The sequence below is a fragment of the Phyllopteryx taeniolatus genome, chromosome 17, assembly GCF_024500385.1.
Source record: "Phyllopteryx taeniolatus isolate TA_2022b chromosome 17, UOR_Ptae_1.2, whole genome shotgun sequence".
NCBI lineage: Eukaryota > Metazoa > Chordata > Actinopteri > Syngnathiformes > Syngnathidae > Phyllopteryx > Phyllopteryx taeniolatus.
Genome location: NC_084518.1, coordinates 12,193,245 through 12,265,333, shown reverse-complemented (window position 1 = coordinate 12,265,333; position 72,089 = coordinate 12,193,245). Strand labels below are relative to the sequence as shown.

At 42.1% G+C, this 72,089-nt stretch overlaps 1 long non-coding RNA gene across 2 annotated transcripts; it reads right to left on the bottom strand.

Moving 5' to 3' along the window:
* Positions 1 to 44,283: 44,283 nt before the first annotated feature.
* On the bottom strand, positions 44,284 to 70,229 carry LOC133466879 (uncharacterized). 2 transcript variants are annotated; one of them, XR_009785062.1, is made up of 6 exons: positions 70,141 to 70,229; positions 67,962 to 68,061; positions 67,605 to 67,700; positions 58,216 to 58,298; positions 57,532 to 57,604; positions 44,284 to 44,385 (listed from the first exon to the last, which is right to left on the bottom strand). It is a non-coding gene; the product is annotated as an uncharacterized LOC133466879 (long non-coding RNA). The 2 variants fall into 2 exon arrangements; XR_009785063.1 differs by lacking the exon at positions 44,284 to 44,385 and having other exon boundaries at positions 57,483 to 57,604.
* Positions 70,230 to 72,089: the final 1,860 nt, after the last annotated feature.

The window sequence follows — 72,089 nt, the reverse complement described above, 5'->3', positions numbered from 1 at the left end:
CTAGTTCAAATATTAAATTGGATATTTTATGAAAATTTACTTTTTGATTGGGCCGGCACGGTGAGCGACTGGTTAGCACATCTGCCTCACAGTTCTGGGGACCGGGGTTCAAATCCCAGACCCAGCTGTGGGGGGTTTGCATGTTCTCCCCGTACCTGGGTGGGTTTTCTCCGGGCACTCCGGTTTCCTCCCACATCCCAAAAACATGCATGGTAGGTTAATTGGAAACTCTAAATTGCCCATAGGTATGAATGTGAGCGTGAATGATAGTTTATTTCTATGTGCCCTGCGATTGGCTGGCGACCAGTTTAGGGTGTACTCTGCCTCTCGCCCGAAGATAGCTGGAATCCGCGCCAGCAGCCCACGACCCTAGTGAGGATAAGTGGTAAAGAAAATGGATGGATCGACGGATGGACTTTTTGATTGCTTGTATGCAGATACTGTAGTTGGGTCTCTTGAGTGATGATGATTTAATGATCTTGTAGTGGCTTTGTGCACAAATGATTAATTTGCAGTCTGGATGCATAGGGGTTAACATCTATCATCATCAAAAACACGACAAAAAGGCTTTTTATATGTGGTGCATCACTTAAAAAAATAAAATAAAATAAAAAAATAAATTAAAAAAAAACTTAAAAAGTCACTAAAACTCACTAAATATTTGCTGGCAACACTGAGTAGACACACTTTGTCATATGTTCAAGCTCAGCTACTGGTTATCATGAGAACAAAGTCACACCAGGTGTTTACATGAGAGAGAACCACCCATCAAAACGACGTAATTTGAACCAGACTGAATATTAAAAGTGCTGTGGGTCTTTATTTTTGTGTATGTTGATGGAAGGATGTAAGAGCCCTTTTATAAAGACAAATGGGTACTCTTTTTTTAATTGGGGACAAAAAAAAATAAAAAATCAATTTCTACTTTAGGTATGTAATAGATTTGTAATTTAGGGTGGAGTGCTCAATGTTTTCTTAGCCCAAACTAATTACTGGTTCTGAAAAAAATTTTTTGTTTTTGTTCACGAGAGATTTTGATTTTGGAATAATTTTGCGTACATCTCTTGAATTGGATCTAATTAGTGTTGGGCAAGGCAATATAATGTGTGTGCAGCCTCCACACATTTTGATAAAAGTCAGAACTTAATACTTGCTCTTTCCTTCCAAAACACTTGTCTTCCGCCATCACTATCAGCCACAGTATTTTTTAAAGTTTAACACTACTTCAAAGGCAATAGAGTCACAAGCCTTTGCATGGGGGTAAACAGGCTTATATTCCACTTTGGCACCCAACACATTAGTTCCCCTTCAATTTCAGTGCATGAGGAGGAATAGGGGACCTCTAACCTCTTCCATTTTTCTCCTTCTGTCATAACGCATTGCAAATGGGAATGCGGAACAACTGGAGACAAAAGCATCCAATTCCTTCAGTGTATTCATTTATACTGCACTGCCCTCTGAGTCATAATAGCCCCTGGGGACAGGAGAGGGTAAAGGAGGTGAGAAGGGGGACAATAATAAATGCATGCACAACAAATTGTGTCGGTACTGAGTCAGAATGTAGCGACGCGACACAGTGCTGGCATTTAATCAAGAAGGAACACGAGCTGTTTGTTTTCTTGCCACTTAATGACATTGCACAATTATCTTCTTTGCTCACAAATGTAAATACAGGGATTTCTGGCAAAACACATGCAAATATGGCTCCAATAAGCTTTCCAATAGAATGGTTGAACACAAAAGGATGCTGGTTGAGATCATATTTGTTTGGATTTTGAAACCATTTCTCCCGGTGAAAATAGAAATCCAGCACACCCTAGACTGGTCGCCAGCTAATCGGAGGGAAATAATAATGTATATGAAAATAATCTCTTCATAAAACCTATATTGATGGTAATGTTCAATTATTCTTAAACAGGCATACACGGGTAAAAATATGTTAACCACTGTAATATTACAATTTTAATGATAAAACTCACTAATTAGGAGGGCATAATAAGCTGTGTTGCAGATGAGTCTTTAAAATTTTAGAATTCGTTTGTTTGATATGGTCACCACAAAAACATTGGACAAACCAGATGCATTGCTTTAAGTGTTTTAGCAAGAGTGCTAATTCTCAACACTTATTAGAAACTTATTAGAAGGTAGCTGAAATAGAAGGAACATCTGTGTCATGGCAGGTAGTTTCTGTACAAGACATCTATATCATTATGCAAGCAGCTCTGTCCAGACTTGAGTCATTTTGTTAGGTCTCTGGCAAATAAGTTATCATCAGTCTCCAGCCTCAACTTGCTAGAACGCGAATTCCAGAGTCTGGCTCCTATATAGGAGAAACTGAACAATCCAAAAGATGTCTTGAAATCTTGTAGAATACGGTACAGAGCTGACAGAGCCTCGAGTGGCCTCGACTTTTGATGTCTGGCGATCAGGGTGACAGAATTATTCAGAAATTTAAAAGTTATAGTGCACAAAAATGTATCAAGTTTTCAAAGTTTGTGTTTTGTTTTGTAGATAAAGAGTGGCAGCAGAGCATGAGTACATAAAGGCGCTAGTGTGGAACCTTTGTTTTTTTAGAATTTCACAGTGATGCCATCTTATTGGTTTCTGTCCATTACCTTGACTTTTTCTATAAAGTGAGGTTGACAGGATTTATTGTGGTAGATGACATTTGGGACAATGATGTGATGCAGTAACACAAATGCAAATATATCACTGCATGCATGTACTGCATATGAATACGGTATTATTAAACAAGTCTCTTTTGATGACGCAAAGTCTCACCCCTCAATTTTTAACATTGTCACATAAATGAATTATTTGTACTGTTACTGTAAAACAAAAACAATGAAACAATATCGGCGCTAACAGTTGGCAGTCCCTTCTCTTCATATTTACTTTACTGGCTACGGACAGTCAATTACTGCATAAGCTCCAGATAGCTCTGAAAAACTCAATAGCACAGGACAAAAATAGTGGGACCACCCCGGAGTCTAATGCTTTGAATGCAAGTCCACTTCATGTTGCTTCTTGCGTATAATTTGTTGTCTTAACCAACCGTTCTTGAGGAATAAGACATCTCTTCACACATGATGACGATTAGACCTTCTGCCTCTTTATATTCATCCATGCATCCATTTTAAATTTATTTTTTTTATATATACCTTAGGTTCACAGGTGAGCCGGCGCCTAACTCAACTGATGTAGGGCGGAAGGAGGGGTAGACCCTGGACTGGTCACCAGCCAATTGAGGAGCACATACAAACCAGCATTCACACTCATATTTACATTTATGGACAGTTTAATCAACCGTGCATGTTTTTGGAATGTGGGTGGAAGTTGGAGTACCCTGTGAAAATCCACGCCAGTCCAGGGAGAACTTCAAACAGGAAGGCCAGAGTCGAGATTTTAACCTTGAAACTCAGAACTGTGAGACAGACTCACAAACCACTAGTTCACCGTGATGTCCAATTTGTCTTGCATCAACTAATTTGCCTCAATATTTTTTTTGCAACTTCTATATCCTTTGGTGCATTACAATTTTTAGCAATTTTGTTCTACTGGAACAATAATAAGAATGGCTATTAATATATGCAAAATTTTGGGGACGGATTTCATAGTTCTTACAGGAAGCAGGTGACATGAAATGACATGACAGGCCTGTAATATTGGTGGCGAGCGCACCACCGGGGAGGTTTTAACCACTCCGGCTCTCCTGCTGGCCTCTTTGGGCGGTTCAAATCCGCCTGCCTCCCTGGACACTCTGACAGGCAGATGTTTGGGCTGTGAGGTGAGAAGGTGACTGCACTGAGAGTCATCTCTCCAGTAATTGGCTGTCACACACAGCTTCCCAAAGTTGGCAAATCGGATTGGCATCCGGGTGTGTGTGTGTGTGCATATGTGTGTGTGTGGGGGGGGGGGGGGGGGGGCATGGATAATATGGAGGGTGAAGGCTTTAACTGCAGGTGCAAGAGCGTGCACTTAACCTCTTTCTCATATTACGGAGGCCTTCTGTCGCTCCCCCACCTACTCGCATGTGTTACTTCCGCTCTTACTCATACCTTGATGTGTTACTCTCACCTGCTTACTTGAACTGCAGCAGGATCGCAAAGGCTTTCGTCAGGTTTTCCTAAAAACTGCTGATCTCCCACAGGAGGAATTAATGTGTGACCTTGCCTATTCCTTCTGTCTATGAAGTAATGTCTTCATTAGTGTGGGTTTGTTTGGTTTCAGTGAAGGGTATATTTATTGAATAATTGATCATTAGGATTCTGTGGGGAACTGACTTTAGATTAATCACATCTTGAAGAAATTGGAGTGCAGGACTTGGCTGCAACCAGGACAGACGCTACTGACTCAGTCTGAACTAGTTTGCCGTCTATAGCAATAATTCCCAAACTCTGTGCTGTCACACATTAGCGTCCTGTGGGAAATTATCAATTTTTAATTTATTAGGCTGAAAAATATTTATTTTCTACAAACAATGTATAGCTATTCATCTAGCTATGCCAGTGATGTATCGTGACAGGAAGAACAATGAAATGCTCTTCCACTGGATCCACTTGTTGCCATTCATAGAACAGAATAGTAGCTTTGTGTTAAACTAAACTGGCTCCAGATTTCGCACTAAGTACATTTGTGAGTAAATTGGCACAAGATTATCATTATTTCAGTATGTATACTATTTTACTACTATCTGTAAAATATGTGCCTTGGCCCAATAAAGGTTTGGAAACACTGGTCTTAAGAAGGTCAACATGACATCAACAATTAGAAGTTGAGCAATACCCAGCAGGTGACAGACTCAAAACGACACTGACTTTGGACATTTGTGTAAATGAGCGATCAGAATTATACAGATTATTTCATCCCTTCAAAAATAACATCAAATTCCATTATAGGTCGGTATCCTCCCAAGGATGTACCAATTACAATTGTCTAACAATCCACCCGGGGCAAAAAAAATAAATCCTAGTTTTCCTGCCTAGATTTAAACGCGAAGTAATGGAAAAGTACTCACTACCATGCATGCTGACATCACCCTAGTTTTCTTGCTTTTTGTTAAAAATGTCCCAATATTTCTTAATCATGGGGGTACACAAGCAGAGCATACATCCTGCTGAGCTTCTGTTTTCATCAAATTCAGACCGCAGATTATCACAGTATCTGATTGTGCTCTTGGAAATGGCCTCCTATTTGTCTCCCATAGACGTGTATTGTGTTCCAAACACCACAGAAAAATTTATTTTTTTGTTGGGGGGGAAAAAATATATATATTTTTTAAATCAAGCAAAGACTTTTGTATGGCGCGATTCAAAGAAGCAATTTGAAGAAGCGGGGAAAACACAACAGGAGACGACAGTCAGCTGTGTCAGTGTTGGAGTCCTGTGGCCTGAGGCTCCTCTACAAACATGCATGCGCCCGACGGGAAACGAGCGCAATGTTCAAGAGCAAGATAACCTGATGCAAGCAACGTTCTGCACTGTGCCTCAGGTGGCCATACAGTATGCTCTCAAAAGCTTAAGTTTTAAGGTTCCCGGAAATCTCTTTTTGGCCACCGTGATGTGAGTGTCTGAGGAAAGTTGTCAAAAGAAGGCAGGTTTACGTACTAATGTAACATAACTTGTGAGAAAGATGTGACGCTATCAGTAAATATGAAGATTTCTGGCCATTTCCTTTTGGATTTTAATGTTCATATTTGTGTTTGTTGGTACTCTAGCTGGAGCCTATCCTAGCTGACTTTGGCTGAGAGGTAGAGTAAAGCCTGGACTGATCGCCAGCCAATCACAGGGAATACGTCGAAACCACACTATGAACCCTCCCATTCACACCTAAGGACAATTTAGTCTTCAACCAACCTAACATACATGTGTTTGGAATGTGGTAGGCAGTCGCGTGCAAAGGGGGGATCCTGAGGGGGGCATCCAACGCACCCCTTGGTCACGATTGTTTTTTTGCAGCGACAAAAGTTATTTAGTTCATGAAACATTGCTCTATAATGGATGCACTGTTAATTCTCATAGTTGATTAAGAAACTTGAAGGTCGTGCTTTCAGTAAGTGCGAAAATAGATGTGCGTTTTATGCCATGCCAATGTCCCTGGCCTTATACTGCTGCTCTGAATCAACGTTATCCCCAAATACAAAGAAGAGGTTTTAACAGCAGAGAAGGAGGTCTTAATAATGTTCTTATAAAGTAGACGGGGAAACTCTGAGGCATTGTAGTAGGCCGGCGGAGTGTGAGGGCGTTGAACACTTCAAGGTTTCAGGTGGTACTGACACGTTTAGTGTGAACTTCTAAGCTTCCAGAAATATGCACAACTTGAGCACAAAATACAGACAGAAGGCTCTGCATGTACTGTATCTATATGTCTCTAATGATTGTGATTCATTGTCTCAGAAATGCACCTCAGGTCAAATATATAGTTATATTAACAAGAGATATTCTAAATTTACTGTCCACATCCTTTTCATGCATTGCAATGCAATGCGCTCACTCAAGTATGACTAATACTTTAGTTTGTGCAGACCATGTAGGTAAAGAGTGGCAGCAGAGCATGAGTACATGAAGGCGCAAGGGTCGAACCCTCAACTCACAAGTAACAAGGCTCTAAGGCAGGGGTGTCAAACTCTTTTTTGTCTCGGGCCGCATTGTAGTTATGATTTCCCTCAGAGGGCTGTTAGAACAGTGAAACCATATAAATGTTCAATCATCACCAAAACATATTACCATTACACAACAAATTGAGGGATAACTAGTTTTGAAATCAGAAGACAAGGATAATAGTTTGTTCAAGTATTGTTTAAGTTACTGTAGAAGAAGGGTTTGGTAACAGAAAAATGCAATATCGCAAGATTGGCGTTCCCGTCGATCCACCTCGCGAATGTACGCTCCCCACCCAACAAAATGGACGAGCTTCATCTTCTGTTAAAGACCAGTAAAGACTTCGGACGTTCCGCAGCCATGTGCTTCAGGGAGACCTGGCTTTGCGACGCTGTACCCAATGGCGCCGTCATGCTTCCCGGCTTTCACATTCATCGAGCGGACCGCGACATGGAATCATCGGGGAAAACAAAGGGCGGCGGGATATGCCTCTATATCAACAAAAAATGGTGTACGGACGTCACGGAGCTCAGCACACACTGCAGCCCGCATTTGGAGTCGCTATTTTTAAACTGTATACCATTCTACTCGCCACGTGAGTTCGCATCGTACATACTCGCCGGAGTCTACATACCGCCTCAAGATAACACGAACGCCGCGCTGCTAACGGTCGCCGAACAAGTCAACGAAATTGAAAAAAATCACCCGGACTCACCCCTCATTATTCTCGGGGACTTTAACAAAGCTAAACTCAACCACGAACTCCCTAAATACAAGCAGCACATCGACTGTCCTACCAGGGAAAATAACATTTTAGACCACTGCTACACTACAGTAAAAAACGCATACCGTGCTATACCTCGTGCAGCCCTGGGCTTGTCTGATCACTGCTTAATTCACTTAATACCGACGTACAGGCAAGAACTTAAATGTGCGAAGCCTACAGTGAAAACAGTGAAAAAGTGGACCAATGAAGCCAAGATGTAACTTCAAAGCTGTTTAGACTGCACAGACTGGAGTGTCTTTGAAAATTCAGCTGGCAGCCTGGATGAATATACGGACACTGTCACATCCTATATCAGTTTCTGTGAAGAGGTTTGTGTACCAACAAAATCATTTCGCAACAACAACAAGATGGCGCCTACCAGTGTGGTCGCCTCGGTAACGCGCTCTCTAGTATTGTCTTTGTTTTTGTGTTTTTCGTCCGTCTTTGGAGATCTTACACGACTCACTTACACAAGGGGAGACCTGCTAACCATCAAGGAGTCTACTCTAGACTTTCTGTCACCAACTTTCGAATATCCGCTCAGTTTTTTCCCAGAGTTACTCACCGGAGCGGCGTCCGCGGTTTTCGGCGGATGGAGACGGAAGCGGCGCCAAAGAGGGAAGCGAGCCGGCATTCAGGTGAAACTCCGCAAGAGAGGACACAGATTGGCGTTCCCGTCGATCCACCTCGCGAATGTACGCTCCCTACCCAACAAAATGGACGAGCTTCATCTTCTGTTAAAGACACGTAAAGACTTCGGACGTTCCGCGGCCATGTGCTTCACGGAGACCTGGCTTTGCGACGCTGTACCCGATGCCGGAATTATGCTTCCCGGTTTCCACATTCATCGAGCGGACCGCGACATGGAATCATCGGGGAAAACAAAGGGCGGTGGGATATGCCTCTATATCAACGAAAAATGGTGTACGGACGTCACGGTGATCAGCACACACTGCAGCCCGCATTTGGAGTCGCTATTCTTAAATTGTAAACCATTCTACTCGCCACGTGAGTTCGCATCATTCATTTTCGCTGGCGTCTATATTCCGCCTCAAGCTAACACGAACGCCGCATTGCTAACGCTCGCCGATCAAGTCAACGAAATTGAAAAAAAACACCCCGACTCACCCCTCATTATTCTTGGGGACTTTAACAAAGCTAAACTCAACCACGAACTCCCTAAATACAAGCAGCACATCGACTGTCCTACCAGGGAAAATAATACTTTAGACCACTGCTACACCACGGTAAAAAACGCATACCGTGCTATACCTCGTGCAGCCTTGGGCTCGTCTGATCACTGCTTAATTCACTTAATACCGACGTACAGGCAAGAACTTAAATGTGCGAAGCCTACAGTGAAAACAGTCAAAAAGTGGACAAATGAAGCCAAGATGGAACTTCAAAGCTGCTTAGACTGCACAGACTGGAGTGTCTTTGAAAATTCAGCTGGCAGCCTGGATGAATATACGGACACTGTTACATCCTATATCAGTTTCTGTGAAGAGGTCTGTGTTCCAACAAAATCATTTCGCACATTCAACAACAATAAGCCGTGGTTCACTGCTAAACTTAAGCAGCTTCGCCAAGCTAAGGAGGACGCATATCAGAGCGGGGACAGGGCCCTGTATAATCGAGCTAGAAACCAGCTGACCAAAGAAATTAACATTGCAAAGAGGATCTATACAGCAAAGTTGGAAAAACAGTTTAGCGCAAACGACTCTAAATCAGTCTGGCATGCATTCCAGTCGCTGACTAATTACAAGCGACGATCCCCCCAAGCTGAGAACAATAGCACACTAGCCAACGACTTGAATACCTTCTACTGCAGATTTGAAAAGGACAGTTTCACACCACACACCAATCCGGCCGCACCCGCGACCACAATCACACCTCTGACCTCTGCGTTAACCATCCATGAACAGGATGTGAGACGCATCTTCAAACAACAAAAGATTAACAAAGCGGCAGGCCCGGACCACGTGTCTCCATCCTGCCTCAAAGTCTGCGCGGACCAGCTCGCGCCAGTCTTCACTCAGATCTTCAACAGATCACTGGAAATGTGCGAAGTTCCATCCTGCTTCAAACGCTCCACCATCATCCCAGTCCCCAAGAAACCTGCAATCTCGGGTCTGAATGACTACAGGCCTGTCGCTTTGACATCTGTGGTCATGAAGTCCTTTGAACGTCTTGTGCTGGACCACCTCAAGAGTGTCACAGGTCCCCTGCTGGACCCCCTGCAGTTTGCCTACCAAGCGAACAGATCTGCGGATGATGCAGTCAACATGGGACTGCACTTCATCCTAGAACACCTCGACAGTGCAGGGACCTACGCGAGGATCCTGTTCGTGGACTTCAGCTCAGCGTTCAACACCATCATCCCTGAACTCCTTTCATCCAAGCTTCTCCAGCTCAGCGTCTCACCTGCCATCTGCCAGTGGATTTACAGCTTTCTGACGGGCAGGACACAGCAGGTCAGGCTGGGGGAGGCCACCTCATCCACACGCAGCATCAGCACTGGGGCGCCCCAAGGTTGTGTCCTCTCTCCGCTGCTCTTCTCTCTCTACACGAACGACTGCACCTCAGCGAACCCGACTGTCAAACTCCTGAAGTTTGCAGATGACACCACTGTCATCGGCCTCATCAAGGACGGTGACGAGTCTGCATATCGACAGGAAGCGGAGCGGCTGGAGCTGTGGTGCGGCCGACACAACCTGGAGCTGAACACGCTCAAGACTGTAGAGATGATCGTGGACTTCAGGAGGCATCCTTCGCCACAGCTGCCCCTCACGCTGTCCAGCTGCCTTGTGTCAACCGTCGAGACCTTCAAGTTCCTGGGAATTACAATCTCCCAGGACCTGAAGTGGGCGACCAACATCAACTCCGTCCTCAAAAAGGCCCAGCAGAGGATGTACTTCCTGCGGCTTCTGAGAAAGCATGGCCTGCCACCGGAGCTGCTGAGACAGTTCTACACAGCGGTCATCGAATCAGTCCTGTGTTCTTCCATCACAGTCTGGTTTGGTGCTGCTACAAAAAAGGACAAACTCCGACTGCAACGGACAATCAAAACTGCTGAAAGGATTGTCGGTACCCCCCTACCCACCCTTGAGGACTTGCACGCTGCCAGAACTAAGACAAGGGCATGCAAAATCCTCTCGGACCCTCCCCACCCTGGTCACCAGCTCTTCCAGCTCCTTCCCTCAGGTAGGCGCTACCGATCAATGCAAACTAGAACTAGTAGACATTCCAACAGCTTCTTCCCTCTTGCAATCAACTTCTTGAACAGCTAACTTACAATTCCATTACAACAAGCTGGCAATTTTTTGACTTGAGTTCGTTGTCACATTTCTGTATTATGTATTACTCGTGCACTCACTGTAGTTGTCTCGCCGTGCTGCACTATTTGCATATAGTGGCCACTCATGCCAGAGTAGTATCTGCTCCATTTGCACACTGATTGAGGAGTATCTGTAACATTTGCACAACCATTGTCCCAGATTATCGCACTACTCGTCACTTTAAACCGCATACACTCCTTGAAGCCTCAGTGCCCTTTGCACAATGGTCATTGCACCGGACTATTGCGATATTAGCCATTCGAACTGAGGACTCTGCATCTTTTTGCACAATTGTTGTTTGTTGTTGTTTTTTGTTAATGTCTTTATGTCTCCAAAGTGTTCTGTAAATTGACTGTCTGTTGTACTAGAGCGGCTCCAACTACCGGAGACAAATTCCTTGTGTGTTTTGGACATACTTGGCAAATAAAGATGATTCTGATTCTGATTCTGATTCTGACAAGCCGTGGTTCACTGCTAAACTTAAGCAGCTTCGCCAAGCTAAGGAGGACGCATATCAGAGCGGGGACAGGGCCCTGTATAATTGAGCTAGAAACCTGCTGACTAAAGAAATTAATATTGCAAAGAGGATCTATGCAGCAAAGTTGGAAAATAAGTTTAGCGCAAACGACTCTAAATCAGTCTGGCATGCATTCCAATCGCTGACTAATTACAAGCGACGATCCCCCCAAGCTGAGAACAATAGCACACTCGCCAACGACTTGAATACTTTCTACTGCAGATTTGAAAAGGACAGTTTCACACCACACACCCACCCGGCCGCACCCGCGACCACAATCACACCTCTGACCTCTGCGTTAACCATCCATGAACAGGATGTGAGACACATCTTCAAACAACAAAAGATTAACAAAGCGGCAGGCCCGGACCATGTGTCCCCATCCTGCCTCAAAGTCTGCGCGGACCAGCTCGCTCCGGTCTTCACACAGATCTTCAATAAATCTCTGGAACTGTGCAAAGTACCATCCTGTTTCAAACGCTCCACCATCATTCCAGTCCCCAAGAAACCTGCAATCTCGGGTCTGAATGACTACAGGCCTGTCGCTTTGACATCTGTGGTCATGAAGTCCTTTGAACGTCTCGTGCTGGACCACCTCAAGAGTGTCACAGGTCCCCTGCTGGACCCCCTGCAGTTTGCCTACCAAGCGAACAGATCTGCGGATGATGCAGTCAACATGGGACAGCACTTCATCCTAGAACACCTCGACAGTGCAGGGACCTACGCGAGGATCCTGTTCGTGGACTTCAGCTCAGCGTTCAACACCATCATCCCTGAACTCCTTTCATCCAAGCTTCTCCAGCTCAGCATCTCACCTGCCATCTGCCAGTGGATTTATAGCTTTCTGACGGGCAGGGCACAGCAGGTCAGGCTGGGGGAGGCCACCTCATCCACACGCAGCATCAGCACTGGGGCGCCCCAAGGTTGTGTCCTCTCTCCGCTGCTCTTCTCTCTCTACACGAACGACTGCACCTCAGCGAACCCGACTGTCAAACTCCTGAAGTTTGCAGATGACACCACTGTCATCGGCCTCATCAAGGACGGTGACGAGTCTGCATATCGACAGGAAGCAGAGCGGCTGGAGCTGTGGTGCGGCCGACACAACCTGGAGCTGAACACGCTCAAGACTGTAGAGATGATCGTGGACTTCAGGAGGCATCCTTCGCCACAGCTGCCCCTCACGTTGTCCAGCTGCCTTGTGTCAACCGTCGAGACCTTCAAGTTCCTGGGAATTACAATCTCTCAGAACCTGAAGTGGGCGACCAACATCAACTCCGTCCTCAAAAAGGCCCAGCAGAGGATGTACTTCCTGCGGCTTCTGAGAAAGCACGCCCTGCCACCGGAGCTGCTGAGACAGTTCTACACAGCGGTCATCGAATCAGTCCTGTGTTCTTCCATCACAGTCTGGTTTGGTCCTGCTACAAAAAAGGACAAACTCCGACTGCAACGGAAAATCAAAACTGCTGAAAGGATTGTCGGTACCCCCCTACCCACCCTTGAGGACTTGCACGCTGCCAGAACTAAGACAAGGGCGTGCAAAATCCTCTCGGACCCTCCGCACCCCGGTCACCAGCTCTTCCAGCTCCTTCCCTCAGGTCGGCGCTACCGATCAATGCAAACTAGAACTAGTAGACATTCCAACAGCTTCTTCCCTCTTGCAATCAACTTCTTAAACAGCTAACCTATAATTCCATTACAACAAGCTGGCAATTTTTTGACTTGAGTTCGTTGTCACATTTCTGTGGGGCCAATTATGTATTACTCGTGCACTCACTGTAGTTGTCTCGCCATGCTGCACTATTTGCATATACTGGCTACTCATGCCAGAGTAGCATCTGCTCCATTTGCACACTGATTGAGGAGTATCTGTAACATTTGCACAACCATTGTCCCAGATTATCGCACTACTCGTCACTTTAAACCGCATACACTCCTTGAAGTCTCAGCGCACCTTTGCACAATGGTCATTGCACCGGACTATTGCAATATTAGTCATTCGAACTGCTCTAAGTGCTAGAGGACTCTGCATCTTTTGGCACAATTGTTTTTTGTCAATGTCTTTATGTCTCCAAACTGTAAATTGACTGTCTGTTGTACTAGAGCGGCTCCAACTACTGGAGACAAATTCCTTGTGTGTTTTGGACATACTTGGCAAATAAAGATGATTCTGATGATTCTGATTCTGATTCTGATTATTGTTTATTATAATGACAATTTGGAATTTGGGTCCAGATTTTAGCAAAAATCATGGAAGTTGACGAGCAGGATTTGCTTTCGCGGGCCACATACAATGATGTGGCGGGCCGCATACAATGATGTGGCGGGTCGCATCTTGCCCTTGGGCCTTGACTTTGACACCTATGCTCTAAGGGATTGTGGCTGTGTCAGAAAGGAGTGTAGAAAAAAAAAATTCTACCACCTCTGCAAAAGAACCTGTTCCTCAACGGCTGTTTTTTTGGGGTGTGCACAAAGGCAAAAAGAGGCAAAATTTTGTTCTTCTGTAGGAGAGAGATGGAGTGTTAATGCTGCAAAATGCAATCTATTCTCCATAGGAGACAAGCTCTCAAGTGGCTGTGTAGTAATTTGATGGGAGTGAAGCAAAAGATCAGAGGCGATGCAAAAACTCCCCGTTGATTTTACATTTGAACAATCTTATACCGTGAAAACACTATTGTAGCCATAACAAAGACAGTCAAGTGTTTATTCAAACTGCAACCCACGACCTTCTTTTTTTAAAACCGACTGAGCGTATCAGCTTGTTACCAAACAAAAATGGCCATGATGCAGTAAGTCTAGAGCAAATAAAAGAGAATCAAATGGCTACTGACTAAATCCTCCTCAAATCAGGCAGTGAAGAAACCTTTCAGTTGACTTTGCGAAGTTCTTTCTGACCAAAGTTCCCAGGAATTGGTGAAGAAAAGCAGCCTGAAACGTGACCGGCAAGAATAAAAACAACATCCTTGTATTTGTCAGGTACAAACTGTGCAAGTGGAAAAGAGACGAGACTGGAGAAGACATCGCTGTTTGATCCGATTCAGCATCCCAAATCCATGTGCGCCGCACCAGCCACAGATCCATGTGGCTGCAGCCAGGTGTGCACTGAATTCCATAATTCATTTCATGAATTATGTTCTTTAGTTCTAGTTATGTCAGTCAACATTTTGTCTATCTTGGAAAAAAAATCTCTTGACAGCTTGTATCCGGTGGAAACTCCTTGGCTGAATGTATAATACAGGTAGAAGTAAGGACTCTTGTTTGGATGTACTACAGCATTAGGTCATTTACATTAGCCAGTATTGTGAATACAAACAGAAAGCAGTCAACATGGTTTTGACACAGTCAGAAGCTAAAGAAGCTAAGCTCATGAATAGAACTCACTAAATTACACATGAAGTTCGATTTACTGAAGGTAAAAAAAACATTTGCATACTGATCAACTATCCAAGTCCATACAGGATTGCGTATGTCAAATGCGCAAAATTGTCATGCAGTTCATATTACTCATTCTGGGAGGAGTATATGCAAATAGATTAATTTAGCAAGTGCAACGTGATTTCTGAAATGGGAGATGAACTATGGTAGCTGATTTTGCATCTTTAATACCGTGTCTGTTACTGTGATGGGATGAGGAGAAAAATGAGAACAGATTTTTCCGCTCGTGTAAATTTATTTTTTGAAATGCCAGAAACAAGAATTAACACAACATATCGTTTATTCAGCAATTCAATTTTGGAGCTTCTGAGTGATACAAGGGCTGACTTGGAGCCAGTCACAAGAAGGAGTCATGTCATATCACCTATGACAAAATTAATTTGAATTGTGTCCTTGCGTGTGCATTGGGTTATTTCAGCACATGGTGGCAATTGGTGCTGGGCTCTCCCTGATCGATTTTTCTGGTGTTCTTTCCCAAGTTGAAAACGCAATGGCGCGCAGGATGGAGAGAAACTATAGCGCCAATCCCAAGCACACCAGGTTAATGAAATGAAAAGCAAAATTAGAGAGATATAATTTAGTAATATATTTGTTTGCCTTTTCCACGAACACTTCAAATTCCATCACTTTAAACATAATTTTGCACTTGCGTCGCTTCCCCCCGCCCCCAAAAAAATTCCACGGTTATTGCTGTTCGCAACATCTGTTGTGAACAGCATGTGCAGTGCAATCTGTTAGGGTGACCAAATAATTTAGCACCCATCATTTGGGATCTTACTAAATAAGGCCCATAGTTTCAAGGCACACAAGGGACATGTTTGAGTCCAGTATGTCCACCCAATGAAAGTATATTCACAAAGTCATAGTCACACTTGGGCAGCCCTCTGAGAGAGTTAAGTTGAAAATCTCTTATTACGAGAGTTATTTTAGTCAGCCAATTCAGTGGCAATAGATTTTTTTGATTGTTTGTTTGTTTTGTGGGAGCGGAGATTATCATTGGGGATAATTATGGTCTTTGTTTTTTCCTCATCCCACGCTATAAGGACAGACAAAATTCAGGAATGACAAATCTCAACTAAGACAATGTAGCCATTCAAATGCTAAATGGACAGCTGCATTGACTGTTTCCATGAGCTCATTTTAACAACAAAATTGTGGTTCGGTCACAGATTTCACTGAAAGACCAGTTCTTTTTGGGACTCATTGCACAAAGTAAGTAGCGCTATGTCGGTGTCTTGGTAGCCTCTTAAGACGTGGGTGAAATTTACACCCTGGCCCCAGGTTTTTACCAGTTGCCTGGTCCTCACCATCTCATGTTGGCCCCTTTCACAAAGTACAGAGAATCAGGGGGGTTGGGGGGGGGGGATTAACATGGATGATACGTTAAAGGGATAGGCATTTAACTAAATTTCTTTGTCAGAATATGAGGGAAATTAATGATTGCTATGCTTTTAATATTATTTTGATAGGGATGGGAGAATCACTGAAATTCTGAACTCCTGTTTCCATGCCTGTGTTTTATTGAACACAATGGTACCTGGAGAAGTTGTGGTATGGCGGATGTCTGCATGAATCTACCTCAGCTTCCAAAAGTTGAAATCAAGTTTTTTTTGACTGCACTCCGTGTTGCTTCAATTGCAAAAGACACCATTAATGAACAATCAATTCCACATAATCCACTGAATTCTTAAATATTGACACATGGATTCATGAATGCCAATCTTTACGTTAATAAAGACTAACATTTCCAGTCTTCACTGCCCAATTAATTTTCTTGGGAACGTTTAATGGATATGATTATCTGTTGGACATCAAACGTTACTCTTATAAACAAAATAAATAACCAGCTACGATAAATAGTTTAACACACACCAAGCAGGTGCGAGTGTAGTCTGGTTTTACAATCTGTCCGGTGTGACTGTGTGAAGCCGTGTTAAAAGAGGCTCATTATGTTGCAGTGACGTGCAAGTATCACACTCATCCATGTGACCGTACTGCAAGGGGATGGTTTTTTTGTGTGACCATGATCAGTGCTACAAGGTTTCCCTTTAGGAGTTGTGAAGCTGATGGATGGCTGACACTGAGAAGAAGATTGATGGGTAGGAGGAGTGAAAAGCTGATGGATAAAGCTCACCTCAGTTGCGTGTCAGTAACCATCAGAGTGGAATCTTCGCTGTAGCTCAGCCCTTCATTATGGAGACATCACCTGTCCTCTCACCTCATGATAAGAGAGCCTTTAAAAAAATGGAAATAATACTGATTTTTTTTTTCATTATAAGAACCCCCTGTGGTGTAACAAGATGCACCTCCTGTTATCACTATTTGGAAGCTCTGTGTGCATTTATAGAGATTTAAGGATTAAGATTTAACTGAATTACATCCACTTTAATTCAACACTATATGGAGAAAGTGAATTATGTGAGGAATTTCAGTACTTTGATTCTGATTCTATTCATTTCATACCTGCTATTCATTGCAACATTTACATAAACAAGTCATCTATCTCATTTTAGTAAACAGTTAAATTTGAGCAAGCAGTTTTTTATACTGTGTTCTTTGTGTGCATCCACTAATGGGCCCTCAGCACCAGCCAGCTAACATGTTTTGAGTCTGTTCCATGAAAACTGTTCGCTGTGCAAAGCTAAACATCTGCAGGAGATAATCACTGTCAAAATTGCCAAATTGATTTTTTGATGCATTTGAAAGGATAAACAAAAATTCACTTTCCAACATCCCTGCTAACATTTTCTCAACACTAAGGTTGCATTCACCAGTGGTCGGAAGTAAGGAAGTGCAAATACTTCGAGAAAGAAAGTTGTTTTTTTTCTCCATCCCATTGTTATTATTGCTACATATTTTCTATACACTGATACCCCGAAATGCTCCCCAGGCGCTTCAGCTGCCTCCTGCTCGAGTGTGTTCCACTAACATGTGTATGTGTATGTGTTCACTGTGATGGGTAAAATTCAGAGAACAAATTTCGTGTGGATGCATGCATGTTCATGACAATAAAGGTGATTCTTCTTCTTCTTAAAATTTTCACTTTGTTATATTGCAGCCATTTGCTAAAATGATTTAAGTTCATTTTTTCCACATTAATGTACACACAGCTCCCCATATTGACAGGGGGAAAAACATAATTGTTGAAATCTTTGCAATTTATTAAAAAAGAAAAACTGAAATATCACACAGCCATAAGTATTCAGACCCTTTGCTCAGTATTTAGTAGAAGCACCCTTTTGAGCTAATACAGCCATGAGTCTTTTTGGGAAAGTTTTTTACACCTGGATTTGGGGATCATCTGCCATTCCTCCTTGCAGATCCTCTCCACTTCTGTCAGGTTGGATGGTGAACGTTGGTGGGCAGCCATTTTCAGGTCTTTCTAGAGATGCTCAATTGGGTTTAAGTCAGGGTTCTGGCAGGGCCATTCAAAAACAGTCACGGAGTTCTTCCAAAGCCACTCCTTCAGTATTTTAGCTATGTGATTAGGGTCATTGTCTTTTTTTAAGGTGAACGTTCGTCCCAGTCTGAAGTTCTGAGCACTCTGGAGAAGGTTTTCGTCCAGGATATCCCTGTACTTGGCCACATTCATCTTTTCTTTGATTGCAACCAGTCTCCCTGTCCCTGCAGCTGAAAAACGAATCCACAGCATGATGCTGCCACCACGCTTCACTGTTGGGACTGTATTGGACAGGTGATGAGCAGTTTTCTCCACACATTCCACTTAGAATTAAGGCCAACAATTTCTATCTTGGTCTCATCAGACCAGATAATCTTATTTCTCATCATCTTGGAGGCCTTCAGGTGTTTTTCAGCAAACTCCATGCGGGCTTTCATATGACTTGCACTGAGGAGAGGCTTCCATCGGGCCACTCTGCCATAAAGCCGACTGGTGGAGGGCTGCAGTGATGGCTGACTTTCTAGAACTTTCTCCCATCTCCCGACTGCATCTCTGGAGCTCAACCACAGTGATCTTTGGGTTCTTCTTTACCTCTCTCACCAAGGCTTTTCTCCCCCAATTGGTCAGTTTGGCCGGACGGCCAGCTCGAGGAAGGTTTCTGATGGTCCCAAACGTCAGATCTGTGCCTCGCCACAATTCTGTCTCTGAGCTCTTCAGGCAGTTCCTTTGACCTCATGATTCTCATTTGCTCTGACATGCACTGTGAACTCTAAGGTCTTATATAGACAGGTGTGTGGCTTTCCTAATCAAATCCAATCAGTATAATCAAACACAGCTGGACTCCAGTGTAGGTGTAGAACCATCTCAAGGATGATCAGAAGAAATGGATAGCACCCAAGTGTCACAGGAAAGGGTCTGAATACTTATGGCTGTGTGATATTTCAGTTTTTCATTTTTAATAAATCAGCAAAAATGTCAACAATAAAAGAAATTTCTGTCGATATGGGGTGCTGTGTTTACATTAATGAGGAAAAAATTTACTTAAAATGATTTTAACAAATGGCTGCAATATAAAGAGTGAAAAATTTAAGGTGGTCTGAAAACTTTCCGTACCAACTGTATATTAAACCGATGACCCTTGTGAGGCACTATAGAAGACAGCCAGATATAAAAAGAAAATGTATATGGTATCCCTATCATCGCATCTTTTCGCAAATGATGGGTGGATCTGAACGTAATTCCCATGATGAAAGTGAGATCTGTACTCTCCTGGCCATTGTCATGAAATACTGTATTTTTATTATCTTATGAACAACACCTATAAAATAGCATATTTAGTCTTTTACTGCACTTTAAATTTCCAGCAGCTCTTTTTTCATGTGTTTACTTGTGTTGTTTAGCCAGACACATGAGTGTTTACGACCCTGACCTAAAGCTTGTATTGGCCGATCTGTCTGCTAATGCTGCAGTCGCACTGGCCGATATGTGATGCATAGAGAATTTTTGTATACATGCAGAAGAGGCCTGTTTCCGTTCTGAGGATATCTAATTCCATACATTTTCCCCCCCTTCATCATGCTGCCAAGACACCTATCTGGAGTGTATTACTTTGGAGTACAGTGCGTGACATGTTCATGACACCAACTTGGTCTTGTTTTCCCTGCTGCTGTACTGTACTGTACTGTATCTAGAGTTCCGTGCTTGCACTCCATCGTATTGTGTATGAAGGGACAGAAGATGGTAAGGCGTGTTCCACAATCCAAGCTTTTATTGACAACTCAACGCAACGAGTCAATGACCCTCGGGCATTATTGGCGTAAAACATTCTGTCGCCGGTAAAGCCAGGCCTTCAAAATAAAAGCATAGCATCATTGCACCATGCATTCAAACATAACATTCGACAGAAGTGCTTTTAGACATCGGAAAAGCTCAACATGAGCTTTCTTCGGACCGCCTGGATTGCAGTTTTCTGCTACGCTGGGACTAGACTACCAGCACTACTGCATGAAATCAGAGATAAACGAAAGACGGAACACCCAGACGTCGTGTTTGTTGCAGCGGGAGATTTAAAAAACTGGAACTTTGGAACTGTACATCCACTGTAAAAAGCATTTTGCCACCAAAAAAAATTTTAAATTCCTTTTTTTGCCACGAGAGCGAAAGTTTTGGCAAGATATTGCGAATAACACACCAACAACACACTTCCTCTTAGCAAGCAGGACACAATTGGAAAATACATGAAAATCACAGAACAGTATCGTGCCCATTATACAATCCAAGATTCAGAGACATCAACCTTATTGCTGGAACCTATTAGTACTAACAGCCACCATACTACATGTGAATCAATGTAACTGAAGACACCAACTGCCACTTATTTCGTGTGGTATTTTCTCCATCCATCCATCCATTCTCTGAGCCACTTATCCTCGCAAGGGTCGCGGGAGTGCTGGAGCCTATCCCAGCTATCATCGGGCAGGAGGCGGGGTACACCCTGAACTGGTTGCCAGCCAATCGCAGGGCACATATAAACAAACAACCATTCGCACTCACAGTCACACCTCCGGGCAATTTTCTCATCCCAATTAAAGCATTTCTCAGTTTCAGATCTTGCATGAAAAGGATGCCTAGCTTTGTTCCTCTTCATGTGGACCACACAGAGAGAGGAGCTCTGTTTTGATACCAGGCCTGAGTATTATAACAAGGCACATAGGGGCCTGGTCCAACTCTTTTTGGTATCTGTCCAGTATTTGGCCACGAACCTGCTGTATATGAGAAGAGACAGCTGTTGGACCTTTGTTTTGTCAGTTTTCTCCCTTTTCACTGGGAAATGTTAACATTTTGGACGGAGCGTGACTATCACCACGCCTTATTCAATTTTCACAAAAGCCATGTAACAGGTTTGTAGGACAAACCTGAATAAATTAGCACCAAAACGTGAAAAATGCTGATTTTTGGATTTGCACTAAAAGCCCATTGACATTCTCATATACAGTGAAACCACTAAGGTCAACCACAAGCCATTCAGACATCTAATTTGTGATACAATTTGGAGTTCTACCAACATTTGTGTAAAGTGAAAATACATCTAAATTTGAGGCACCACAGAGAAGAGTGTTGTTAACAACCCTGCCAAAATGAAATGATAAAAAAAAACCATTTTAAATAATAATTGGCAAGCGCATAAAATAAGGCTTCAAAATCCTGAAAATGAAGCCATTCTCGCCGCTCTCGAACGCTGCTCAATGCAACAACAGCCAACTGTCAATCAAATACCACGTCTTTCTCATGCCTGCACATCCCGACATGTTTGAGTTGCAAAAATATCCACTTAAAGCCTCTCATGGCTGGAATATTGAAGTTGAAAACAAACAGAAAAGCCAATTTTTTTCTGTATTTTGTTACAGAAATCACTGAACATTGACTAGTTATGGCCATAACACTGTTTGTTCCGGATATTGGTAGGAGGAGAGAAAGAAAAAAAAAAAAGAAAAAAAATTTAAAAATCCAGCATTTGACATTACTGGTGCGTCCACATTGAACAGCTGCTTGGTGCGTGCCATTTTATTATGCCCCCCAGCTGCCAAGCCACAGAGGCGAAAGTTCTCTTGCGTCCGTTGTCAACGCATTGTAAGTCACTGATCATCGCCTCCATGGTAACGAATAAGCTACACTTCTTGCCATGCTTCTTACAAGTGCCACAAGGGGAGGACAAGTAGTGGATAGGCAAAGATGATGTCAATGCCATGCTAATTGCCAAGCTGGCGTTACATGCAGTCGCAAAACATCGAAATAAGTGATTTGGTGAAATGATACAATTGTCACATAGGTCTCCCAGGAACCGCATTTTCGCGGAGTAACCAACTTTGAACAACAAAATAACAGGCCAATTAATACGTGTTTAGAGATGCCGCGTCTGAACCGGAAATTAATTAGTACGTCACTGAAGAACGTGGGAAGGTTAAAAGTATATTATTGTCATTAATATTTGTAATTTAAGATAACCTTTATTAGTCCCGCAATGGGGAAATTTGTAGTTTCAGCAGTAATTGTTCATATAGAAAATATAAATATGTAATATACCTGTAAATAGCATGCGAGAAGACTTAATTACAGTTCTTGTTTCTTGTTGGCGTACAAGAAGTACATTGCACAAAATAGAAACCAAAACTATTCTCCGTACATAAACTATCCAAGTCAGTCTATCAGCAATGTTATTTGTTTTTCGCAAAACAGACTGAAGAGTTCTAATTTTGAGGTTTGAGATCTGATTAATCTGATTTATCAAGATTTTTTTGTTACAAGGATTGAAAACAGAATTGGGAAAGGAGATTTAATCCACATATTTTTGATGAAATATTGCATCTCATATGCTGGTACTTTGATTCAGGCTGCAATTGCGTCCACCATTACAAGGTTGATGTAATAAACACATTAAAATGACAACTGAAGCCATAATTTATTAAAAGTTATGATTATGACTGTCGTTCAGAAATGCTCTTTACAAAAATTTGAAAATATGGGAGAGAATTTAAAAAAAAATAAATAAATAAATAAATCATACCAATTTGGATAAATTTTTCTGGAAGTGAATTGTTATAGGTTGGCTGCTCTGGAAAAGCCCACAACATACCATATATGGTGAAAGTGAACTTTTTAATTTGAAATACAAACTATGACTGGGCAACAAAACAGCATACAATAGTCCCTCAGCACCATTTGGGACAAGCTTAGACTCCCTCAAGCTTATTCTATTCATTTAACTCAAGTGAACTACATTATTTCTCTCCTGGCTACATAATGAAAGGTCTCTCCAGTCTGCTGCTGGTGCAGTGTCATTGATGAAAGTTGGTTGAGGAGGAATGACACAGTGTCTTTGGGGGTGAAAGGCATATAAGCAAACCAAACGCCTTTTGTTCACCCCCACCCCAGGTGTCTACCAGAATATCGTAGTTGATCAAGTCTCCTGTTGATGCCTTCCACTCTGCAAACTTCATGAATTTGTTTTCTCCGCATCCCCAACTTTCTTTAAATCATGAACATGGAAGCAGAAAAATATGCATAGAAGAGGCAGTGTAGGGGAGAACAGACTGCCACCTTTGTGAGCCTCATTGTCTAAGGACGTGGGTGAACTGTGCAAGTGTGTGTGTGTGTGTTGACAACAGGGACATATTACCATATTCCACCAAGCATCCCAACTGAATATCATGAAGTGGCGGCTGACAGGAAAGATACCAATCTCCATTGTAAAGTAAGGGACAGGACTACCACAATGATTAAAAGTGGGAAAACGTTTTTAATCAAACATTGCATCTTTTGGACAAACCTTATCAAAACCATTTCATCCCTGATGGTCCACAACCCTGAGTATTATTTGTGTGTGTAACAGAGGATAGAATAGATTACCCTGCTTGAAGAAGTAAGTCGGTACCATGTGTATACCGGAATTTTTAAACAGCATATAAAACATCACAATCCCTCCGCAGCAGACGTTGCTCTTTAACTGATCTTTCATACGTATAAACTGAAATGAAAACTGCATCTGCAAAAAAACAAACCTTGTGAGAGCTGTGCAAGCAACTATGATGCAAATATTGCTGACACCAGAGTGCAGGCTGTGAGATTCAAATGGATTGGAGGAAAAACCGCATGTGCTTCAAGGCAACACTCTTGCACAACATTTGAAATTATTTCAAACTTTTGGGGCAAGAAAGTCCTGGCATTGCATGCACTGTAATGCTGAATTAAAGACTCAATACAACACTGTCATGGACACAGGAGAACTGAGCATTCCGATGGAGCGCTTCATCCATCCATCCATCCATTTTCTGAGCCGCTTCTCCTCACAAGGGTCGCGGGCGTGCTGGAGCCTATCCCAGCTGTCATCGGGCAGGAGGCGGGGTACACCCTGAACTGGTTGCCAGCCAATCGCAGGGCACAAACAAACAACCATTCACACTCACAGTCACACCTACAGGCACTTTAGAGTCTTCAATTAATGCATGTTTTGGGGCTGTGGGAGGAAACCGGAGTGCCCGGAGAAAACCCACGCAGGCACGGGGAGAACATGCAAACTCCACACAGGCGGGGCCGGGGATTGAACCCGGGTCCTCAGAACTGTGAGGCTGACGCTCTAACCAGTCGTCCACCGTGCCGCCGGAGCGCTTCACATCCCATTAAAAATTTCTTTTCAAAGAACGATAACAATATACAGTTTTTAAGGAGAACCTGAGACAAACCCAAATGTCTTTACACACAGCTATGGCAAGCTGCAGTACATTATAAAAGAGTAGCGCAATGTCGAAATTTGCAACAGCTCAGATAATTGCCATGTTTTTCTGTCTGGTGTGTAGCCAATTTGACACAGACTACAAAATGTTTGCTTAAATAGATATGAGCTGCTGCGTGTGAAGAGAAAACCACCCCACAGGGGTCTGAAAAGAAAATCATGATTTCGATTAAATGTTTAAACCAGCTCAAGATGTAGACGGACGTAATTATGGATATAAAGTATGTTTATGGTTGATTTGCATGTATTTAATTGGTGGTTGACTTGAGCCTTGGATGAGGATAGTTTTTTGGGCCAACAGATTTAAACGTGTGTGTGCTCTGTGAAATGTGTATAAGTGGATTGATTGTGAGCACAGAGCTAGTCGGTGAAGCTTCCCTTACATTTTGAGGTCTCATTGGAAGATTTTTGGGGAACAGCATGGTGTGCAGAGCCTAAAACTCAACTTGGGTGTTCTTTTCTAAGAAATGAAATCCTTAACTACCCAACTTTAGTTCCTAGGTTTTATGCAAGACTTTAGGTTTTTAGGTTTTATACTTGTCCTTGTACATTAGAGTATAGACAGACCATTGACCATTTGAGAGTCACACATTCCATTGCAACTGAGGAGTCAGTTGTAAAATAGGACAGAAAGCAGTAAAATCAGTGAGGTTGCATGAGCTTGCAGCAGAGTGGAGAAGGATCATGGGTAATGTTCCCTTTAAACTGGTCTTTGTGGAAAAGACGGGGAACGTGAAGGTTGGGAACAGGTTCCTCATGGTCCAAGTAGTGTAAAGCTTGTGCATTAACCCCTTTGATGCTTCTTTGTCAGCCACTTCAAAGACCCCGATACGTTCTAAAGCATGGCTGCTTTTTCAACATGTTCTGCTATTTGCACTGTCCAAATCGAGTAGCGTATGACCACACAAGACGGCGGCTCTCTAAAGCAAGGTGCTGAAGAAATCATGAGGGAAAAAAAGGCTGTGGTGGGAATTCAAGGCATTTGTGTTAAAAAAATAAAATAAAATAAAAAATAAAACTTGCATCAGCCTTAAAATGTGAAAACCCGTGAAGGTTTTAGGCATTTTGTTTCCAGTGCACCACATGAATTTTGATTCTGATCGGAAACAAATTAATAAGAAAGAGTTTCATTGTTTACAACAATGCAAGTTGTTGCTGCACAACTGCATGGTTCAACTCAGTCTTTTATGTATCTTAGGACTGACGTCGCTTTGATTCATTAGCATTCAGGTCAGGTTATTTTGGAATTTCTGTGGACACACTTCATCCCTTCATCTCAATAGGGAGGTAACTTCTGCTATGTTCAAGTGTTGAAAGTTCTAAAACGCAATAACAAATATATAGGGCAGATCTGTCGGTATAAGGTTCGCTCCAGACTGCAGATCTTATGGTACAAGGGATGAAGACCTGCCAAAAGTGGTCCATGGTATCTGAAGCATTCTTTGTCAAAAATAGAACACTGCAATTTAATCTTTTATCTGTGAAAATGTGAACTTTTGGAGCATAAAATGTGGCTTAATGCAGAGGTTGGGGACTACTCAATAAAGGGGCATATATATTCACTCTAAATACTGTATAATGTGGGTTGAGTGAGGGTTTTGACAGCACATCACCAAGGCACAATTGCAGAATTAAAAACCCTGACGACACACACGAAAAGGAGGCCCAAGCCAGAGGCTCTTGGTGGCGAATCCATCTTCGGAAAGATGGATTTCAAAGTGGAGGTGTTATCTTCCATTTCGCTTACTCTTCTCTCTGCAGTGTAAGATGGTAAAAAGGCAGACACACATTTAAAGTGCAGCACATAGAAATTCTTTCAGTGCACATATCCATCAAGTAAATCTCCATTTTAAGGGTTAAGCAACTTAGTTTCATTGCTATGAGTTTGTCTGATTATTTTTTTCCCTTAATTTATGCGTTCGTGAATGTTGTCTACAGTTTTCATACACACAAAAAAACCATGCTCGTCAAATCTCAGCCGATCTGGACAAAATTAGCTGTGTATGCGGGGTGAAAAGCTGTAACTGTTGTCAAGTTTCATCTGGCAGCATTTAAATTTGACATGGAAAGCCCCATTCATTCGGTCAAATCTCCACAATTAAGATTGAAATGTGTTGTGCTTCTGTAGAATGGTTTAATTTATTTGCTTCACTTGGATTGAGAGCAAAGTGTGGATCTAGATGAAACTTCCAAACTGCTACACCTCCTTTTAGCTATTAAGATTTGAGATTGCAGCCGGCCACTCAATTATTTTATTAGTGAGAATTGTTTCAGGGTGGTCCAAGGTCTGGCTTCACTTACATTTAATGTATAGTGCTGTGACCAACGTAATGATTGCTGTATTGTTGCTAAAACAAAGAAGTGTGATTACAGAAGGTCATAGCAAAGTGCACTATACTTATATGAACGTTAGTATAGACGTTACACAAGCGCGCACGTCCATGTGAGATAATCCTAATTATAGCCTTGAACAACAATGCTGGCAGTTCTCTAATTGCCAATTACCTCAGGGTCACCATTGTTACCTCTCAATCGCACATAGTCTCCCTGCCTTGGCCCCTACTCTTCCTCAAAGGACAAAGTGGGTGCTTTACACAGCACTCCCTTGCTCGCTCCGCTCATGTGTGCAAACTAAAGTGCTTTTTAATTTGTAGCAGCCCTTTTGAAAAGTTGTGCGATGGCCAGAGACATGACAACTAACTAAATGGCTATCATTTTGTGTCACCACAGAATTGTCTGAGCTCCTGGATGCTTCTGTACACTGCACGACTGGCTCTAAATCACGGCACAACCCACCCCCACATTCAGCCGGCAACACAGTTAGCTGCTAAATCACAGAAAGTAAATGTGACAGGGTAGCTAATCTAGCTGTAAACACATTTGCTCCTAATGCTGATATACAAACGGCCTTTAGACGATACATAATGGGAATTGGGTGGGAGGGAGACGGGTCTCTCGAGTAAGCTTAAGATCGTGGATGGAGACAGGACTCTTAGATGTATCCTTCTTATTCAGTAGCAGAAACAAGCCCAGTTGCATAGTAGAGATCAGTGATTCCCAACCAGAGTGCTGCAAATTATCCAATTCAACTTAATTGATCCAAAATTCTTACTTGTCTTTACTCACAATAAATAGTGTATCTTTGTTTAGCTCTCTATGCCAGCCATGTATAGTGACAGGCAGAACAATTAAATGTTCTTCCAGTATTGGAAGAACTACTAAAGAATATTTCCTTGTGTGTCTTCCTTTAACTCCTACAATAGCATCAGCTTCGTGTTCAACTAAATATGCCCATATTTCACTCACAGTTAATTAATGGGTAAGTCGAGACCAGATCATGCTTACTTCATTATTTATATTTTTTATATATTTTTGTTTGGTGGTGTGCCGTGAGATTTTCCTAATTCAAGATACAGGATGTGTATTTGTCATATGAACAGTAAAAACAACAGTAGCACTGAGCAATGAAATTCTGACTGGTCAGCAAAAGTCCAATGGTCTGACGTCACTGTGGTGTGGGGCGTTTTAAAATAATTTGTATCCCTGATCTGTACGAAAAATAATCTGGGCTGATAAGACATTCAGTATTTACTATCACAAATTTTAATGTGTGTGGACTATCTGATCGTGACATGAAATAGAACAATAGCCAATTAGGAAGTGACCTGAAGCTCACACTGTTGCCAGACACGAATAGATGATGTCTTAGATGTCTCAAGTCATTCACCACAATAAAAAAAAATGACAAGGAGAAGAGTTTGGAACCCTAGCTACCAGATGACCTTATAGTCAGTCTAGTTTCTTCTATTACTACTACTCTTTGTATTTTCTGGCAGTCTGGATGATCAGAGGCACCATGCTGCCTCTCACAGGCCAGTCTTGATGCTATGCTAGACACCAGGTTTGGGGTAGGAGACTCACAATTGTCAGGGAGATATCATGATGAATCAATCCAACAAACTATTTGTATTGCACTTTTTATACATACAGTGCAACCCAGACCTTTACATGAATTACAACTAACCCCCCCACTTCTTGTCCACAAGGACACAGACACGCTCACACACACACAGGTAAAAAACAAACTCATAATGACCTAAGACATACACGCTCACACACATACTAGTTAAAAACATAATACTAAAATGACGTAAGAAACCTGAGGCTGGACACAGAGCATCCAGATGAGGAAACACCATCTCTCGGAGCCCTCTGGACCGGGACCATTGGCCACGGACAGAGGCCACCAGCATGGAGCCCCCAGTACAGCGGCGCAGCATCTATCTGCACACACAGCACCGGGGACCACACCAGACAGAACCACAGCCACTGAGGAAAACACTGAAAGTAGTAAAATATTACTAAAGGATATTAATCAGTAAAATTGGTGTGAAAGAATGATATAAAAACCTGGCTGAATTAAAACTGCTAAGCTGAAATGATCAAAACATTAAAAAAAAAAACAGACCTAAAAATATAAAAGCTGAAATGATTAAAACATGAATAACAGACCTAAGAAATATGAAAGGTGAAAAATTCCGAAACATAAATAACAGACCTAAGAACATAAAAGCAGGAAGTAAAAAAAATAGACGCTATGATGAATAAAAGCAAATAAATATTTAATTAAATATTTAGTTAAAAGCTACATTAAAAAGGTGGCTCTTGAGCCTGTTCTTAAAAACAAGAACATTCTCTGCAATCCTGAGGTTCTCCGGCAGCCTGTTCCACAAACAGGGGATGTAAAACTGAAACGATGCCTCGCCATTAGTGAGTGTCCAGACTTTTGGAATGATTAAAAGGAGGATCTCAGAGCTCGCAAGGGTTCATACGGTAAAAGGAGTTCTGAGAGATAGGAAGGCACAAGACCATTAAGACATTTAAAAACCAGTAAAAGAACCTTAAACTCCATTAAGTCTCTGGTGTGCCAAGTTGTTATCTTGAGTACACCACATACTATAAGAGTAGTAAGCACACCCATTTTTCCCCTCATCATGTGTTGGGTGTCTCACATTTGTAAAATCAGTTAAGATTTTAAAAGACCTGTATGTGTATACCCCACTGGCCCTGATAACATCTCGCAATTCTGAAGAAACTGAAGAATATAAAATTAAGAAAGTTTCCGTTTGAACACCAAAAACAGCATTAAGTAGAATAGTAAACTTTTGTTGACAGCCCACAATTTTCCATAATGCTAGAGGGTGACTGGCATACATCCATTAAGTTCAAATGTTATCAACGATACACACTGGTGCTCCCAGAGAGTTGATGCATACTGTGAGCTTTGGCCCATTTGATCAATCATTGTGGAAAAGACAGACCAACATAACTCGATGTCAGAAAACCCATCCTAGTCTAAGAGAGTCTTCAAACATCCTGCAGTCCTAAAAACTTGGAAGTTGAAAAATTCAGTCCTCTGACTAGGAAAAGTGCAATGAAGGCACCACTTTAAATTGAAGTTACTTGCAAAGTGGCGACAAATCAACGGAATCCAACATGCAGTAGTCTGAAGTCACAACAATGGAGGCAACCAGAGAAATGCACTAAAAAGACTATCTCTCCATTTGTTGGCTGTATCATAATTGCATGTGCTACTGCATGAAATTAGTGAACAGCTACATCTGAAGTTATTTGGTAAAATGGGGAAAAAATTGAGGCTGCTTAAACAGATTAGGTTTGCTGTCAGTACTGCTGCTGACATTCAAAGAGTAGCTTATCACTATTTGTCAGCCCTTTTTTTTTTTTTTTTGTTTCACATTCGACTGGAACACTGACGTCAGACTTTACAAGATCCAAGGTCTGTTTCCGACATCCCAGCTGTTTTTAATGCAGAAGCAGAACAAGACACTGTCCAGCTATCCGCTATATGCAACAATGTTTTATATAAACTTGCCAAAATGTGTCCAGGAGGCACATATGCAATCAGTGTCCATATTGTAGACTCCTTTTAAAACATAAAATTCATGAAGCTTGATTGGCAGTTGGCAATGTAGCGATGCAGTGGAACCTGCATTTATCAGACCCCTATTTAACAGGCTTTGGATTTAATGGACAGAAAATTGTGTCCAGTTGGAACTCAAAAGCACCCCTTGTACAATAGTTGACAAAGTCTGTTATTTACAGAAATGGCCGCTGTTTACTGGTGCTGTGGCACTATCAACAGGCTGACACTGGTACACATATTTCTGGGTTGTGCCACTGTTATTGATATGAGGACTAGATCCGGCTAACAGACTTGCCTAGGTGGCAGCCATGTTGGCAGGGGCGATGTTCCCATCAAAGGCAATGGACATTAGCTTTGTGTCGCCGTAGGCACGCAGCTCAAAAGGGGCGTGTCGTATCCACCTTCCTAGCTATGGCTGTTGTTGTGTAGTAAGTTTACACGTCTCATTTACATGCTATACTGATTTTGGTTTATTGTTTGCCTTGTTAATGTTAAGTCGTATGCTGGTCTTTGGTGGGTTTTGTGGGCATGTGGTGACAACTGTGACACAAGCACATTTTTTACATTTTGTCTAGGGTAAAGATTCTAATTCTAATAAGTGGAATAAATAGTTGAAGATCAAAATAAAAATAACATTTTAATACATCTCGGAGATGACACTGTGTACATGCAAATTCTCAAAGCCTGGCTCTCTTTTTTGCTCATTTGTTTTCTCACTACACTTCAATTGGATAAAGAAGCAATAATGAGTCGGGTCCAGGGCATCACAGGGCTGTTCAGGAACATCTTCAGGAGCAGGCCTAACAAGCGGCATAATGCTAACGTGCAGCATTTCCCTTTTAAGTAGGCAGTTTAGTATTTCCGAGGAGTTCTTCAAACATCTCTGCTAGAGACAAGAGTGGGTAGAGGCCAGGATGGTGGGCGGTAAGGCTGACTGAGAGAGTAAAACTAGGGGAGGTGAAGGATTAAAGCTGACAGAGAAAAAGGCAGTTATGTCACGAAATGGTTCTTAGCACTGCAGGAGTAACGGGTAAATAATGTGTCTATATATATTAATTTCTCTCAGACTTTCCCCACCCCAACACTGAAGTACATGGTCTTTTCCTTTGAGATCAGCATTTACCCAAGACAGGAAAGGTTAAAAATCCTGAGTGCTTTCATATCCAACCCTCTTCTTTCTATTGCAACACCTGCATTTACTATAAGCCTGGCCATTACAGCAAATATCAAAGCTGTAATGGCAAGGTCTATCAACCCAATATTTGCACGCTGTCAGGATAATGCTGAAAGGCTCAGAGTAGGCTTCTGTGATTAACCTTCATTGCAAATTGAATTTTTAAAAAAATAAATAAAAGGTCAGGTGTACATGTATACACCTGAGAATATTTTCATCCACCAAGAAGTGTTTTAGTGTCTTTGGGTGTCTTGCATACTGCTATGTACTGCAAGTGTCACTTAATATTTGTTGTAGTAGTAGTGGTTGTAGTTGTCAATGGTGGGAAGTAACAAAGAACTAATAATTAATTATTGTGCTTACATATATTTTTCAGGGATCTGTACTTTAGTCATTTCTTTTTTCCTGAGGTTTACTTTTACTCGCTACAGATATGTGCTTTCTACTTCTTACTCTGTCCAAAGAGGCTCATTACATTTTTCAACCTCTGCAGAAATTTTCACTTCTGTATTCAAGCACATTTCCGAGTCAGTCCATTTTTACTTTTACTTAAGTACTTGTAAAGGAGTTGAATCAGTACTTCTACTTTTACCAATTTTTTTGTAGGCAAGATTTTGTCCTTCTACTTAAGTACAGTGAGTACGTTCGCCACCTCTGGTGGTGGTAGGAGTATTGTTAGTATCGGTACGAACTTAACTTCCACAACAGAGTTGGGAATAACTTTCTAAAGAATATTTGATTATAGAAATAATGCCACAAGTGTGTTCAGCTTTTATATCTGCCCAAGGTGACTACGGTAATGAGTCAAAGGTTTAGAATACATTTTGTTTGCAGATTGATTGCATGATTTCTTTTGTAACTTGGATAGTATATTTGTTTGGTGCTTTCATTTCAGAGTAAAATGAGGAACCTAACTGCATTAATTTCAATGTTAAAAAAAAGCTGGGAAAATGGGGGTGTTCTAAAACCTTTGACCAGAAGTGTATATCATCAGTATTTGATTTGTTTTTGTTTCTCTCTCTCTCTCTCTCCTCTTTCAGTGACTACTTTGTATCAATGCTAATGCTGCAAGAAGTTGTCTCCATGGATGTAGCTCAACATTTTACAGCTCATGTCATGTTGGTCTTCTTTACACTGCATCCATCCAGCCATCCATTTTCCGAGCCGCTTCTCCTCAGTAGGGTCGCGGGCGTGCTGGAGCCTATCCCAGCTATCATCGGGCAGGAGGCGGGGTACACCCATAACTGGTTGCCAGCCAATCGCAGGGCACATATAAACAAACAACCATTCGCACTCACATTCACACCTACGGGCAATTTAGAGTCTCCAATTCATGCATGTTTTGGGGACGTGGGAGGAAACCGGAGTGCCCGGAGAAAACCCACGCAGGCACGGGGAGAACATGCAAACTCCACACAGGCGAGGCCGGGGATTGAACCCGGGTCCTCAGAACTGTGAGGCTGACGCTCTAACCAGTCGTCCACCCTGCCGCCCTTGACACTGCAATCTATTGAAATTGACTCAATAACGCACACATTGCACGCCAGTTTTTCCCTCAAATGTCATGAGACGATTAGTTGGTAATTCCACACATTTGACCAAATTCTTAATGGTCAATTAATCAATTATTATGCCCATCCTTAAATCAAACTGGATTGTCTTGGTTATGCTCCCAGCAATGTTCCCTGAGACATTGGTGAGCACAATCCACATAGATTTTTGAAATAATTTGAGTGTTGCTTATATTCCCAACCTTGTTAACATCTCAGTGGAGTCTGTTCAGTTCAACCTCGATTTTATCAAACCATTTTTGTTTTTGCAAAATTTTGCACTGTCATGATGTTTTTGTCTTTGTGGCTTTGTGAAGAAAAGGCTGGCACAAAAACAACACTGCCACGTCACCAGAAGAAGACCACAGTCAAGGTGGAGAACTTATGAAAAAGTGAGAAATAGCAATCTATTGGGGGCCAAAACTGTCATGTCAACTCAAAAGCTGGAATTGAAAATGAATTTCAACCTTTTAGCATGACAACAATTTTTGACCATTCATCGAATAGTCCAGCCTGAGCCTAGATCTAATTTCACTTTCATATGTGCATGGAGATCCTGAAGAGGATTGTGTACTCAAGATGCCCTCGCACTCCGATACATTTGGCGTGCTTTTTCGAATGAGCAAATTTGGGCTAGTCAAGATGTGCCATGCCACGGTGGCCGACTGGTGAGAGCGTCAGCCTCACAGTTCTGAGGACCCGGGTTAAATTCTCGGCCCCACCTGTGTGGAGTTTGCATGTTCTCCCCGTGCCTGCGTGGGTTTTCTTCGGGCACTCCGGTTTCCTCCCACATCCCAAAAACATGCATTAATTGGAGACTCTAAATTGCCCGTAGGTGTGACTGTGAGTGCAAATGGTTGTTTGTTTGTATGTGCCCTGCGATTGGCTGGCAACCAGTTCAGGGTGTACCCCGCCTCCTGCCCGATGATAGCTGGGGTAGGCTCCAGCACGCCCGCGACCCTAGTGAGGAGAAGCGGCTCAGAAAACGGATGGATGGATGGAAGATGTGCCATGCTGATAGACTCCTACCCCAAAAAAGACTGAGAACACAAAATTAACATCGCACAACACTGGATGTCATCAACAATTGTGCACATCACTTCGCTATAATGTTTTCTTCTGTTTTCTAATTAGACCATTTTGGTGTTCTTGACCATCTGACAATATTGATCAGAGTTTAGAGGCCATAAGGGGTCACTGTGCTGTTGGGCACGCCTGCGGTAACACAACTGGTGGAATGAATCCATTAAATGGATATTTTTTTTTCTCGTCCACAAACTGGCCTTCCATCTTTTTACCTACCACAGTAGATAAACAGACACACACACACAAGGTGGAAAACGCACACCTTTGACATATCTGGTATGAATAACAAGACCTCCTGAGAGTTGTATTGCATGCTTGAGAAATGTCAGTCCCGGTTTTGTGTTTAACCCACAGCTTGTTACGAAAGCAGGCGTTGTTTATGAATAAGACTCCTTCAAATGAACCACAAACAAGCAACAAAATGACTAAATGAACATCAGATATTCCAAACTCGTTGTGCACACGCTCAGATGCGATGGTCTCTCTTTTAGATATGCAAGTGCTGGGGCAGACTTGGCCTCTGAAATCAGCGGACAACAATAATTGGCAGCGGATAATGGAGATATGTTCAAAAGCCTTGTCTGTGTGTGTGCATAGATTTAATTTGCGACTCCTGTTCACATTCTATTAATTGCAGCATTCGGCGTAGGCCTTGTTTACGTTGTCGTCCTTTGGCTGTTTGTTCGGACCAATTAGGGCTGATCTTCCCGGGGGGGAAACCGGACTCTTCAGATGTCTGCTTAAAATATTGATTGCTTTCATCCTGCCTTGCTAATGCATGTGTGTGTTTGTGTATGACAGCACGTTTGTTGAAAACAGATGGGGGCGGGTGTTTGTGTATGTGTTGGAAGGAGTCGATCTGATTTACACACATATCCGCAAACACACACACACTTGAGCGAAGGAGGGAGGGCATCCTGCATATGCATTTGTTTGCCTCAATATTTCTGAGCTCCATCTCGCTCTCCCTGCCTCGGCACATATGCTCATAGCACTGTGTCATTATCCTTCTCTGTCTCATTTGTCTCTCCCTACATCTTTTGCCTCACAGCTTTGCATTATAACCCCTCGTCACTGTCTTTTACTTTCCACCCATTCACCCTCAATTTTACCATCCGCAGCCGTTTCTATTATTCTGCCTATTTTTATTTCACTATCACTCATTCAGAATCCATTCTCATTGCTTATTCACTCGGCCTCGCCAGTCTGAGTTGGAATCTCCTTTATTCCACCACCCATCAGTTTTCTTTTCAAATACTGCATGCCAAGAAGCTAAAATAAAGATAATCATTATAGATACAATGAGGATGTGATTTTGTGCATTATATTGCATCGTTCTGTCCCAATGGTGCTGTGGAAGCAAACTCAGTTGTAGTAGCATGGTGAGTGGTTTGCACTGCAGCGTCGCAACAAGAGCGACCCGGTTTGATTCCAGCTCAACTTTGGCGCCTTTCTGTGTGGAGTTAGCATGCTCTGTCTATGCCCGAGTGTGATTTTTTTGAATGCCGGTTTCCAACACAACTACAATCATCCATCCATCCATGTTCTATAGCGCTGGAGCCTATCCCAGCTGACTGTGGGATTACATCCTGGCCTGGTTGCCAGTCAATCGCAGGGCACACCCACCTATGGACAATTTAGGGCCTGATTTCCAAAAGATCCCAAATAGTGGGAGCTGAATTGTGTGTTCACGCATTCTAACTGATTGTGCGCGCTATTGGCAACAGGTTTAAAAGACATGGAGACTGCCGTATTTACAAGTAGGTTTTGTGCTTTCGGTAGCTCTGATGGATTTCGCCATGGAACATTTGGGAGAGCAACGCAAGCACAAGATGAAGTTTAAAGTGATGGAATTGGAAGTATTAAACCAACATTTTAATAACTAGGAAAATGGAATGTGATGAATACTTATGGGAAACTTAAAAACAAGATAGAAATGTAAAAGACTAAAAAGACCTGGTATTATGTGAAGTAAGATAATGCAGCCCTATGGGGGGCGCAAGCCAGTGCAAACTGTAAGCCAGTCCCAAGCCTGGATAAATGCAGAAGGTTGCATCAGGAAGGGCATCCGGCTTAAAACTTTGCCAAACAAATATGAGCGTTCATCTAAAGAATTCCATACCGGATCGGTCTTGGCCCGGGTTAACAACGTTCGCCCCCGGCACAGTTAACTTGCAGGTCGCCGGTGGAAATTCAGCTACTGTGGGTCGAAGACGAAGGAGAGGTGGAAAGTGGTTTCTTAGGCAGAAAGAGAAGAGGAAAGCACAGAGCCTAGAACTGAATATGGGGACTTTGAATGTTGGGACTATGACAGGAAAGGTTGATATATTGTCTGTCCAGGACACCAGATGGAAAGGCAGTAAGGTTAGAAGTTTAGGAACAGGGTTTAAATTATTTTACCATCGTGTAGATGGGAAGAGAAATGGAGTAGGGGTTATTTTAAAAGAAGAGTTAGCTAAAAATGTCTTGGAGGTGAAAAGAGTATCATATTGAGTGATGAGGCTGAAACTTGAAATTGAGGGTGTTATGTATAATGTGATTAGCGGCTATGCCCCACAGGTAGGATGTGACCTAGAGCTGAAAGAAATTCTGGAAGGGGCTAGACGAAGTAGTTCTGAGCATCCCAGAGAGAGAGAGAGTCGTGATTGGTGCAGATTGTAATGGACATGTTGGTGAAGGAAATAGGGGTGATGAAGAAGTGATGGGTAAGTATGGCATCCAGGAAAGGAACTTGGAGGGACAGATGGTGGTAGACTTTGCAAAAAGGATGGAAATGGCTGTAGTGAACACTTTTTTTCCCAGAAGAGGCAGAAACATAGGGTGACCTACAAGAGCGGAGGTAGAAGCACGCAGGTGGATTACATCTTGTGCAGACAATGTAATCTGAAGGAGTTTACCAACTGTAAGGTAGCGGAGAGTGTGGCTAGACAGCATAGGATGGTGGTGTATAAGATGACTCTGGTGGTGGGGAGGAAGATTAAGAAGACAACGGCAGAGCAAAGAACCATGTGGTGGAAGCTGAGAAAGGAAAAGTGTTGTGCGGCTTTTCGGGAAGAGGTGAGACAGGCTCTCGGTGGACAGGAGGAGCTTTCAGAAGACTGGACCACGACAGCCAAGGTGATCAGAGAGACAGGCAGGAGAGTACTTGGTGTATCTTCTGGCAGGAAAGGAGAGAAGGAGACTTGGCGGTACAGGAAATCATACAAGGAAAAAGGTTAGCTAAGAAGAAGTGGGACACAGAGGACCGAGAAGATGCGAAAGGAATACATTGAGATGTGACATGGGGCAAAGCTAGAGGTGGCAAAGGCCAAACAAGAGGCATATGATGACATGTAGGCCAGGTTGGACACTAAAGAAGGAGAAAATGATCTATACAGGTTGGTCAGACAGAGGGATAGAGATGGGGAGGATGTGCAGCAGGTTAGGGTGATTAAGGATAGCGATGGGAATGTGTTGACTGGTGCCAGTAGTGTGCTGGACAGAAAGAATACTTTGAGAAGTTGATTAATGAGGAAAATGAGAGAGAAAGACGAGTAGAAGAGGCAAGTGTGGTGGACCAGGAAGTGGCAATGATTAGTAAGGGGGAAATTAGAAAGGCATGAAAGCGGATGAACAATGGAAAGGCAGTTGGTCCTGATGACATTCCTGATGCCTGAGGAATGGAGGAAAAGTGTGCTGGTGCCCAATTTTAAGAACAAGGGTGATGTGCAGAGCTGTGGGAACTATAGAGGAATAAAGTTGATGAGCCACACAATTAAGTTATGGGAAAGAGTAGTGGAGTCTAGACTCAGGACAGAAGTGGGTATTTGCGAGCAACAGCAAGGTTTCATGACTAGAAAGAGTACCACAGATGCATTATTTGCCTTGAGGATGTCTGATGAGGAAAAATATGGCTATTGTAAGCAGCAACCCCAAAAGCCATGGATTACACGAGATGCTGCAAGCAATGGGAGAAAGGAGCAAGTGGAAGCGTGAGACCACAGAGGAGGCACCAGGAATGAATCATTGATTGATTAACCAACTAAGAAGGGATACTGACAAAACCAAAGAAGCTTGGTTAGAACAAGAATGCAGAGAAACAGAAGCAATGGAAAGAGAGGGTAGAACTTTATGCTCTATACAAAAAGACAAGAGTCTGCTGACAACATTGAACGCTTGAAAGAAAACGTATCTAAAACATATATTGGGGGTATGTGGGACAGGCATTGAGGGAAAGCTAGAAGAGAAATGGGAAAGAGGAAGAAAAAGAGTTAAACTTTTGGGGGAGGAAGACCATATGGAGAATGGAAAAGGATGGCAAGATAGAGAATGATGGAGGATGCGAGACCTGTAGGGGGAAGAAAAAAAATTCAGTTACACAAAGGAAATCTATCACTGATAAGTTTGGGGAAGCTAGTAAACGCAGAAAAGCCATGTTTTATTTGAGTTTTTTGTGAAGACTAAATGCTGCACAAACAGAGACAAACCCAACAGAACAGGGACATTCACAGCAGGAAGTACAAAAGTATTAACGGATGTCACCATACAACCATAGCTTCCTTTCCCTAACCTGTCGAAATTCACGCATTACCAAGAGAATGAGCAGATGACAGATCTCCAAGTGCAAAATCAAGCGCTGCCACGTCTCTTTATGGTGATCATGATCCCATCACCTCTCGCTCATTACACAATTTAGAGCTACCATTTCCATCAATCACCATCCGTTGTAGCGTTTCCGTGGCAACCTGTACATGTTCATTCACAGAGTGAGTCACTGACTCAGAGGGAGAGCAAGAGAGAGAATAGAACTGCTATATTTCTGCTTATCAAACGTTTACCCTGAGTTTTGTTGCTTATGTTTTAAAGCAAATGCAAATACATTACTCCAATTGTGTATCTTATTTACATTGTGAATAAATTCCTTTTTTTGGTCAATCTGCCAATCTCCTAAAGTCGAACTATGTTTTACAACTGAAACCAAAGTACCCATTAGGAAAATACAGTAATGGCTATGTAAACGTTTATTAGTATGTTCCTAACTCTAATGCTTACACAACAGGAGGATCATGTAACACACCCATGGGCGTATTTACAGGAACTGTTTTCATACATGGGAGTGAAAGACTGCCTAAAGTGTCTCTTATACCTACATTCGGCCCACCGCACACCGAGCGACGCTGCCCAAAACAACTTAACTGGACAATGGGGGGAAAAAAATACAGATGGTGACTCCACACTGCACATCAGGCGAGTGACCGCTGCACATATTTACAAACTTGCGACAATAGAAAAACTACAATCCCTGATATTTGTTCTTATTGGAAAAGAACATTTTGAGACATCACATACACTGTACTCAATTATTATTATTTTGTTTTAATTGATCCACAAAAAAAACAAAAACAAAAAACATGCTGCGATTGTCAAGGAGGAAGCAGACTGCCCTGACCCCTGCATCTATATTATTATAATAATAGAAAGGAAGGAAATGGGTGAGAAATAAAAGCACAGTGTGCATATTTCAGAGGTTGTTGTTCAATTCATTCACTGAACTTGTGCAAGTCCGCGACACAGACTCTCCATGCTTCACTGTTTCATCCACAGGTAAAAAAAAATAAAAGTAAAAAAAAAAAAAAATCAAAAAATCATCAATACAGTTAAGTATTATTTTCAAACAATATACATGCTAAAACCTCAGATAAAAAAAAAAAAAGAAGTGCCAAGTGAGTCAGACAGTCCTATGCCTCGATGAAGGGTGCGTACGAGAGCACACTAGTTCACGTTGGTGCCGTTCTTCTACGCAGATGTAACAGGGTACAATAATGTATACAGTAGCCTACTTTATGGCAGAGTTGATACAATAGCACTGTCACTGGCACGAAGTGCCTTGTGCAGGCTGCTGCAGGAAGCACACAGAGCTGTGAGGAATGAACTCTGTTGAGTCACATTTCTTGCACAGTATGGGATAATTAATTAAGTCTAATATTTGGTATTTTACCGTGTAATGTACTTATAACATCCACTAATTATGAGCCCAAACTGATTAGTTGATTGATGATTAAAAAAATGCACTCTTTCATTGTTCAACTAACTCACAATTGTTAACGTTATGAAGAAATGTTCCAAGACCAAAACCTGACTTTCATCATACTACACTGTGATAAACTGTGTTTTAGGTAACATTAATGCATCTTTGTGACAATTTCATTTTGTTTAATTTATTTCCATACTTTTTCACCTGATTGGTCATGTAGTTAATGCTGGTTCAGCTGGGCCGCAGTTTAGTGAAGCAGCCTATTATGTCAGCCTATTGAATAAATAAGAAACTGTGATGGCTAACATGCTCTCTCTAAACTATTAGAAATACAAATGTGGCCAAATGTGTGTGAAAATAGTAATTGAAAATTATATTTTTTTTAACCAGTATCGGGCTGCCACGGCACTCTGTTTGACTAATAACTAGCAATCTGACTAATGCCACTGCTCACCAGCCATGAATCTACCAGTTGACCTATTGATGTATTATGTCACATCATGTCACGTCACCTGCAGTTATACTGCAAACATTGTTGATGTGTATTTATTTCTGCATGTACTGTATATGTGCTTTTGTTTCCACTCCTCTGCAACAAGGCTTGGTGGGTGGAATAGGATGGGATGAGTTGTTGTTGTTTTTTTTACTGTTTAGCCATTTGTTCTGCAAACTGAAAATCTATAAAGTACCGTACTAAAACATAAAAGCAAAGTGGACTGGAATCATCTTATTTTATATATTGTTACAGTCCCAAACTCAGATGGGGTTCACAGATATCAGAAAATCCAAACCCTAAAAATGTTATTGTCATCTTTAAATCTCAACCTCAATAGATCACCAGCCTCCACTCCTTACGATATAAATCAAGCCTTCAATGCTATTTCATTTTTAACCATGGGGCTTATACGGAGCCAGGCTAGATGCGGAGTATAATTCAACAGCCATTACAATCTGCAGATAACAAAATCATAATGACAACCAACAAACAACACCACATGCGCTTTGTTTTCTTTAAGCATATGCAAATTCCAAAAAGGACCTGGCTGCTTTGATTTTGTATTCTAATGTTTCATGTCGAGAAAAGCGGTTGTTATTGTTGGGTACAAATCTGCATTAGCGCTAATTGCATTGTTTCACAGATGCAACTGTCTAAAAGAGTTTAGTTTCATTGTTTCAAAGGATGGCATGAAACACATTTGGAGCACCTTTGGATGAAAATAGCTTTTCGTGTGGGGGTAAAATATAAGAACCTGTTTTGACCACAGTAATCATTTTTTATAATTCCAGTTTCATTTTGTCATTGTTGTGAAAACCAACGCGTGGGAACAAAATGTGGGTTTTTCCTTATTGGGGCATTTTGTAAATCTGGTCGTCTGCAACTTGAATTAGAATATTAGTGCATTTACACTCATGTATTTCTAATTTAACTCGTTGGAATTGGAGGCCAACGAAATAAATGATGGCTTGAAATAGGCAGAAATTATACTTCAGGGTCTTTCGGATTACATAATTATTCATACAATCTCCCACTAGTGTTTCAATGGGAAAAAAACTTAACGCTCCTATTTCTTCCGAGGGTCTGTTGCAATATCCTTAGGACACTTGATAATCACCTCCTAAGTCCACTTTATGACGATTATGACTTTTAAACATAATGGCGTTCTCCATGGTTTGCTAAAGGTAATGTTAAAACTGTATCGCTAATCAATCATTAAAAAAATTTTCACAGCACCATGTTTCTTACAAGCGTCTCCAAAACTGTTGGTCAAACACAATTCCAGTTCAGACCATACCTTGTCCATTCAGACAAGCCTCAGGACTGAAGACAGTTAAGACAAGTGTCGACAGCCTTGGATTATGAATATGTTTTGAACATTGATATGTAACAATAAAAAGGTATATGAACTGCTTGCAAGTATCTGTTCTTTTTTTTAATGCAAGAACACGTATGTCTTTGTTCTGACATAATAGATATAAGCGGTTTGGTGGAAAGACAACACTGTTCGTTAAAGCAATACCATTATACAGTGTAGCAGCATAATGTTTTGGGCTGTTTTGGACTTCAAATGGAACTGGGGGCCTTCGAATTATCAATAGTTCCAAATACTTATCAGTGATAGCACAAAACCTTCAGCCATCTGCTAGAAAGCAAAACATCAGGAACTTCTAGAACTTCTGAACTTTATTTCGAGTCACTTTAAATAGTGGCAGGTGTGTGCTAACACCCATTTAACATGTGTTTGAAGGTTAAGTTTTGATCTGAACAAAGCCACATCCCAAATTATAAGAGGGTGTTCACACTTGTGGAACCACATTATCTCAATCGTTTATTTATACTAAAACATTTTTAATGAAGTTCATGGTGGAAAAAGTTTTGAAATTATTCATCTTGGTGTTATTTATTTTTTTTTTTTTTAAATATCACAAAACCCTGCCATTTGAGCAGGGGTGTGCAACTTTAGCACGCTGTCCTCCGCAGTCGCAGCCACACGCTACATGTTCAGGGGATTCGTCCACCGGTGTCTCCTAGTGTCACAGACGTAGAAGATTCCTCCAGCGTCTCACTGGAAAAGAGTCCTTAGAATTTCCTTAATTTGAACATGTACATCGGTTGCACATGATTAAAATGGCAATTTACCCCCCTTCTCCTGGAAATAATGTCATTTTAACAGATTTTAATCATATGCAACCGATGTAAATGTTCAAATTAAATTCAAAAGGATTATTTTTTCAGTGCTGGCATCACTGGTGTCACATACGCGGAGGTTTCGTCCCCCGTTCCTTTGAGTCTTCGAAGCAATTACACTCCAACAACCGGCTCCTGCTGCCGCCCGACTGGTCGTGTCCTCACCCGTGCTGTGCTGGAGTCACAAGATTGTAAGGGCAATAGGCGGCATAAATGATCGCCTTGATCAATTTATAGCCGTCCTCATAAATATCATCCATCCATCCATTTTCTTAGCCGCTTCTCCTCACTAGGGTCGCGGGCGTGCTGGAGCCTATCCCAGTTGTCATCGGGCAGGAGGCGGGGTACACCCTGAACTGGTTGCCAGCCAATCGCAGGGCACATACAAACAAACAACCATTTGCACTCACAGTCACACCTACGGGCAATTGAGAGTCTCCAATTAATGCATGTTTTTGGGATGTGGGAGGAAACCGGAGTGCCCGGAGAAAACCCACGCAGGCACGGGGAGAACATGCAAACTCCACACAGGCGGGGCCGGGGATTGAACCCGGGTCCTCAGAACTGTGAGGCTGACGCTCTAACCAGTCGTCCACCGTGCCACCTCATAAATATCAGTGATTCATTAAATACACTGGTCAACAAGTGAATTCAGAGTCCTTGCTTCTTTTACATTGTTGAATCAAATGTTAATAGGGCATAAACTGTTCATCAGTGCTAATTGTTCATGTGTCTCTGATGTGCAGATTTATTATAACAGTTTCCCAGCATCACCTCTAAGTGTCGCCAAAGCACCAACAGCTGCAGAAACGTGCGTATGCCAGCCATGAAGTTGGCGTGAGGCACTGCACATTTCCACGGTCATTTCACTCTTGATACATCTGAACTTTGCCGTGAAAAAGAACCTACGTTACGTTTTTGTGCGTACGCGCTTTTTGTACATGAATTTGGTATCTTGATGACCTGTGGCCTCAACAGGTCATCAAGATACCAAATTCATTTTACAAGACTTGTTGTCAGTACCTGGTCTAATCGCCAGTCAAACCCTGGATGGTTGTGAATTATAACCAGCTGTATGAAGCACTACACTACCAATGAGCCAAGATACCAACTGTATTGTAAATGCAGAATACATTATAATGCCTGTCACACTGCTGGCTACGATAAAACTCCAACTCAAAGCACTTGAGACAGACTAATATACAATGGAGACACACTGAACAGAGTTACAAATGCTTAGGGAGTTTTAGAGTCATGTTTAACATCCATTTGATCATGACAGGCTAAAGTGGAAGTGGTCTCAGCTGTTCTCTTTAAGATTTGTGTTGTTAGGTCATTTAAGATATTAACACAGGAAAGAAGTTCAAACTGAAACAACAATCAGTGACATCTTTGATTGGAGAAGGCTTTTGATTGAGGGGATATTTAGGATTCAAGCTGTTCATCTTCCATCGCCTTCTCATGCCTCACTGGGCTTTGTTTTACTTACAGTATCTTCTTTGATATGCTCTCTCTTTGGGAGTCGCTGTGCATTCTCTCCTCGATGTGAAGACTGCCGGAGTTGAAGACTATCATGGGATAATTGAGAGAGCTTGAAACAGAAGCGGAAAGGAGTGAGAGATACTACAAGTAGCAAAGTTCTTTTATAGACATTTGACTGAAGACACGTCTTCTCCAATATAATACCCAGTTCATTGCATTAAAAAAAATAAATCAATAAATAAAAAATAAATAAATAGAAAATCAAGTGCCGCTCATGTGGGCCACTTTCTTACATAAGGTTTTTTCAGAAGACAGAAAGAAGGGATTTTCTTTTATTATTTAGTCCTCTTTACAGAAGACTAACAGGAGCTGTTGTCTAATGCTGTTTTTATGATTAGAAAAGTGTTGCTTTTTTTCCCCCTTTCATCCATTTTTGCAACAATGGCAGCCTTGAAGAAGTATTTTTGTTTTTACTTCGTACAAGACTATCTTTTTCACATCTAGTCTTTTTTTTTTTTTTTTTTACATCAACCCTTCAAGCAATGTGTCTTATGAAATATAATAGAGGGTGGAGAAAAGATGTGTAAAGCTCAGCCCATTACATGGTGAAGTGCTCGTTCTGGTATCATTTTAAGTTCTTTAATTAAACCCCAACAGGCAGAAACAACACTTCAAATTAACTAATTATTTTGTGCTTGTTCTTTATCATTCATTTAGACATAAGCCAATGTTATGGTATTATGAGTTTTCTTTTTTTTATCCCTGTGAGGAACCACACATTTACAGCTTTAACCTAATTTGAAGGGTTTATTTTTATATGTAATCATGTAAACCTTTTTTGCATACAAAATTAAAACATACCTGCATGCTAATGAATAACACAACAGTGTGATCATGTCAGTCTACAGCTACTGTATACCGATGAGTGGAAAATTGCAATGGTTTAATATCTCTCCATAGAACCCCCATACTTAAGTTGCATTTATTTGCCCACAACAAAGTGTTCAGTCTTAATTGAGTGTCAGCATACAGGTGGGCAGACAAACATAAACACACACACACAGACACGCACACAACTCCAAGCTGGACTCAAGGCACAAAAAAAGAGAAAAGTGATGGCATTGTGTGAAGGACCTGGAGAACAGTAATGAAATACTGTAACAGAAGAACTGGAACGAAGGAGAAAAGTGGCAGTAATCAAATGCAGGTTAGATGAGATAATTGAGGTCTTGAGGGAGACATGAGATGTCCTTGTCTCTTCATCCCCAGCGGTTGCCGCACTCAACTTTCTTCCTCCTTCATCCATTACAGCTCCATTTCCCTCCTTTATTTTGGAAATGTCTTTAATATTTCTTTCAATTTAGATTTGGATCTCTCACCTCGATATCCATTACCAGATGGAAGACAACAGCAATGACTAACTTCATTTACTTCAGACAATAAGGAGCGGTGCTGTGTCACTTCCACTCACACCTTGTGCCACTTTGATGTCGCTGCCCCTTCATTATAACATAACATTGTGTCCACGACTGATGGAGAACGTCCGTTGCCATGGAGACAGAAGCAGCACAAGCAGCATTTATGGCATCCATATGTCCGCTAATCATACAAATGTGTAGCTCTATACACAGTACAAAATCCCCAGCTTGCTTATGGACAAATTGTTCTGTTCCCCAAATTTAGTTTCACAGACTAATCAGTCGCTCGCCTTATTCTCTGGAATAATTGTGACCGCTACTGGAAGTGTTATATGACCACCACAAAGGCATTTACCCATCCATCCATTTTCTATATCGGCTGGTTCTCATTAGGGTTGCGGGTGAGCCAATCCCAACTGGAGCAGAATTACATCCTGGACTGGTTGCAAGTCAATCACAAGGGACATCTGGACAAACAAGCATTTACACTCACATTCACACCTATGGATATTTACAGTCTTCAATTAATCAAAGATGCATGTTTTTGAAATGCGGGAGTAAGCCAGAGTATCCAAAGAAAACCCATCTGAAAGATTATTTTTCTGTTTCCATGTCAATGTGTCCTATACGATCAACGGGAGTTCACCGTACAACATTTTCCTCAATTTGTCAGTGAAAGACATTGGAGCAAAGGAATAAATCAAGGGATCCTGTACAGGTCTGTGCTGATGCAAAACAGGATTGCTCAGCCTTGGTGGAGGCCATCTTCATTTCTTTTACTTTATTTGCACCATGCAGAAGCATCTGGTGCACACAGCTTTCAGTCTCAAACGTCTGCCTCGAACAGGACTTTGTGTCCTCATTCCGGCATGCTAAAGCTGTGCTCGTGTTCAGCGTGTCCTTTCCCGCATCATGTCCGCCACGTAGCACAAGACACCATCTGCCAAGACGTCGCAATTTCGCAGGCCGCCCCAAATGAAAGAACCACGGGCATCGTTGATGCGTTTTTATGAGACGTATCAAGGACAACTGGCTAGTAAAATCTGTTTGTGAATATATGCACGCTCGAGTGCTTGTGAAGGAGAGATTTCGTGAGTGGGAGGGCGTGGGGGTCACTGTCAGCCCTCAACAATCGCTGAGGTTAAATTACACAGTTGGATACTCATAAACACTTAAATTCCTCATTTATGGTACCAAAATATCCTGTTGTTATTACCTTTTTTACCTCTAAATGGCTCCAGTGAATAGAGCTTTAGAAGTTTGTTACCTTACAATAATAGTTTGAAATTGCAATTAATTTGCCATTATTGTACAACATTCTTCAGTTTCTCAGGATACAGGACAACCTCCCAAAAGTATTGAAATTTTGGGGTTCAACCAAAGATTTCAAGGGGAAACAAATTCTCAGCTCAGTGAGCATCTATAGCAGTGATTGCCCAACCTTTATATCATACATTAGAAAAATCTCACACCATATCACCAAAATCACAAAAAGGTATTTACTGTATATTGCAATAATGACAATCTATTCAAAAATTACTTATGCAGGGCTAAATCTGAGCCTGTTTAGTTGAACAAAAAGCAATTATTTTATTGTATGAATGGCAACAGGTGGATGCGCAGGTTAATTGTACCTTCTGCCATCTAGTCAAAGACTATTTATTTGCTCTGTAGCTGGCATACTGTAGATAGATGAAAAACCTGATGATCGCTAACGGCACACTAATGTGCTTCGGCACAGAGGGAATCACTGCTCTAAAGGATTAACTCCACAAGTGTGTTTTACTCTTCCTTTTGCTTTTTGGTGTTATTTGTGATGTTACCAAAGAAGGGTACCAGGGATGGCAAGAGAAAAAAAAATGGTATAAGATAATGGAACTGACAGAGACATGGGAAAGAATATGGCTGCTCAGAACAAGATGAGCGATACATCAGTAAATATCAATTACATACAAATTATATTACCGAGCCGCTGCTCAAGTAAATACACAGATCATCTACAAGTATATACCAGATTTACTAATTCGTAAAAATAACTACGAGTTGACAGTATCATTTTGCAAACATCTTCCTGTTCTCTCTCTATTATGCTTTATTTTGGTTGCATTATACAGTAGTTATGACCCCCCACCCCCCACTCTGATTTGACAGTTAAGAATGAAAAAATATATTTCCCGTACAGTTAATATCGCTGTTATGATGCCAACACTTTTACCCTGGACCAGATTATTTCTATTTCCTATGGGCAAAATTCTTTCCAAATGCAAACATCCTAACCAAACAATCATTCCCCATGGACTGTAAGGCACTTCATAGCAATCCACAAAGGAGATTTTGGGATTTAGCCAACTCTCAGTTTCTGTTTGACTAGACCCAAACTGTCTCAGTCTTCTATGCGCTCGAGTCCCACAGCAAATTTACAGCGGATTTTCATCTGATCAAGCGGATTTGACATTCCCCCTTTCCTGTGAACACATAACATGTTCCTAAGTGTGCAGTGGATATGTCACACAACTACTCAAAAGTCACAGTTGGTCTTAAGACTTTTTACACAACACAGCCTCAACTGAACTCCATCACCGACCACCCACTTTCCTTCAGCCGTTCCTTTAATGACGTGGAAAAACATTACCTCTCACCCTGTTGTGCTGTACAACCTGCAGTCACTATAGCCAAGTCCTTACAGGCTGTACAACTGGTGTCATCAACAGTATTCACTATTAGTTTCATCAACAGCTTTGCTCTTTTGGTCTTGCAGCCAATCAGAATCCTTGTGTGAATTAGTGTACTGTATTACATCCCTTAAAGGCCCAGTAATTAGTAAGTAGTCATTTTCGTGTTTATTTCTGAAGACATTAAATATGTTTAAAGGTAAGTGCTTAATCCATGCATAGACGGAAAACAATTTAGTACTGAATTGTTGATATATAGAATTAAACTCTTTTCACCATGTCAGTTGTCGGGATTTTTGGGGTGGGGCTAAAACGAGGGCACACTGACAATCAGGAAACAGCATGAGTCACCCCTCCCCCATTACAGTATGTAATTACCAAGCACCCTTATTCCACGCAGTGGCCATCCGGCGTAATTGCCAGCTCCCTATTCATAACAACTTGGCCCAGTTTTAGCACTCCAGCATGCAGTTAGCCATCAAAGTATGCCTACAACTAAATAACAAATAAAAAATCTGTTTGCTGAAGTGTTTTGTGTTATTTGGGCTACAGTGTCTGCCTTTTAGACCCACTTGCGACGCACAGCAAGGCAGCGGCGAACCGGACGGCTCCGGCGAACCGGACGGCTCCGCCGACCCCTTTTTTGGGTTCGGTTTACTGGGCCTTTAACCACAGTAGGGAGGATCACTGTGCATGCCTGGGAGGAGAGTCTCTTCATGTCAACTTGTCTTAAACAGTGTTGACTGTGACGTGTACATTTGATTCTTTTATAAATGCTATATCGTCACTTTAGTGATATTATACTCAGCAGCCGGGACAGAGAGCCAATGTAATCATGATTCTCCTCTTTGCCATCATTGGTACCCTTAATGTGGTGACATCACAAAAAAGGTCACACCAATATCACTTGTGAAGTTAATGAGCATTACTTTTTAATTCTGAATTTCCATCCATTAAATTATCATGGAAACAGGTTCTATAGTGTCTCAGTTTGTTCCTTTACCAGTTAATAGTTTGTTGGGGATCTTGTAAAAAGTCACATAAGGTGAGCTGCTCGCTTTCAAAAAGACATGACATCCTATGAGAAGTGTTTGTTTGGAAAAGAACACCTTAATACATATGTTCATCTGGCTCAAGTCTTTTGTCTGTCAATTGTTATTCCTGTAACTCACATTTCTCACTCTCTCTCTCTCTCTCTCTCACACACACACACACACACACACACACACACACACACACACACACACACACACACACGACTGGATCCCATGAGACCAATTTGCTCCTGCAGGAATATGGTAGAAGGGACAGGCCATGTAACATTCACCCATTTACCAACGTAATGACGCTTAATACTATTCATGGTCTCTTTTGCCTTTACTATGGAAAAAAACAAAAATCACTAGAATGTTCCAGCATTTTCTCCCACACACTGTGAAGGAAAGTGCCTGGTTGAATTTGGCTCAAGCGGGGACAACACATTCCGATACGGGCAAATTAAAGTCGTCTGAACAGCAATTTAGCTTTCTTTAAGAAAGGCACAAGGACCTAAAAGAACAGTGTATCTACAAGCATTCTAGTTCTGCACTCACCTGTGTGTACTAAAATCACTCGTGGAGAAAAAAAATAAAAATAAAAGGCAGCCAAGCAAACACAGCACCTCAAGAATATGAGCGGGTTATTAAAAAAAGCAGGGAAAGTGCAAAGTAGACAAAGATTAGTCATGACAAGAGGAGATGGAGGAGGAGGTCACTTTAGGTTGAGGATCATTATGTTTTTCTTTGATCCTAAACTTCTTCGCTAACATTTCCTGATGTATCATCGACAGCAAACAAACAAGAAGTACAGTACTGTATTTGCCTGTTAGACACGTAACAATTAACAGCGTCCACATCCATATTAGATCCCGCCTGGGCAGTTGCTGATGGATGCTTGACATAAGTGGCGGTGACAACAGCAGTAAGAAAAATCACTCTCACCTTGCATGATCACTGCTTGACAGCGAAACATACCCTTAGTGTACAAAAGTCTCAGTAAAAAGCCCTGAATTTAATCAATCAGTTTTATGTGTACGAATTTGACAGGCTTCAACCCCAAATGCATGTGGAATCAACTAGAATTGATATTGTAATCCAGGTTTTCCCAAAAACACACTAAATTCTTCCCAAACGAGTGGAAGTTTAGACTGAGTGGAAGGGCTGAGGGGTCTATATTTGGCCTATGTACCCATTTTCTTGCCCAAACCTGGGATAGGCTCCAGCTCATCCATGACACTTAACAGTAAATGTGGTGGAAAAAAGGATTGACGGCTGGTATGCGTGTTGAAATGGCAGACGGGTCCACTTACCCAACCACTCTTGTGGTGAATGTGAAGTCAACAGACACCTTGGCTGAGAATTGGGGATGTTCTATGTTGGCGTTCAAGATATTTAAATGCAAGCACAAAGTGTTTAGAGACCTGGTGCTCCTGGTCTTGTGCTATGGCTGCAAGTCCTGGACATGAACTAGTGACCTTGGAGTGGACTCCTTAGGTGGCAAGTCCCAGAGGAAAATCTTGTGTACAGCAAGACACTGATGTCTCTTGGCGATCCCGCGAGTTGAGAATGATCTCTAATTAATTCCAAGGGGATCTCTTTGGAGACATATGCGTGACTTTCATTAACGTGAAGAAAAGAGCTTGTTACACCGAGAGAAACCGACGATCTCGACAGCTCTGAAATTGGATCCAATGGTTGGGGGGGGCCAGATAACTGGGACTGAAGCACTGCTGTAGCCTTCATCTGCCTTCACAGTCGCTGAGGTGCCACCTCTTCCGTCTGATCCACAGTTGATGTCCTCTCTAATGCGGGAGGGCCCGCCGAGAGATTTTACCTTTAGTCCTACGGGGTGCCCATCCACACTTCCCAAGAGCTTTGATCAACTGCTAGCCAACCATGACCTGGGTTTACATGGTTCTGACCATGTACTGTAGTTGGGGTTAGCCCGGACCCAGACATTGTTGTACAAGACATGAAACTTGCATCATTCATGAACACCATGTGGCACTCTTTCCGGGGAATGATCTGAATTGGAAGTGCCCCTATTTTAGGCACAATCAAAAGAGCACCAACGGAACACCCAGAGGATACAGGGGGCCAGGGTAGACTGTGTGGGCCTGGAACATTGTTCCCCAGGTATTTAGGTGAATGATAAATGCAAAAAAGTACTGATCTTGTGCATGCAATCTGTCTTGGGAGGTATCCCAATAACTCTATCCACTTCATCCTCCACTAGTTCATCACTAATTAAATAGTTGTACTAAAAACTAATACCACAAGCCATTCGCTAATGTCCTCACAACAACCATTGTGCTGAACACACATCTTGCATTTCATGTTCAGGGGACCAATAGACATCAGCACAAATGAGGTAAAGGAGGTTCTAAAAGTGGGAACCTGTGGTTTGAATGGTGAGTTGTGCTGAAGTCAGGCAGATTTCTATTTTATCTTGGAATAGGTGTGTGTTGTCGTTAGGGGCGGGAGGGTGGGAGCACCAGAGATTGGCACCAACAGTCTGAGGTCTAAATCAGAATTACAGTCATCAGATGTCTGTTTACTGAAAAGACATTCCCTTACTGTGAGAATAGCTGAAGTAGACTGTGAATCTGTGACAAAAGATGTGCAATTAGCACAAAATCCTACAGAACCTGTGATTTGTTTTGTGTGGGTTATCTTCTCTATATAATCTCTGACCCTCACACCAGACTGAGCACTAGGAAACTGTCATCTGTATTCTTCTGCACCTCAGTTCATGCTGCAAAACTGTCTAGTGAACTTTAAGCAGCGTGGACGTCTCTTGACAAAGTAAAGTTCAGGCTAGAGCTGTGGGACTCAAGGTTATCTCTTTTTTTCATTTCGCCAGAGGTAAATCTCATGACTTTGCCCTTGTCAACTTATTTACCCAAGAAAGAACCCCATTTTTAATTTACACTTTTGATGTGGAATACTACAGTGCTAAGTAAAGATTGTAGCATGAAGTGAATGTCTTCCATCCCTTCGGAGGTGTTTCCATCACCTTTAGAACCATTACTGAAAAATGGAGTTCTACCACAACACATACTAAAAATAACAAAAAAAGAAAACACAAATTTGCTATTGTGGAGTATTTGACATATGGCGCTTCGAGGCTTCGAATGGTGTGTGTTTTTCATAAAACGATTTACTTTAATCATGACTTTACTAATGTGTTAGTGTAGATTAGCTGGCTTGTTCCAGTTTACATACAAATTCGGATTACTCCATTGGAAACAGAGGGTCACTTTTATTTCCAAGCAACTGGGGTGCGAACAGGTGCATATTGTTTACAGAATACAATATTCATCATACGTATATTGAATAAGGCAAAACAAATTTTAAAAATGCCTAAACTAAAATCTGTGCTTTACCCGTATTAATTACGACATCAACAGTATAAAACATGACAGTATCACTTGCCAAACAGCTCCCCGTTTCAATTTTTTCCAATTTTGAATCTTCAGTTAACCTGGTTTCACCTGCATGTTTTTGGTAATTGGTAGGAAGTACCCAGAGAAAACCAACTCAAGCACAGGAAGAACATGCAAATGCCACACAAGAAGGCTGGAGCCAAGATTCAAACGCAGAATCTCAGAACTGTGAGGTAGACGTGCTAACCATTAGTTCACTGTGCTGCAATGCATGCATTTTCCTTCTAGGAAAAAGCAGAATCCACCATTGCTCATCACAATAATCAATACTCGAGTCATTTTCAAGTCAAGTCAACCTTTCCTGTTTATTGAGATTCACCCACCCCCAGCTCCCAACTCATCACATCTCAGCCATCTCTTATTGTGGGCTGCTGTGGAGCAGCAGTAAAGGTTTGTGCCAGCAGGAGAAAGCCGCAATGGCAGGCAGATAACAATGCGGCAACAGCACACTAATTGGCCCGGGGCTTACTGGGAGAGTCAGATGCTCAGCCGCCTGGTATTCGGGGAGCGAAGAGGAGGAAGGTGGGGGTACGGACGGTTTGGAGTGTGTATGTGTTATGGGGAGGGGGTGAGTGTCAGTTTTGATTACGGATGTGTGAGATGAGTTTAGTTGGGACATGTTTGTGTGAGGTGGAAAGAATTGTGTGGGTTTGCATGTGTGCGTGGGTTGTCCCAAGCATGTCTGCCATTCAAGGCTCTAATCAAAGGAGATAGCTGATGCTTAAGCACTTTTTTTTTTGCTTTTTTGTTTGAAGGGGGAAGTCAAACTATGCTAATAAAAACATTTTTGCCAAATGGATTTATGGGCCAACCATCTAGGCCACAGGTGTTAAACTGGTGGCCAGATCCGCCCCGCAACATCATTCTATGTGGCCCGCCAAAGGAAATCATGTGTGTCGACTTCATACTTCTTGTGAAAATACCAAAATTGGTGTCTTTATTTGTATAATGTTGAGCTATTGCAAGCATTTTATGTTACAATCACCTTTTTGGAATAAATGTAATAATAGTTGAAATTTTTTTTATTGGTTTCTGATTTTAAAACTAGTTATCCATCAATTTGTTGTGTATATGTCATTATATGAGACAATATTTTATCTGGCTTCACAGTCATAACGGCCCTCTGAGGGAAGCCATAACTATAATGTGGCCCGTGACAAAAATGAGTTTGACACCCCTGATCTAGGCACTTTGTTGAATAGCAATTTAAAAAAGTAGGGTTGACCACCTGCGGGAGCCAGATAAATTAACTCATCCATAACATCTACACGAACAAACCAAGCATGCAAAGTAAATCTATCGTTGATTCTTCACAAAATTAAAGTTACATCCACCACATCAAAAGTGATAAAAGAAAATAATGCGGTCAAGACTGAAGGAAGGCAGGGAAAAAGTGAACCACTTAATCACATCTTGCTTTGTTGCCTTTAAATTGAATAGGCCAGCAGACTGCTGCATCATAAGGTGACCAGACTAATGGAAAGATGACATTAGGGAAATGGATTTCTGACACGTTGAGAAAGAAAGGGGGTGGAAGTAATAATGGAACTTTAATGACATGACATATGCATCTACATATTGGTATGTTTATTTGTCTAGCCATTTACCTGAGTATGTAAATGCATTGAATTGGGAAGATGCTGTTAACTAAAAGTGCCGTGTTTTTGTATGCGTTATGAGCTCAGTGAATTGAAAACCTCTTAGTAGAAGTGAGGTAATACACTAGAAAAATATATCCATTACCAAACAAAAGGGAGGCTATATCCCATGACTCATTAGAAATTTCACACTTTATACAGTATTTAACAAACATCACATTGCAAAAACAGTGGCACGTAAAAGAAAGTACTGTTGAGTAGAACTTTAGGTGTAAAAGTTCAGTTCAAAGACTGAGTCTAAAAATTCTTTTGCCATTTTTTCAGCTTTTTGCTACATTTTTGTTTTGAGGTGCAAAAAAGGCATGGAAAGCCAAGACAACACCTAAAATCTATCAATAATCAAACAGCAATCCAGCCCCTTGTCAGTGCAAATGAATATCAGCTGTTTCAGTCCTAATTGATGGCCTACAAAAAGGTCTCATTGCCAAGGTGTGAGTCAAGACATCTCATGATGGGTGAGAGCAGAGAGCTGCCTCAAGCCCATCACAAACTATCCATCCATCCATCCATTTTCTGAGCCGCTTCTCCTCACTAGGGTCGCGGCCGTGCTGGAGCCTATCCCAGCTGTCATCGGGCAGGAGGCGGGGTACACCCTGAACTGGTTGCCAGCCAATTGCACGGCACATAGAAACAAACAACCATTCGCACTCACAGTCATGCCTATGGGCAATTTAGAGTCTCCAATTAATGCATGTTTTTGGGATGTGGGAGGAAACCGGAGTGCCCGGAGAAAACCCACGCAGGCACGGGGAGAACATGCAAACTCCACACAGGCGGGGCCGGGGATTGAACCCGGGTCCTCAGAACTGTGAGGCTGACGCTCTAACCAGTCGTCCACCGTGCCGCCCATCACAAACTAATTGTTGCAAAACATAACGATGGCATTGATTACAGGCGCATATCTAAACTTCTGAACATTCCAGTGAGCACAGTTGGGGCCATAATATGCAAGTGGAAAGCTAATCATACCACCATAAATTTGCCTCAATCAGGTGCTCCTCGCAAGATTTCTGACAGAGGAGTGCAAAGAATAATCAGAAGAGAAGTTCAAGAGCCAACGACCACCTGTGGGGAGCTTAAAAGAAGATCTGGAATTAGCAGGTAGTTGTCACAAGGAAAATAGTGAGTAATGCACTCTGCCGCCATGCCCTGTATGCACGCTTACCATAAAAGACCCCATTGCTGGAAAAAAAGCATGTCAAAGCTCGTTTAAAGTTTGCTGAACAACATTTGGACAAGCCAGTTAAATATAGTCTGGTCTGATGAGAGCAAAACTCAACTGTTTGGATGCCATAATGCACACCACATTTGGAGGAGCAACGCCACTGCACATCACCCTAAAAACACCATACCAACAGTGAAGTTAAGAGATGGGAACATGATGGTGTGGGGCTGCTTTACAGCAAATGGTACTGGTAAACTTCACATTATTGAAGAATGCATGAATGGGCAAGTCTACCGAGACAGTGTTGATAAAAATCTGCTGCCATCTACAAGGATGATGAAAATGAAACGAGGATGGGCATTTCAGCAGGATAATGATCCAAAACATACTGCCAAGGAAACTCTGAATTGGTTTCAAAGAAAAAAAATAAAGCTGCTAGAATGGAAAGAACTGAAACTCAAAGTCTATAAAAGAAGCCCATTCAAGATTTGAAGACTGCTTGTGTGGAGGAATGGGCCAAAATCACACCAGAGCAATGCATGTGGCTAGTTTCTCCATACAGGAGGAGTCTTGAAGCTGTCATTGCAAACAAAGGTTTTTGTACAACGTTAAATAAATACCAGTTGGCGTGTTCAATACTTTTGCCCCTGTGTCATTTCACATTACACACAATTTCTAAGCTTATTTGTTCTACTTTCTTTGTATGTATGGATTATTGATTACATCTGGTGAAATTTTCAGGTCAATAGCACCCTTGGAAGTATATTTAGTGAGAAAAATGGTGACGTGTTCAATGCTTATTTCAGCCGCTTTATATAGCCATTTCAGAGTCTACCAAACAAATAGTTCTATTTCCCAGCAATGGAGACCACAATGTGAAGGAAGCGCTGCTTCTTTTTCTTCTCCCCCTTTAAAAAGTCTTAGTGAATCCTTTTAGGAGGTTTGAGTCAATCAGTAACCTGTTAGATCGAAAGCATTTTCACCTCGTGGTTGTTCCAGCCCCCGCTGCTCAACTCAATCCTTCTTTTCAGCCTTCCTCTCAAACTTGTTTTATTACCTTGACTCCATTGAGCGGGTCTGCCTGCCAATGAAACATTGCCCCCCAATACCTCCACCCAACCTTACGCTGCTCAGGCTCCTTATAAAAGAAGGGTCATGGTGTCAGACATACTCAGCAAATTGGGTTGTGGAAAAAAAAAAGACACTTTATAGTAGGTGAAGTTAATCCTGTAAAACTAAACCACTACTCTGCCCCTGTCAAGTGCCTCTCCATGCTGCAATTTTTCTGTCTTTTGGATGGATGGACAGTGTTTACGGTAAATTACAGCCATAAAGACTGAAGTAACATTTTAACACAAGTTTATTTCCAGGATGAATGCCCACAAAATGAATTTTGGTGAAGAAGCATTTGTTTCCTCACACTACAGTGAAACTCACTAAAAATCTATAGCTTTATCAGCTATATGAAACCACCTGTTTTTTTCTAGTTAGCCAACATTTTGTCCTGGTTGCTCAGCACAGTAATTCTAAACTGACAGTAATAGTAGAAGAAGAACAGACTGTAAATCATGTCACCAATGTCACCATTGAGTACACATTTGATTGTTTTTGCTTTTAATATTAACAGTGGTTAACGTCTTGAAAAATGTACACATTTGCAGTCAACTGTCATAAACACTGTCCATTTTTGGACAGCTTGTTTTGATACGAAGAGTGAGCCTTTATTTTTCCACTTTATCCTAATAAAGTCATCTTTCAATGCAAAGTAAAAGGCTATAACCTCCAGAGAGGGTTGCTCTGGAGACCCAGGACGCCCTTCAGCCCAGGTAATCATCAACTGTCAATCACCCTTCACTTACCCTGTCAGTGTACAATTTAGATGATTGATGACCATCTTGATAAGAGGGAGAGAGGGAGAGGGGGGGGGGATTGCTAGAAAAAAAAGAGAAAAAAAAAGTGTCTGATTTCAGCCTCTCAACTGTAAATTTCTCTGATTTCTGTAGTCCTCCATGAAACCACACTGCTTACCTTTGTGTTTAATCAAAACAAGACATTTGCAATTGTTTTTACTTTAGAAAACTATGAGCAACATGTTTAGTTTTCTGGCATTATGTACCAAACCAGTATCTGAATCAATCATTTTATGGAAGATATAATAGTTTAATATATTACAAAAATAATTGTTCTTTGCCGTCGTAGTATGAATAACCTGTAATTGACATGTAGTTGAATCTGAAGCAGCCTCAGAAGTGTATATCAAACTAGTAGCCCTTCACATTAATCTGTACCCAAGTAGCTCTCACTTTCAAAAAGGTTGGTGACTACATCATTCCCTCTCATGCGATATTGCTTAATTGGTATTTGGTTTTGTTTAATCATTTATCAATAAATAAGCTAAAATAATCAGTTAAATTAACAATCAGGGGGAAAAAATTGCAATCAACTAATGCAAAATAAATTTTATTCAATTAATCAATGGAATGATCAATAGAATAATCAATAGAATAAAAAGTTCTGAAAATATTCAATAGTGACAGCCGTACCTGTGATCGACTGGAGACCAGTCCAGGGTGTCACACCTCTCGCTGATGTCAGCTGGGTTAGGATCCAGGTACTTGTTCCTCTACTGAGGACAAGGAGTACAGAAAAAAGATGGATTAATTTTACAGCTCATATGTTTTCATACGTAGCAGTTTAACAAAAACTGTGCATATTGACAAAGCAAACAGAAAGCTAAAGATGTGTTGTTAGGCTGGCGCCACTGATGGTGTAGTGGTACACTCGCCTGACTTTGGTGCAGGCAGCTTGGGTTCAGTTCCCACTCAGTGACTGTGTGAATGTGAGTGCGAATGGTTGTCCTTGTGACTGACTGGCGACCAGTTCAGGGTCTAGTCCGCCTTTTACCCGAAGTCAGCTGGGATAAGCTCCAGCGCCCCGCGATCCTAACGAGGATAAGCGGTGTTTAAAATGGATGGATGGATGTGAGGCTTGCTCCCAACAGACAAAGCTACGGAATGTTAATTCTAGTAATACAGTACTTTCAAAACAAACAAAATACAATCCTCTTCCTGCTCTATAGATAGTTTTCTCGTGACGTCACATACCTCTGGACATGTTTCTGTCATGATCTGTGTTTTAGTTTAGATTATATTTTGCTTTGTTGCATGTTTTTGTGCATCCCATGTTGTTCGTGCCGTGTGCTCGTTTGGTTATTGTGTCCACCTGTTCTCGTCAACCTTCTACCTTGTGTCAACCAATCAGCTCCCTCCAGCCACTCGTGTCTTGTCCAGGTGTTCCTCATTGTCTTGTCAATTTGTTTGTATTTAGTTCCCTGCTTCCATTGTACCTGTGCTGCTGCATTGTCAAAGGCTGTCAGTTCTCATAGCCCATGTTTCCTTACCCTGTCATGCTTCTTTTGGTTTCCATGTTTCTCTGTTACTTTGAAGTATGATTTTTGGACTTTGTTAATTTAGTGTTTGCTCCATGTTCCTAGTTTGGCTTCTTTGATTTTAAAATTAAAATACCATTTTTGAGATTCCTGCACTCCCGCCTTGCCTCCCTGCTTTCCTGCACTTTGGTCCTCCATGTTTTGCCTTGTCTTCGTCTCAAAAAACACGTGAAAGTTTCAGTGGTTTCTGAGTGTTTAAATAGATAAATTTGATAGCAAACATTAAAAAAATGGTCAATTACAGTGCTGCGTTTGACTGCAACAATGCAGGTGGGAGGTACAAAATCTCATTTCAGAATCAGAATCAGAATCATCTTTATTTGCCAAGTATGTCCAAAAAACACACAAGGAATTTGTCTCCGGTAGTTAGAGCCGCTCTAGTACGACAACAGACAGTCAATTGACAGAGAACACTTTGAGACTTAAAGACATTGACAAAACACAGTCACTGAGCAATTAAGGGTTAATAGTTATCTGGTAATGCCGGTACATTTATTTATTTATTTTTTTGACAATTGTGCAAAAGATGCAGACTCCTCTAGCACTTAGAGCAGTTTGATTGACTAATATTGCAATAGTCCGGTGCAATGACCATTGTGCAAAGGACACCGAGACTTCAAGGAGTGTATGCAGTTTAAAGTGACGAGTAGCGCGATAATATAGGACAATGTTGATTGTGCAAATGTTGCAGATACTCCTCAGTCAGTGTGCAAATGGAGCAGACGCTACTCTGGCATGAGTGGCCAGTATTGGTCAACAACAGATAGGCAAATAGTGCAGTGTGGCGAGACTACTACAGTGAGTACACGAGTAATATATAATTGGCCGCACAGAAATGTGACAACGAACTCAAGTCAAAAAATTGCCACCATGTTGTAATGGAATTGTAGGTTAGGTGTTTAAGAAGTTGATCGCAAGAGGGAAGAAGCTGTTGGAATGTCTGCTAGTTCTAGTTTGCATTGATCGGTAGCGCCTACCTGGGGGAAGGAGCTGGAAGAGCTTTTGCACGCTCTTGTCTTAGTTCTGGCAGCGTGCAAGTCCTCAATGGGTAGGGGGGTACCGACAATCCTTTCAGCAGTTTTGATTGTCCGTTGCAGTCGGAGTTTGTCCTTTTTTGTAGCAGCACCAAACCAGACTGTGATGGAAGAACACAGGACTGATTCGATGACCGCTGTGTAGAACTGCCTCACCAGCTCCCGTGGCAGGCCGTGCTTTCTCAGAAGCCGCAGGAAGTAATCCTCTGCTGGGCCTTTTTGAGGACGGAGTTGATGTTGGTTGCCCACTTCAGGTTCTGAGAGACTGTAATTCCCGGGAACTTGAAGGTCTCGACGGTTGACACAAGGCAGCTGGACAACGTGAGGGGCAGCTGTGGCGAAGGATGCCTCCTGAAGTCCACGATCATCTCTACAGTCTAGAGCGTGTTCAGCTCCAGGTTGTGTCGGCCGCACCACAGCTCCAGCCGCTCCACTTCCTGTCGATATGCAGACTCGTCACCGTCCTTGATGAGGCCGATGACAGTGGTGTCATCTGCAAACTTGAGGAGTTTGACAGCCGGGTGCGCTGAGGTGCAGTTGTTTGTGTAGAGAGATTAGAGCAGCGGAGAGAGGACACAACCTTGAGGCGCCCCAGTGCTGATGCTCCATGTGGATGAGGTGGTCTCTCCCAGCCTCACCTGCTGTGTCCTGCCCGACAGGAAGCTGTAAATCCACTGGCAGATGGCAGGTGAGACGCTGAGCTGCAGAAGCTTGGATGAAAGGAGTTCAGGGATGATGGTGTTGAACGCTGAGCTGAAGTCCACGAACAGGATCCTCGCGTAGGTCCCTGCACTGTCAAGGTGTTCAAGGATCAAGTGCAGTCCCATGTTGACTGCATGACCTGTTCGCTCGGTAGGCAAACTGCAGGGGGTCCAGCAGGGGACCTGTGACGCTCTTGAGGTGGTCCAGCATGAGGCGTTCAAAGGACTTTATGACCACAGATGTCAAGGCGACAGGCCTGTAGTCATTTAGACCCGAGATTGCAGGTTTCTTGGGGACTGGAATGATGGTGAAACGTTTGAAACAGGATGGTACTTCGCATAGTTCCAGAGATCTATTGAAGATCTGAGTGAAGACTGGCGCGAGCTGGTCTGCGCAGACTTTGAGGCAGGATGGGGACACATGGTCTGGGCCTGCCGCTTTGTTAATCTTTTGTTGTTTGAAGATGCGTCTCACATCCTCTTCGTAAGCGCAGAAGTCAGAGGTGTGATTCTGGTCGGGGGTGCGGCCGGATGGGTGTGGGGTGTGAAAGTGTCCTTTTCAAATCTGCAGTAGAAGGTATTCATGTCGTTGGTTAGTGTGCTATTGTTCTCAGCTTGGGGGGATCATCGCTTGTAATTAGTCAGCGATTGGAATGTATGCCAGACTGATTTAGAGTCGTTAGCGCTAAACTGTTTTTCCAACTTTGCTGCATAGTTCCTCTTTGCAATGTTAATTTCTTTAGTCAGCAGGTTTCTAGCGCGATTATACAGGGCCCTGTCCCCGCTCTGATATGCGTCCTCCTTAGCTTGGCGAAGCTGCTTAAGTTTGGCAGTGAACCACGGCTTGTTGTTATTGAATGTGCGAAATGACTTTGTTGGTACACACAAATCTTCACAGAAACTGATATAGGATGTGACAGTGTCCATATATTCATTCAGGCTGGCAGCTGAATTTTCAAAGACACTCCATTCTGTGCAGTCTAAACAGCTTTGAAGTTCCATCTTTGCTTCATTGGTCCACTTTTTCACTGTTTTCACTGTAGGCTTCGCGCATTTAAGTTCTTGACTGTACGTCGGTATTAAGTGAATTAAGCAGTGATCAGATGAGCCCAGGGCTGCACGAGGTATAGCACGGTATGCGTTTTTTACCGTAGTATAGCAGTGGTCTAAAATGTTATTTTCCCTGGTCGGACAGTCGATGTGCTGCTTGTATTTAGGGAGTTCGTAGTTGAGTTTAGCTTTGTTAAAGTCCCCGAGAATAATGAGGGGTGAGTCCGGCTGTTTTTTTTCAATTTCGTTGACTTGTTCGGCGAGCGTTAGCAGTGCGGCGTTCGTGTTAGCTTGAGGCGGGATATAGGCGCCAGCGAGAATGAATGATACGAACTTACGAGGCGAGTAGAATGGCTTACAGTTCAAAAACAGCGACTCCAAATGCGGGCTGCAGTGTGTGCTGAGCTCCGTGACATCCGTACACCATTTTTCGTTGATATAGAAGCATATCCCGCCGCCTTTTGTTTTCCCCGATAACTACGTGATACGATCTGCTCGGTGAAGATGAAAACCCGGAAGCATGACGGCGCCGTCAGGTACAGTGTCGCAAAGCCAGGTGTCCGTAAAGCACATGGCGGCGGAACGTCCGAAGTCTTTACTGGTCTTTAACAGAAGATGAAGCTCATCCAATTTGTTGGGTAGGGAGCGTACATTCGTGAGGTGGATCGATGGGAACGCCAATCTGTATCCTCTCTTGCGTAGTTTCACCTGGATGCCGGCTCGCTTCCCTCTGTGGCGCCGCCTCTGCCTCCATGCGCCGAAAACCGCCGACGCCCTGCGGTGAGTAACTCGGGGGGGAAAAAACTGAGCGGATTTGCGAAAGTTGATGAAAGAAAGTCTGGAGTAGCCTCCTTGATGGTTAGCAAGTCTCCCCTTGTGTAAGTGAGTCGTGTAATGTCTCCAAAGACGAAAGAAAAACACAAAAATAAAAACAATATTAGAGAGCGTGTAACCGAGGCGACCACACTGGTAGGCGCCATCTTGCCTTGCCTTGCCTCACCGATTAACAGCAGCAATTTTGTACTCTTCTCAACTCATCAGTAGAGCACTAATATTGGTCATTCTTAGCAAAGTATTAAGAATATATGCCTGTGAGTATGGTTATATGGTCTGTCTACACATGTTCTAGCAAAGTTTGTGCTCAGATATCCATTGCTTAAAGTGTAAAACCACCAGCACATAGATGCAAATTGTTATCCATTATGCCTAAGTATCCCATTGTATGTTAGCATTCAGGTTGCGGAGGCTATGTGGTTGCTTTCAATACACAATGTGTAATTCTCTTTGTTTTTATGTTTAGTTGGACAGTAACCTTCAGCTGAGAGTGGCAATAAACCAGGCATGTCAAACAAAATTTTTGTTGCGGGCCATATTGTAGTTGACACCTGTGCAATAAACAGTTGGAAGTCTATTTTTTTGAAAGAATATTTACTTGTTATATCTGCCAAAGTTCCACTTGTTGTGAAGTGAGTTGATTATTTCATCACTGAATGGATTGTGTTCTCAGTTTGGTTCCACAGTATTCTAATGAATACTCACACACTCATGCAAACAGCTTTTTTGTAAATTGAACTTGATGAAATGATGCTCATTTACCTAAAGAAATGCTCAAATGTAGTGAAAAGGTGCTCTTCGAAAAATTAAGGTTGTCTGTAATTAGCCACAGACAAAAATCAACAGATATACAACAGATATCCTTTCTTCATCAGAATATAAGTGCATCAAAAGGCAGCACCATCTCTAGGCATGTTTTTTTTTCTTTAGTATAAGTTTTGCTTTCTTTTTTCAATTTCCGTCCTTTGTGAATTAATTTTTGTCCTGTATGGCTTTTATAGTGTCGCTTCATCTTGTCCATTAAAGCTTGTTCAAAGAAAAACACTTGGACGGCTCGGGAAATGAACAAAAGGGAAGTGCCGCATTACATAGTATGTAACATCACTCAAAATACTGTGATTCAAGTTAGCAAGAAAAGGTCTCGACAATTCTCTTAAATTGCCCAAAGTTGCTTCTGTTTAGTTCAGACGCTTTTAGGCAATGAGTTGCGCTTTGTGACTGAGGAAGGTCAGTATTGAGCAAAGAGGTTGTGAAGTTGTTTCAAAGCAAGCAGGTGTAGGAGTCAGTATTTATCAGTGATGACACACAAGCAGGCTCAAGGGGAAAACAATAATAATTCAATTTGTCCCTCAACACAAGAGCCAATGCTGAAGCATTTCAGGGCAGAAGTCGACAAACAGAAGCCAAATTGGATCGCCATAATTCTCCAATAACAACAGGTTGGATGATTTTAAAAACCTGCATCGTATTCATCGTGTTTCAGCTCAGTTTCTTAACCTCATCAACATCCATTGAGCGGGTGTGTTGGAGCAGGGCGACACATAGCGCACTGGGGTCCCCGATACCATGCTTGAGAGACACGTCGTTACCCAAACGCATCCTAATATATGGTGAGAGCTGGGCCGGGCACGCTTCTTCATTGACATGCACAAAAATGTCGTAAAGTGCATCGAGTGTGTACCCCAGTGGGACCGCAGAGTCAATATGAGCCAACGGGAGCCGTGATTGATTGATCCTACGCTAGCCTTGCCCCACCTCTTCTCGCCCCTCCAATCTTTGGGCTCGTCCATGAGTGTGAATGTTCACAAATTGGATCTAGATTCAGTCAACATAGATTTGCCTGCCCGGGTGTTAGATCCAATCGACACTAAACCAATAAACTGATAGGTTGCAGGACACAATGTTCTAAAACTGAGTACCCAAATAAGCAGAGACGACTCTGCATTAAGGACAGGAGGACGGTGGGCCCCTAGATCCACCAGATCGCACTGACTCACTATTCTTTTATGTACAGTATGTTGTATACAATACCTAAATAAAGACAATCGTTTATGTACATTAAGCCTAAATTAATTAATATCCTGATTTTGATTTCACAAAGGTTTGTTAGAGTAAGCAGACCAATTCATCAATTCATCCATTTTCTATTTCCCTTGTCCTTATTAACGTTGTGGCTGAGCTGAAGCATAGCCCAGCTGACTTTGGGCAAGACGGGGTGCACACCCTGCACTAGTTTCTAGCCAGTCGCAGGGCACAAATAGGCAAAAATCAAATCACAAACAAGACAAAAATCATCCATGCTCACATTCATACTTACGGACAATTTAAACTTAAGAGACTTCAAGTCATCGCAGCCCAGCCACACACTGAACTGTCACGTAGCGTTTCAACAAGTACTTTTCAATGAGGGGCCGACTGTCGGTCACTCGTTTTGCTGAGATTTGAAATTTGAATTGCCTGAACGGGGTCACAATATCGCAGATCGAACAGTCGTATCACATGAGCTTTCACCCAAAATTAAAAATAAATAAATAAATATGTTTTCAGGAACTAAGTGAGATCCACTCGGCCGACACCAAGCCATAACAATACAGTATATGACAGTTCGCATGCTGTAAGGGTCAATTGGCAGGTGCATGGATGTGAGGCCCGACTGTAATTTTTTCCGCGATTGTCCAGTTTAGTCGTGTTCGGCCGCATCACTTGCAGTAGCCTTTTCATGCGTGTTTTTGGGATGCGGGAGGAAGCCGGAGTACCGGCACAGAACCCAGGAGCACCAGGAGAACATGCAAACGCTACACAGGAAGGTTCGAGCTGAAGTAAGTAACCCCAAACCTCAGTGGGCCACCATGCTTACCGAGACCATTTCTATCATCAAATGTTATTTTATTTTTTTATTGTTTTAAACAGAAACACTCCCAGTATCCTGGGCATAAATATAGGCCAGAAGTGTTTGATAAACACTTGTGTGATTTAAAACCATCAAACTCAAACATCACAAACCCACTGGCCTGACAATATCTATGTTTATTTATCCTTTCAGCGAAAGACAAACTAGCCTTGCTCGTACTAAAACTTCTGACATTAACATCACCTTTAGCGTCCATGTCTTGCATTAAGGTGATACCACAGGCTTCAGTGCTACTGTGATAAGCAGCAATTCTTTGTAGCACAACTTGCACACAACCATGCACTTCTACATCTGCTTTTTTTTTTTTAATTCACCAAGACAAGTAAGGCTGTCTTACCTCTTTTATTATGCTATTAGCATGACATTCTGCTACCCTGACATCAATTAGAACATCTTGTGCATCAGTGTTGTCTGGAGTGCAGAAATAGAAAATGTACATAAAATGCATTTCTAAACAGTATCACAGACTGCAAACGGGATATTTTGCAAATGGGCGCTTGCTTCCAAAATCATGTGAAGTATCAGGTAAAGCAGCCTACCTGTGTGAGTTAAAAAACGGGAGAAATCTAATGCCGAAAGATGACAGTAAAATAAACGAGTCAAGTACGACAATATCTTCGTGTTTTTTCCAACTATGTTGTGTCATTCCCAGTTATTTCCAAGTTTAAAAGTACTTTTACTCTAAATTTAGCCACGGTAAGAATAATCTTGAGCTTAACTATGTATGTCTCATAATGCTTATGCACGGAACCCCTGCATTTTTGTGTTTCCAGCATTTGTGAATTCACAGAATTCAGGAAGCAAAATTTGCTTTGGAGAGTCTGGTGGCATCTTGGTGTCAAGGTACAATGTTGAAGTGATTTGAGGAATTACTGTAAGTAGTACTTTGCTGGCAACTTGCGGAATCTAAAGGCAATTACCAACAAAAAAAAATCGGTGGGGCCATCAATTACTCAATTTTCGCTTGGTTCCAGAAAATTGCGGGGTTCCACTGTAGTACTCTGTGTGAAGTAATATTGAGAGCTGGCAGACCCTAGTTTACGATTCAAATATACTGGACGGCGTGTCTGGAATACGGAAAGAAAAATGGCCTACGGCACAGTTATAGTTTAGCCTGATGAATTCTTCCTAGCAATAAGGAAAATAAACAGCAAAAGGAAAAAAAATATTGATCTGACACTGTGCCTGCTCGATTAGATTAAAATATTAACTGTACATCCATTTTCCCTACCCTTATCTTGTTCAGGATTGCAGAAAGGTAGAGACTACACCAGCTGACTTTTTGGCAAAAGGCTAACTACACCTTTGATTGGCTGCCAGTCAATCCCAGAGTTTAAAATATTCATTTAGCAATTAGGTTTTATAATGACCCAAATATTATTGTTTTTAATTGTCCCATTTTTATAATGTTGCCATCGGATGGGCAATTTGTAAAAGCACATCAGACAATGAGAGAGTATTGGTACTTTTGTGTAGCTGACTTCGGTTTTTCATTTAAAAACACACTTGTGAATAAATAATCTTTTATGGAATTCATCCATAGTTCAGATTTGAATTCAAAGAATGTCCCTCGACGGGTGTTACGGGTGCACAAAGGATTGCATTTTGTTTGGGGAAACAGTGACAACGATAAGAAAGCAATTTGACTTTGTGAATAGCATGTATCAGATCCTTTCTGACATAGTCAAGGCAAAAAAATAAAATATCCAGCATTTTTCTGCCTCTCTGTCAGACATGCAAGTCTCATAACAGTGGTTTTCACGTGTTACTTTTAACATCGAGGAGGAAATTTCATATTTGACTACCAACGTGGCGAGAATATGTTGAACACCCCTCCGGATTCTTTATCGGGGTACATATTTTAATGAGCCGTGCACAGACGGAGACAGGAAGCGAGGTCAGCTTTAAACACGGCGATTAGCAGTTCAAAGAGAACAAGCGGGGTTTCATCTACCTCTCCTCCTCTCGGCCTTCCCTCCGCTCGCACTCGCTTCCTCTCATCTTCAAACGAGCTGGGTGGAGGGTGACGGATAGCCTCTCAGGGGTCCACCTACAGGGAGCATGGAAGACAGGACGTGTAAGGCTCGAGGACGGCTTTGTTGCCTGCTTGCTTGCTCCTCTCGCAGGGCTGTGATTAAATCAAGGCCCTGGTGTGAGGCCCTCTACTCATGCAACACTCTGTTTGGACCCCCGGTTGCTGTGCCGGTGTTCTTGAGGGGCTTTAAAATGTCATCTATTTTAATTCAAGTTGCCCCGAAGGCACATTTTCTCCTTATGCAGGACAAATAAATCACTCAAAGAAATCTCATACCTGTGTAGAATCCAAAGAGGTTTTTGTTAACTGACTGCATACCAAGTACTTCTGAGGAAGGACTGTGATGATCCTTCATGCCCAATAACACTTCTGTGCACTGCAGCAAGAATCACAAAAACAACCTGGTTAATAATTACTTTCACAGATTGCTGACATTGTTATTTGTTAGCAGCATTACTCAATTAATGAATACTAAATGTGTACAAATAATCTAGCCAGTGTAAACCATCCAGAAGATCTACCTTAACATTGATAACAAGGCCAAGTAGCTCAGATTTAGAATCAAATTTACCTATTAAACAATGGACATATAATTAGAATTAGACATCATAAACCTGTTAGCACAAAATGTGTAATTTTTCCTTACTTTTTGCTTCACCTATTGATACTTACTTGAAAATAAGTTAACATCGTTAAACATTAACAACAAAATAACCAAATTTAACAAGTCAGGTTGGCATGAATTTAATTTCTCAGAGTGGCGGCACGGTGGACAACTGGTTAACACTTCTACCTCACAGTTCTGAGGACCCCGGTTGAAATCCGACCTCACCTGTGTGGAGTTTGCATGTTCTTCCAGTGCCTGCGTGGGTTTTCTCCGAGTACTCCGGTTTCCTCCCACATCCCAAAAACATACATGGTAGGTTCAGTGAAGACTCTAAATTGTCCGTAAGTGTGTATGTGTGTGTGAATGGTTGTTTGTTTACATGTGCCCTGCGATTGGCTGGCGACCAGTTCAAGGTGTACACCGCCAGAGTCAACTGGGATAGGGTCCAGCACACCCGCGACCCTCGTGAGGATAAGCGGTTCAGAAAATAAATGAATGAATATTCTCAGAGTAAATAACGAAAATAGTATTATGTTTCATAGTCAAAGTGTTACCAACATTAATACCTTTATTAACTGTAAAGGCAGTGTTTTAAAAGGGCCATTTCATGGAAATTTTACTTTCTACTGTTGTTGGTTCCACTGAGTTGGGTCTCTGGAGTACCTGTCCACCAAGTGTCAAATTAACCAACCAAGTAAATCTTCTATTCCTGAAAATGTGTGAGCAAGCTGTTCTGAATTTTGCAGAGTTGTGACATAACAGTGGGTCTCATTTACATAATAACCACACGCACATTTTTTTTTTTTTTTTTTGGGAGGGGGGGGTTTGCCCACAACTTGGCAACTAGGCTGGCCAAAGAGCACCCATTTCACACAAAAATTATGGCCAGACTCCAGACTACACGGAAACACTATCATGTCCAAACCTAAAGCTAAGCAGAGCTGCACTGGTTATCGTGAGCTCGCTTCTAATAACCAGCACAAGTTGTGGACGTGAGGGCGGAGATATTTGTGTTTGCCGATATGTCTGCTGAATGCGCAACATGCAGGGGGATCCGCGAGGCTAATTGACACATGATATTTGGCTGCTTGATATTGAAATGCTGCTGAAAATCATTACCGGTGCTCTTTTTTTTCCCCCATTTTATGCTCTGGGCCTGTAGAAGCCCTTGCCTCATCGCAACAAAGTAGCTCCACCCAAGTTGTCATGGTAATTTAGTCCGTGTTCTGCATTATCATTATGTTAAGTATGATATTAAGTTGTACTTCTTTTAATATTATTGTTAATTTATTGTACTTAGCAAACAGAGCAAAGACAAAGAACCAGCCGGCACTCTCCAGACATGATTGATTGACTTCGGGGGGAGTGGGCATAACAATAACCTACGTTTACTTTTCTATGGTCGACATCATCATATTCTTTCTCTTTACCATCTTTGGTACCCTTCTGGTGTGGCATCACAAAAACAAAAAAAAACAGGGTCCAAATCTCAAAGGATATGGAGAGACCCACTCGGATTTCGAACCATGTACGACAATGGTTTGAACTCCAGGTTTTATGTGACTTTGGATCTGTTTTGTTTTTCACAAAAACTTGAGTCTAACTCCCCTGAATACACAATTGAATTGACTTTCAGTGTTCCACTGCACCTGAATCTTAATGACAAACTTAAGACATATGCAGGAGGTGAATGTATTTGCCAGGTATTGATCCAAACTGAGATTGGTCAGCCTTGCCAGAGGTGTCGCGCATTTCAGTCGACATGCACTGAATGTATTTGATAAAAGGCCAAAAAAGTTGAACAAAATGAGCTTTTAAAGAGAATTTGTGAGAGAGCTACCCATCTACCTTTTCTTGAAGAGCCTTTTTGAGTGATCCCCAGTTGTTCCCTAGGAGCTGCATGCAGTTGCTCTTGGCAACTCCCTGCTTGGCCTCTTTATATCCTGGTGGGTATGACACAGTATGATGCAAAAAAAATGGCATGAGGGCAAAGCCAAATCCCTGCAAAAATAAAGACTTACATTTTCGACAGGCTTTAACTCCCTCCTGCCAAGCACCAGTAAGTGATTGCAGAGCCAGAGGTGTCGTTACAGTCGGCTTGACGTAAGGCCCAACATATTCAAGGCATCATTCTTATGTAATTGCTCTCAAATCAAGGAAAAATACTTTTGTCAAGCTTTGAGAGATGAAAACTCCCTGCTGTGACTGATTGCTGGGCCCTAAGTCCTGTTCAAGATGGCTTGACTGAATGATGCCACAAAAAGTCATCGTTTCTCTTTCAATGTAATCAAGCATGTGAAACAACTAATTGTAGACTGATTGGGGAGGGAAAACTCCTGAAGCAATGTGTGAAATCCACGCAAGGAGAGAAGAGGCAGCAGGGAACTGAGGAGATGAGAAGGAGAGAAAAGTCAATGCAAGGTCAAGCCTTTTTTTTTTTTTTTTTTACACATGATGGACTAGTAGGCAGGAAGATCAGATAATAAATTAGTAGAGAAAGCTTGTAAAACCACTCATTTTGTGCAATGTGTTCTCACAAGACTTTAGTAGGAAATCTTTCAAAATGTTAAGCTCTATATTTAAACTATTTCACAGCTACATGACCTCTAGTGTGAGCTCTATGCACATGCACAAATTCAGAATCAGAATCAGAATCATCTTTATTTGGCAGGTATGTCCAAAACACACAAGGAATTTGTCTCCGGTAGTTCGAGCCGCTCTGGTACAACAGACAGTCAATTTACAGAACACTTTGGAGACATAAAGACATTGACAAAAAACAATTGTGCAAAAAGATGCAGAGTCCTCTAGCACTTAGAGCAGTTCGAATGACTAATATTGCAATAGTCCGGTGCAATGACCATTGTGCAAAGGGCGCTTAGACTTCAAGGATTGTATGCGGTTTAAAGTGACGAGTAGTGCGATAATCTGGGACAATGTTGGTTGTGCAAATGTTACAGATACTCCTCAATCAGTGTGCAAATGGAGCAGATGCTACTCTGGCATGAGTGGCCAGTATATGCAAATAGTGCAGCATGGCGAGACAACTACAGTGAGTGCACGAATAATACATAATTGGCCCCACAGAAATGTGACAACGAACTCAAGTCAACAAATTGCCAGCTTGTTGTAATGGAATTATAGGTTAGGTGTTTAAGAAGTTGATCGCAAGAGGGAAAAAGCTGTTGGAATGTCTACTAGTTCTAGTTTGCATTGATCAGTAGCGCCTACCTGAGGGAAGGAGCTGGAAGAACTGGTGACCGGGGTGCGGAGGGTCCGAGAGGATTTTGCACGCCCTTGTCTTAGTTCTGGCAGCGTGCTGCTTGATGTTGGTCGCCCACTTCAGGTCCTGAGAGATTGTAATTCCCAGGAACTTGAAGGTCTTGACGGTTGAGACAAGGCAGCTGGACAACGTGAGGGGCAGCTGTGGCGAAGGATGCCTCCTGAAGTCCATGATCATCTCTACAGTCTTGAGCGTGTTCAGCTCCAGGTTGTGTCGGCCGCACCACAGCTCCAGCCGCTCCGCTTCCTGTCGATATGCAGACTCGTCACCGTCCTTGATGAGGCCGATGACAGTGGTGTCATCTGCAAACTTCAGGAGTTTGACAGTCGGGTTCGCTGAAGTGCAGTCGTTCATGTAGAGAGAGAAGAGCAGCGGAGAGAGGACACAACCTTGTGGCGCCCCAGTGCTGATGCTGCATGTGGATGAGGTGGTCTCTCCCAGCCTCACCTGCTGTGTCCTGCCCGACAGGAAGCTGTAAATCCACTGGCAGATGGCAGGTGAGACGCTGAGCTGC